Raw genomic sequence first — 71155 nt, 5'->3', positions numbered from 1 at the left:
ACGTTTCGCAAACGAATCAAGTTCAACTTGGATTACTTGTTTCCAGTTTGACCAATCAATTCTATGTCGACATTCATCAACGGAACGCGGTTCACTGTCATCGCTCAACATGATCTCAGTAGCTACTGCATATGCTAATGCATCGTCGACAATCATCTTATTTCTACGCCACACATCATCTAAGCTAGCATAATAGACCGAAATCTTACGATTCTCGGGAGGAGGATTCGTCTCTTAAATGACGCTTCCATAATCTAGAATTTCCTCATGAGTTGGATAGAATGAGTAAGAGATAGTCGGAGTCACGGTAGGCTCTTCAAGACCTTGTGTCGTGGGTTTCCTCTTTCGGGGGTGTGAATCCTTTGAACCAAGGGTTCTGCCACGCTTTTGTGTAAAGGAAGATGATTGGATAGCCGTTAATTACATGGATCACCTGAATTGGAATCTTGGGCCTTCAAGAGGGAAGTTCGTCGTACATTTGGTACATCCATCTTTGCAGGCGTATTCGTAGCTGGAATATGAGACCTTGTCACACGCGCTAGATTGGTGAAAGCATCTGGCATACTCTGAGTTATGCTCTGGAGATCTAATATATGCTGCACTTCAATTTCAGACTGAACGGTGTGGGGATCTAAATGAGACAAAGTAGGAGTCGTCCACGATAATTAGCGTCGTTCTTCAGGAACGTTGATGTTCTTATCTCCCCCTAACGACAGGAAAAATGTCTCATATAAGTGACAATCCATGAAACGAACGCTAAACAGATCGCCTGTCAAAGGTTCTAAGTAACGAATAATCGAAGGAGAATCATATCCGACATAGATTCACATCCTTCGCTGAGGCCCCATTTTAGTATGTAAGGGCGGTGAGATTGACACATATACCGCACAATAAAAAACGCGCAAATACGATATGTCAGGTTCGTATCCGGTGACTAACTAAAGGGCACTAAATGGTTGTGTCGCAATAGGCCTCAGGAAGGCCAACTTTACTGCGTGCAATATTGCATGGCCCCAAGTAGCGATCGGAAGCTTGATACATATGACCAACGATCAAGCAATCATTTGTAAGCGCTTAATGAAAGCCTTTGCCAGGCCGTTCTGGGTGTGAATATGGGGTACATGATGTTTAACTTCAACCCCAATCGACATGCAATAGTCATCAAAAGTTTTAGATGTGAATTATCCAGCATTATCTAATCGAATAGATTTGATCGGATAATCAGGGTAGTGAGCCCTGAGCTTGATAACCTGAGCCAACAGTTTGGAGAATATAGCATTCTTTGTGGACAAGAAGCACATGTGTGACCAACGTGTGCAAGCGTCAACCAAAACCATAAAGTATCTAAATAGTCCTCAAGGAGGGTGAATCGATCCACAAATGTCCCCCTGAATCCTTTGTAGAAAAATAGGAGGATTCGAACGAATCTTGTCATAAGAAGGCTTAGTAATAAGCTTTCTCATCGAACATGTTTGACATGCAATTCCTTGGATCGAACCTAAACTTCGTGTTAGTGGATGTCCGTGTGAAGATTTGAAGATACATCGCATTGTTATTCGTCCAGGATGTCCCAAATGATCATGTCAAAGTGTAATTTCGTGCGTGGTCCCAGTAGTAGGGCCGGCCACATAGTGGAATTCTATGGGATGTATGGTCTTAGTATATAGACCACTCGGGGTACATTCCATCTTCTCTAAAATACGCTTCTGGCCATATTTGTAGGAAAGGCATAGAAATTCAACTCCGTTTTCTACGTGGGCTTCAGCGTGGTAATTATTATCTCTAATGTCCTTGAAACTCAACAACGTTCTTCCGGAATGTGGAGAATAGAATGCCTCAGAAATGTTCAAGATTGTACCATTGGACAACATTATATGTGTCTTACCGTATCCTTCTATTAGGTGGGATGGGCCTGAAAGGGTTGTTAGAGGTGCATTCTTAGGTATGAAGTTAGTAAAATAGATGTGTTCATGCAAAACTGTATGTGTGGTGGCATTATCTACTAGACAACTAACTTTCCCACTAGTCATACCTAGAATGACAAATTAATTTGAATCAGTCACACGCATAAAAGTTTTTAAAAACAAATATCAACTCAAAATAATTTCATTTATTCAAGGATGGTAATTAACTAAAACTTAATATCCAAAAAATAAATCACCAACAAATAATCCAATCATAAAGGAAAATTGTTCAAAAATAAACCAAAAACAAATGAAGGGTTCAGTCACTAAGTGGAATTCGGCCCCATTGTCTTATTTCAACTAAAAAATAAGTCTATATCTAAGATTCTAATCTTCCATAGGGGTGGTATCCACTTGAAAGTCAGAAGTCTCCAATTCATCCACTTGCATGAAGTTTGATTCAAATTTCTTACGACGAGAATGATATTCATCTACAACCTTCTTGGGAGCTCGGTAAATACGTGACCAATGGTCCTTTGAACCACAGCGATAACACATACGCGCGTCCATGGTTTCAGGTGCTTTGCCCTTATTCTTGAAGTTCGGGTCCTTGGGAGCGAGGTTTGGGCGCTTCTGGGCTTTGATTCTTCCCTTAGATAAGCCTTGACTCTGTTGACCTTGGTGGGATGGCTTCTGACCCCCTACCACGCCTCTTTTGGCGTTTTGGGCGTTGGTTGGTGTTATAGTGTGGTTCAGGCACAAGAGTCGCCCCAGTAGGTCGAGCTTGATGATTTTTCATCAACAGCTGGTTCTGTTTTTCAGCGATAAGTAAAACATAGATCAAATCTGAGAACTTAGTGAACTTATGAGCTCTATATTGTTGCTGCAGGACAATATTAGAGGCAGAGAATGTCGAATAGGTCTTCTCTAGAAGATCATCTTCAGTCAAAGTTTCATTGCAAAACTTGAGAAGTGATCAGATTCGACAAACTTCAGAATTATATTCATTCACAGACTTAAAGTCTTGGAAGCGTAAATGTTGCCAGTCATGTCTTGTTTCAGGTAAGAATATATCATTTTGGTGATCAAAACAATCAACCAAAGTGACTCATAGTACACGTGGATCCTCCTTAGCAAGATACTTAGTTTGCAGAGCGTCATAGATATGTCTTTGGATGAAAATCATAGCAGTGGCTTTTTCAGCTTCGCCAACAAAGTTGTCCGTCTCTTCTTCAATAGCGGGATGTAAGTTCTTGGCAGTGAGGTGGAGCCTCACATCTTGGACCACTTGAGGTAGTTCCTTCCAGAGACCTCTAAAGCAGTGAAGTCAAGATTGTTCTAATTCGACATGTTCCTATCACAAAATAGATGGACAAGATGTGGTTAGTGTAATGGAGAAAAACCAATCCATTCACATAGAAGTAGAACATACAGGTTCTAATAGATATGTATTGGTTTAATTTTGCATGAAAAACTTCAGGTTTTCATGGGTGATGTTTTCAAGTGAAAACTTCAGGTTTTCAAACAAGGCATGTTTGTAAGAAACTTTAGGTTTCAAAATAATTATGAACTTCAGGCTCATATATTCCTGCAGGCAAACACAAATATATACAAAAAAAATATGCAACAAGAATATGCAAAATATAATTTGTAGGTTTGAAATTATAATTGAATTTAATTATTTGGACTTCGGGCCAAATTAAAGTGTGGGTGAAAAAATATAAAACCCATTGGGCCTAAAAATAATTAGGCGAATAAAACTTGGGGTCCAAAAGAAAAACTAAGCCTACAGGTGGCTTAAGAAAATTGGTCCGTGCTTCCTAGGCCCAAAAAATTGGGCTAGGGGTCTCGGGTGTAGGCTGCAGGCCTACAGGGAGAGATAGGAGCAAGGGAATGGGCTGTTGCAGGCAAACCCAAAAACAAAAAAACATTCATACTGGCCGCTTCAGGCGAGTGCAAAAAAATTGTTTGTTTTTTTTTCTTTCATGGGCTGGGTCCAACAGAAAACGGAATGGGTTGTTGGATTTGGGCTAGGACAACACACACAGCAGCAAGCCCAACGGGCCTTGATGCGGGCTGAGGAATCAAGACCCAATTGGGCTTGGGTCGAGAAAGTTCGAGACACCCCAGTGATGCTGGGTGTCGGAAAACCTTCGGCCTGGTTTCAGGCGACTGTCCTCGGGGGTTCATGGTATGGCGAGGCATGTGGGTTCAACTGGAAACCCAAGTCTTGGATGGAAACCTAGGTTTCGATGTCAGGGAGGTCTGAGAGCTATTAGGATTCGAGGAATCCATCGAAGAGCTTCTTCGATGTTCATAGGATTTCTGAGAAAAAAAACCCATCGTTTCCTACGATGGTGAGGTCCTAACACAACTACAAGTGTGACTTCCCAGGAACAACGGCGGTGAAGCCGTGGTTGAATGCGGACGGCACCGTGGGTTAGGGTTTGATGCCAAAAGCATCTTCTCAGATGGAGCAAGGGTTTTGCTTCGGTGCTTTGCAGCCTATGTGGGCTCGTGTGAGCCCAGTGTTGTCGGGGTCATCGGTTCAAAAAAAAAAAAAAAAACCTAGGTTTCCCCCTTTTTTTCAATTCATATATAATTCAATTTGATGCATATGCAATTCAATAATTTTACGCAATTCATAACCAATATCAAATTCACATAATTCAACAATTATGATTATGAGGCATACACAATTTATGTAGAATCTAACATTCGTAAAACGTAAAGTTGGGTTATGCATCATGGTGAATGTTCATACTATCAGGGCTGCAAAAATATCGAGATAAAAACCGTTGTTTTGAAAGAACCTAATTGCGTGATGATATGGATGAACTAGTTTGATGCAGAAAAATTCTTCAACGTCAGATTCCTAAACGCAGCAGTATGAGCGTGTTGTGGTCTATTTTATCTAACAAGGTTAAAGAAGGCTGGCGGCAAGTAGAAGAGAGAGAAAGATGTGTGTAGAATTGTAGGGGAATGTGTGTTGTTATCCCTCCTACATTGTGCCTTTAATTATAGTAGTAAAATGAGAGAAGATATTCCTTCATCCCCAAGGAATACAAGATACAATAGGAAAGGATAACTAGAATAAAATCTAATCTAGGATTTATACAATCACACTTAAACTAGGAATGTTTACAACATCAACTTTAATTTATTCTTTTTGTCGAAAGTTGAACTTTAATAGTAATTAAAATAAAATAAAAGTTGGGTAAGCAATAATATTGGAAGACACTTTTAGGTCTATTGTTTATTGAACAATGTTTGGCTACTCAAATATGAGTAGGAACTCCTACTTAAAATTTCTCAAAATTGTTTGTTGTCAATTTATAGAATTTCGTGTTTATAATCAAAACCGTACATATTATAAAACAGCCTATAAAAATCGCCTCTGCAAATAATCAATTAAAACTAAAGTAGTTTATTCATCAAACTATTTAAAAACAAATGAACGGTATTGATAAAAGCATTACGAACTGTTTATGTATTCTCTACAATAGATTGATTAAACGACCTTAATTTTAATTTATTTTTTGCAAAGATTATTTTTACAGTATGATTCATAGTATGAATGGTTATAATCATAAGCACAAAACTCTATGATTAAAATACTAAGAATTTTGAGTAGGAATTCCTACTCATCTTTGAGTAGCCAAATATTGTTCTTGTTTATTATATCAAGGCTTGAAACTTGGAAATAGAGTAGTATTGTACACCTTTACCTACCGAGAAAATTGTAACAATGATCCTTTAACTATAACCCAATTGGAGTAATAGTTTCTCAACTAAAAATCTATGACCATTGGTCCCTTAATTCCTTAGAACGTGCAAGTATGGTCATTTTCTTCAATTCCGTTAAAACTTTTGTCAAAATAAGTCACATGCCACACATATAAGGCTGAATTGAGAACCAAATATGTAAAACCAAATGAGAAAATTGTAGCAACTGTCCTTCAAATTTTGCCCAAATGAAAAAATGGTCCCTCATCTTCAACCCAATTGGAGCAATGGTCTCTCAACTTTAATCCAATTGTAGTAATGGTTCTTCCAACATAACTCATTTTGATGGAATTCTGACGAATTAATGAAAAGGACCATAACTGCACGTTTTGATGAGTTAAGCAACCAATAGTCATGGATTTTTAGTTAAGGGATCATTGCTCCAATTAAGTTAAAATTAAGAGACTATTGCTATAATTTTCTTTTACCTGCTCCTAACATTTTAGATGGCAAGAATCATTGACTACTTGGCATAATGGTAGGCCTCCTTTGGTATCAAATATTAAATTTCATTTATACCCTCTCGAAATATAGGAGGATTAATTAAATAAGGGAGAAGTTTCTTTCATGTCGTCTCAAAATGAAAAGTTCCACCTACCTCTAATATACTTCGAATTCAATGGGTGATCCATTCTAATTCAATTTTAAAGACCAAACAAGAATTAATACTTTAATCTGAATCTCAATATATCTGTTTTTGTTGTAAAACAATGGGTATGTTTGTCCATATGCATACAGTAAACCTTTCACAAGTTTAATAGTATTTTGTTTGCTTTTCAAAATGTTTGCTCTATAAATAGAGCATTACAAGTGTTCAAAAGGGGGTGATAAAAGGAAGAAGAAAGGAAGAAGTGAGAAGCCACAAGGCTCACGGCAGAGAGAGAGGGAAGTTATCTTGGTAATATTATTACTTCTGATTATAAATAAAAACACTACTACTTCCCCGATGATGTACTCCAGTCACACTGACTGTAGAGGAACCTCATAAATTTTGTGTGTTGTTTATTTATTCCACTGCAAACACCGTCAATTTTACAACACGTTATCAGCACGAGAAGCTCTCGTGCCATTGGAAAGCACAACGCCACAAATCTTGTTCAACTCCTTCAGCTAGAATCTTACAGATAAGAAAATCTTTTCATTTCATCTTAAAATCTTTGTACTACTGATTTTCATGAAGCAAATATATATATGTTGTTGTATGACTGTATATCATTCTCTGCATAAGCAAAAGAGTACAGACTCAAAATTCGTAGAGAATCTGACAGCCATGTAAACAGCCTTGGAACTCAAACTTTCAGACCTCGGATTGAAATACTTTCTTCTTCAAAGTTGTTCGTCCGCCGAGTACCTATAACATATCAAATTTTCAGAAAATTCCAACGGTGCGATCATCGCAGATGCTTGAAATACCAAACCAGTTTCCAATTTCCGCAGAAAATTGGACAGGCACCTTATGAGTACCAAAATTCCATTTCAGTAGCTCAGATCAAAATTGTTTCTTCACGAAAGTTGTTCGGTACCCTCTTATCCATATCATACTAAAATTTGAACTAAATATAATGGTTTGATCTTCTCATAAGTTGTAGACACTCTTGACTCCAAAACTTATGGGAACCGTTTCGACTTTTTCAAAACTCACCGAGAAGGAACACCAATTGGAACTTATTGTTACTATTACTTCCTCAGTAACTAAAGGGACTTAGAGTTGTGAAATGTAAATTAAAAAAAAAGAAAAAGAAAAAGGAAGTGGCAGACCAAGAAAATGAAAAAGCAAAAGATGAGAACTTAATAATTGCATTTTATGTTTTGGCATATTTATGTTAATGGTGTTGGATTAAAGCCCATGTTATAAGTTCTATTTATTTAAAGCAATTTATTTACAGTGGATAGAATTATTACCCTTTGTTTTAAAGCTTTGATATTTATGAGAATGGTGTTGAATCAAAACCCTTGTCACAAGTTTTATTTACTTTAAAGCAATTTATTTACCATGGACGGTTTTACCGCCTACTGCTTTAAGTTTTGATTTATGTGAATGGTGCTTAATTAAAGCCCTTTTCACAAGCTTTATTTACTTAAAATCAATTTATTTACCCTGGCCGGAATTACCGCCTATTGCTTTAATTTATTTATTGTACTTCTTTTTGTTACGATGAGTACATATTGGACCCGAAGTTCCTTGATCATATCAGAACCTGAAGTTTCTTGATTCTCATCACATAAAATGATTGGACCCGAAGTTCCATCATGCAAAAAAATCAGGCATGAAGTCCCTAGATCCTCAAGATCGGACATGAAGTTTCTTGATAAGTACCTTAAGTTTCAAGTGCTGCAGTGCCTCAACTTAATTGTAATAAAGGCCATGAGAATCCCAATCCATAGGCTATTAAATAAGGACTAGAAGCTCCTTGATGTATGTAAATGAAGATATAATGCATATTCGCTGGAGAGTTTACATCTCGAAGTTTTGATGATTATTGCATGTCATTGGGTATTGATGTTGAACACTATGTTCCTCATGTTCATACTCAAAATGATTTAGCAGAAACATTTATTAATTGAATGAAATTGATTACCCGCGCTCTACTTATGAAAACGAAATTGCAAGTTTTCTACATGTGGACATGCCATTTTACATAATTCACCATTAAGTTTGGTTGAGACCAGTTACCAACCATCGATATTTCTCAGTACATCTCGTGTTTAGGCACCAGCCAAACATTACACATTTACGAGTTTTTGGTTATGTTATCTATGTGCCTATTGCACTGTCATAACGTACTAAAATAAGGCATCAATACAAACAAGGAATTTATGTTGAATTTGATCCACCATCTATCATTCAATATTTAGAACCCTTGACTGGGGATATGTTTAACGCGTGGTTTGCGGATTGTCATTTTGATAAGACAATTTTCCCGCCGTTAGGGGGAGAAAATAATATTGTTCTAAAAGAACAATGAGAAAATATCATTCCAGAAGAATGATGAGAAAAGACCGTTCAAGAAGAACAAAGAGAATTTATCTTATTTTGATTTACGAAGCAATCAATGAAAAAATGAAGTAAGAATAATTGAATGATGCAACGAAAGTGATGAAATCATATACACTTGCTGCAAATGTGCCTACAAGAATTGATGTCCCTGTTGGACAAAAGTATGATGCAGTAAATGATTTATCTGTTGCACACCTGAAGCGTGGTAGACCCTTAGACTCAAAAGGTTCATTCATTCGAAAAAAAGAAAAGAAAAGAAAAAAGAATATAACAATACTGAACTATTGCATTCTCGAAGCATAATTGTTGCATGCCAGAAGCATGACAGTCGCCGCATGGATATACGTCCCAGAAAGGACAATCCGCGAACATGGGAATGTTGATGTCTCATGCATGGAGCATGATAGACATATAGGTTCCAATGACTCAACTCCCAGAAGTGGAGATTAAAATCCAAGCTCTATAACGCTCAAGAGGAGGTTATGATCTACATTCTCTAAATTATGACTATCTTGGAAGAGATAGTGTAATGCCCTTGAAGAGGCAATGGATATCCAAAAGAAATGAAAAGCTTTTATGCATGCGCATGCACATGAGAATATGGGATCTCGAATTGATGAAAACCAATGGTAATTTTGGTTTTTACAAGTAGCTACTAAATTCATCAATGAGCTGTGTTGATATTGAGTCCCGTTCTTTTTTGTCAACAAAATTATTAGCCAAAATGGAGAAAGGCAATTTCATTACAATTTTGTAAGAACGTGGAAAAATGGACATGTATATTTGAATATAATACAAATAACCAAAAGATGTTGAACCAAAGAGGTTACATTGGGCATTTCTAATACAGTGAAATACACTCACATGATATGACACAAGGTATTGAAACCTGAAATTATACTCTTGTAAACAAGTTCATATGAATGGAGAATTACATACGAAGGGTTGTGAGTTGCCCACATCATATCTCCATAAGTAAATCCCTCAAGTATATATGGGAGCAAATTGCTCTGTATAAATTCCAAAAAGTGTAGAAAATCCATGAAGGATTCAAATTGCTTGAAGCAAGCCCCCGAAGGGTAAAACATAAAATATGTACTCAATACCAATGGATGATATAAATTGCCGTAGTGAGTACTATCATTATGATATTATGTACTCAATACCAATGAATGGTATAAATTGCCTTAGTGAGTACTATCATTATGATATTGTTGCAACATACTAAAATCTCTTGCAAGAAGTTGATGATATTAAATTAGAACTCCTGAAGAGTTGATGATATTAAATTGAAACTCCTGAAGAGTCAAGAAAGATTAGAAAGTGTTGAGAGGAATATTGTCTCGAACTACAGATCGAACAATATGCCAACACGAATCTTATCCATGATGTTTATGATATTAAAGAATCATATGGATTGAAGATTATGAGTTAAATACTCAAATGATGTCGACACTAAGATTAATCATTTATCTTCGTGAAGGTAAAGATAAATTAATGTTTGGTCTAGAAGTACCATATCTTAGTGAAGTATATGCTTTATTGTATTTGACACAATACACTAAATGAAATAAAGCTTGTTTATTAATATCTCCGAGAAATTACAGATATGTGCATACACATGAGTTAAAACAAACAAACAAGATGGAGCCTTCACAAAGGTTGCTCATGTGAAGCCTCAGTACTTGGAAGTACCTCATAATGAGGAGGCATTGGAGATTGATCGTGTGGTGCCCCAGTACTTGGCAAAACACCAGAAGGGGAAGACATCAATTGCATTCGGAATTTAGCAACGAACCTCTGGTGATCACTTTGAATTCGACTTTCAGATTCCTGTAGCTGGTCGAGCTTTCTTTTCATGCTCGTAGAGTAATTATTTGCAAGCACATGTAACACTCTATTCTTGTGCTTAAGCCCTCTAATCTCTTATTTAAGAAATACCACCTTAGCCATCAATGATTCAACTTGGCGAGTTTGAGCAAGTAGTCGTTGACCCATATTGGAAACAGAGCTAGCACACTGAACATTGAGAGCCAATGAGTCTTGAACGGCTAACTCATTAGATCGTTTTGAAAGGATTCTGTTATCCTTTGGAGTGAGAAGATTCCTAGCTACCACAGTAAAGGTTATGTTATTCTTCATCACATAATCCCCAACTGTAAGAGGACCATTAGAAGATAAGAAGGACGAGCGCCATATGTTATCCTGACGCTGCTCGTCTATATCACTCATAAGACTCAAATCTAAACAAATGGTAGATGGGCAAGCCATTTTCAGAAATGATGAAGGAAAAATGAGGTCAAATAAAATTTTAAAAGTGCAAGAAGGGGGAAATTTCTACAGGCAACAACTTTCTGAGCATACTCTTGAACATAATTGATGTCTTTATAAAAGAAAAGGCAATAGAGCCACTTGTTCAGAGATCGAAGAGGCATCGTTTTTCGAATTTCAAAAGTTAGATTTTCCTGAATAAAGTTCGTTGACATTTTTCAGACACAATCTCAGCTTTTTCGGATATCGCGTGCAACTTTGTCAAAGATCTCTAAAAAAGTTGAAAACGTGTAAATCTTACTGTTCTAATTACACCACAGTTGCTGACAAAAGTAAAGGCACAACACCACTACCTGTTATTGAAAAATCTCTATATATGTCGATCTCCGTTCTCCATAACAAGGCAGACCTACAAGAATACCTAACTCTTCCTCATCTCCGAGAATGTATCTTCAACAAAGCATCTCAAAATACTCAGTTTTCTTCCTCTCCGAGAATACCTCTTCAAATAAGTCACACCAGAGCAAACATATCTCATATCATCAGGGATGAGAGCAAAAGTATCTCATATCATGCAATCTTCATGTCATTTCCTTTGTCCTTGTTTTTACCTGCAAAGACAAGGATAAAGAAACCAATATGTTGGACCCTCAACTCAAACTTCGGGTAAGGAACCGACTGCCCAGAACCTTTGCTTGGTTGCTTACCTTGCATTGCTCTCGAGTACTCATCTTCAACTATTGATATGATGTTGGCTATTTACACTGAAGCTGCCACATATGGATAGGTCACCAAGAAGTGATGAACCATTCAAATGCAAGGGATGCATTCCACTCATGCATCAGTGGACAAATCCTAGAAGAGAAGATGCCACACATGCATGGGGGAAAACCAGGGAAAATACCACTTTTGCAAAAGGAACAGATAAGAAAAGTGAAAATAATACATTGAAGCATGTGGAGACAAGCGCAACAAACACGTGCTGATTCATTCCCGACAAAGCCGAAGATCACTTGCCACATGAAGCTCCTCGTGGTCCAATTTCATTTAAGATCAAGCCTCGAAGGTCCTTGAAGAAATCACAAGTCTGATTCTAGATCAAGTGTCCACCACCCTTGAATTAAATTTAGCTCTCTGATAAAAGGAGTAAATTCAGACATTTGGAGGAAGTCTAGCAGAAGGCCCTTTAGCCCAGTTAAAAAACAAGTATGTAGAAAGTTAACAACAAGTAAAATACCTTTTTTGGCAACTCTCCTCGCTAAGGGACTAAAGCATAATGATCAATGATTAGCCTAAAGAATTTGAAATCAAGGGGAGATACTTGTTAGGGAGAGCATCCAAAAATAGATCAAGATTTTAACAAGTTAACTGATGTTATTATGTGAGCATCCAAGGGGGAGTGTTGTAAAACAATGGGTATGTTTGCCCACATGCATATAGTAAACCTTTCACAAGTTTAATAGTGTTTTGTTTGCTTTCAAAATGTTTGCTCTATAAATAGAGCATTCCAAGTGTTCAAAAGGGGGCGATAAAAGGAAGAATAGAGGAAGAAGTGAGAAGCCACAAGGCTCATAGGAGAGACAAAGGAAAGAGGGAGGGAAGTTATCTTTGTAATCTTATTACTTCTGATTATAAATAAAAACACTACTGCTGCCCAAGGATGTACTCCACTCATATTAACTGTAGATGAACCTCGTAAATTTTGTGTCTTGTTTATTTATTCCATTACACATACCGTCGATTTTACAACAGTTTTTTGGTTACTAAAATCTCACGAGACGTATGAATCTTATGAACCAGCTTATTAAAACAAACAAAAAATATATGGGTTGTCGTATGCCCATGCAGTCATGGTTATGGACCATTTCATACACGTCTAGCCTTTATGTGATATTTTGTCCCAAAATTTATTGTTTATTTATTTTACAGTTTGAGAAAGGTGATTTAAAGGCGTTTTGGTTATTTATATTTTTTTTATTCCTTCAGTGCCCCATTTTCTTTTCAGTTTTCCAGTGCCTTCACCAATCCACCTTGTTCTTTTTTTTTTTCCGATTTTAATTCTCTTTTGAATTTGTGGGTTAGTATGTTATTTTAATCTTGTTCTCTTATTTTCCCTTTTTCATCTCAGTTTTGCATTTGTCCGTTTTCATCCAATTTGTAATTTTGATCCATCCTTTAAAATTCTAATTAAATTGCTATCATGACGACACATTGTAATTAAAAGGAACGCAAAACAAAACAGAAAAAATCAGACTGGTATGGTATATATATTGCAAAATTTCTCTTAAATTGTATATTTAGGGAGGCAGCATTTAATCTTTTGACCAATCCGCAAGTTAACTTTAGACCCAAGTATTCTTAATTTGCTCTCACTTTCAAGAAATGTTAATTCCGCAAAAAATTAAAATAAAATAAAAGGAAGTAAGAAACGATTCAACGAGTAATCATGAAATTAAGCCATATAATTCATGAAAAAGGGATGACAGATCCATACTCATAAACCTAAAATCTATAAAATACCTATTTAACACCTAAAATCTAACAGTATTGGGACCCCAACAACTCAACTCCATGAGTTTTTTAACCTTCTCCTCCTGTGATCTCTTCATCGTCATAGAAATTGCAGAAGACGAAGAGTCGGAGAGTTTCTTGGCTTGGGAATAGGATCTGATGTTGTTCTTGGCATTCTGGTGGACTGACCTCAGAACCCCATTCCACCTGCAGACTCCTTGGTCCTTCAGTGCCTCCACTGCTCCTATACTTGCTGCTACTACCCAAGCTCTGCAGGCTGCGCTCATTTTTTTTTTTTTTTTTCTGATTTTTGTTGTGAGAGTAGGGAAGGAGATTTTTGGGGTTTTCTTGAATTTTTGTTGTGGGTGGTAGGGTATGCGTATATTTATATATGCCAGCTGATACGGTAAAAGAACAGTGAGATTCAAGACAGTGGCACCAGTTTAGGACTAGTGTTGGAGTATTGACGAGAAAAAGTGGCTTGGGACTTCAACCAGTGGTATTGGTAAGACGCGGTTGCAAAACGGCGTGCTGATGCTTGTTTTTTTTTTTTTTTTTCATCCGGCCCAAAGGAAAACGCAAAAGTTGTTCTCCTCCATAGCCACGTGCATCCCTATATTGTTTTACCGACAGGAAAAAAAAAAAAGAAAAAAAAAACTCAAATTTGAATACAGTGATATATTTCCTTAGATGTTGGATTTGGGCTAAATTAACCATAATTTGGTCACGAGATGTCAGATTTGAGCTAAGTTATACAATAAGTAAATCATAATTCAACATCGAATTCATTATTCATGAGAATCTAAGATCTCTTACTTATAAGTGAATACAGATACTACTAAACCATAATATAAGTGACAACAAAATTTTTAATTTAGCTGCACGATAAAGCATCAATTAAATTAATTTCATTTCATTTTTCAGTTTGTCATTGTTTTGCTACCTTTCCACATTCACCAATTCAACGGGTTGGGATTTGAAACGAATTCGATCCCAAATCAAGTGAATCCACAAATCAAATATGAATATGAGTTGGTGTGATTCGGTAATAATTTAATTACGAATAGACCTCAAGTGAAACTTGTGTTCAAACATTATGAGAACAAATTGAATATCAACATTAAAAAAAAAATGTTTTGATAACAATTTTGTTTTTATTTTTACTTTATTTAAAGGTAACTATTATTGGCACATCAAAAATTTAATTGTATACTTTTCATGAGAGTCTTTTTCTTACTAAATATAAAAAATTTGGAGTGCACAATTAAATTTGAGAACTGCTAGACCCACTCACGCTATAATCACACACACCATAAAAAGTTATAAAAATTAAAATGTGTTGTCCCATCCACTATTATTTTTAAAATAACCTCTCATATTCTAAAATTATAAACTTGTCTCTTAGAAAAAAGAATATAAACAAATAATATATAGATATATATATAAAGCTAAAATTAAGTACATAATCGGGATAGAACTTCATCAAATATAAGAAAAATACTTGATTATTTCATATTAAAAAAACTTTTACCTCACATGCCTCAGAGTCAATCTTTGTTCATTTTGGACAACTTATACTCCTTCGGTATCATATATTGTGCCCTAATTGAGACAAAATTAAGGGGTCGTTTACGTAACCGTAATCAAAATATGAGGAATTGGATTGAGGAGGAATTGAATTGAGGAGGAATCAAAATCAAATTCTTGTTGAAACTATTTACTTAAATGTTTAGGAATCGGAATAGGAATGAAACTGAATTCATAGAAGTTGTTTACTAAATCAACTGAATCGGAATAAAAATCAATACGATTACTAAAATGCCTTTTTTTTTTTAATTTTATTCTATATTTATATTTAAAAACATTTAAACTAGTTATTTTTACTTAAACTAAAGATTTTTTTTTTCTATTCGTAAAGAGTTTGTTTATACCATATTTAGGGCCTCCGTATTTAGATCTCGTACAAATACTCGGGGGATTTAAATGTAATTATGTAATAAAGGAAGGGGCAAATATGTAATATGTGAGGAGCCCTTATTCTATAAAAGGAATCCTCACCTTCACAAAAAGGGGAGGCCAATTCCTAAGGCTCCCCACCCCTTCTCAAAGCTCTCGCTCTCAGAGCTCTCTCTCCCTCAGATAAATACATAATCAGTGTGGACGTCGCCCAAACATTGGGGTGAACCAGGATACATCTTGTGTTATTTACATTTCATGCAGATTCACGGTCGGATTTACGTTGTTCCAAGACCTCCGGTTTTGTGCATCAACATTTGGTGCCGTCTGTGGGAATCGACACGAAAAGTTATGTCGGTTCTCTTTCATTTTTTCACCTCTACCGTGAATCTGCAAAATCTACGAAACCCAATCGACTAGCTACTGCTTCCACCATCCCACTCCACGAGATCTTCAGCTCCATTAGGAGATCCCAACCACCAAATTTGACCACCCCTTTTTAGAAAAAATCCATGAGCAACGTCCGCAAAGACCTCATCCACAGCTTCCCTCAGAAGCACGGGATGAAATTCCACAGCTACGCGCTAGCGTTCAAGTCGCACGTGCCCTCGCTCGCTCCCTTGCTGACTCTCTACAGCTCGACGAGGATTACAACGGCGAGAACGACGTCGTACCCAACGAATCAGTGCAGAAGTGGAGGTCGGAGGTGATGACGGCCTCCAAGATCTTGCCGTGCTTGTCGAAGTGCTCTCTCAAGGCATTTTTGGGAGTCTCCCGCGCCAACCCTCAGCCATAAAGCACTTGGGTGTACTTATCTTTTAAGCCACCTGAAGCTTTTCCTGAACGAGCCCTTTATCTTCCCCTCCACGGAATACATCTTGTGGTAACTCCAAGCTGCTTGTCCAGACGGAGCAGTAAAAGTGCCATGCGGTGACTCTGCTAAGAACTATCCGAGCAACCCAATGCTTGGACGGCGATAGGTCAGCGACACAAAGGTGGGTCCGTATGTGTGGCTTACGTATCAAGAGGTTTATGACGCTGCCATTCAAATGGGTTCAGCCATTAGAAGCCGCGGTGTCAATCCTGTAAGTCACATACAAATTAAGTATATATATCTTCGAGCAAGAGGACGGCCAGCACGGCGACAACAAAAAGCCTCGTTTCTGTACGGACCAACCAGATCCGCAAGCTCGTCAGTCATCTCAACCGCTCTTTCTTCCTCTCCAAGCTCTTCGACCTTGAGGTTCGCTCCTTGACCTTGAGGTTCGCTCCGACTTCGACTCCAAAACCGACGTCGTTGAGAGGGTCCGCGTTTTGCCTCGCTTGATTCATCTGCACTCTCATGGTGGGTTCTTTCAAGTTTGGTCATGATTAACAGAGTTCATTGGATTGATAAGGAAAAACTTGTCAAATTCATTTTAGACTTCCAGGACATTGAAAATGGAAAAATTTCTGACAGACCAGAAGATGTTGTTGATGTCTACCACACATACTTTGATGTAGCTGGACTTTTCCTTCTTGAATATCCCGAGATGAAGGCCCTAGATCCAACTTATGCTTTGCCAGTTGATGTTGTGAACAGGATTATCTTGGTCAAATAAAGCAGCTCAGATCTGGCGATGGTGGTCAAAGAGAAGAGCTTGCTGCACATGTCCTATCATTATGCAAGCTTGCGGCACTTGTCCTATCACTATGTGCACCGAATCCATACATCATTTCTCAAATCACCCGATTTGGGTGAAAGCGTGTCAGATGGAAAAGATGCTTGCAAGTTGGGGTTTGAAATCTTTAAGCCAAAAGGAAAAAAAAACAACAAAGATGGGGGAAGGCAAAAGCAAAAGAAAGGCAACCAGGCCGAAAGCAACCATGCCATCCCTTCAGCAATAAAGGAGCCACATGCTTCAAGCCATGAGAACCCCTACCACAATATTTTCTATTTCTGTCACGATTACCCCTGTTGCCCTTAATCATGTCATCAAGCGACATATCCAAAGTAGAAAGCAGAAAGAAAAGCAGAAGAAACAGAAAAAAAGCAAAAAAAACAAAAGAAGAAAGCAAAAGAGAAAGCAAAAGGAAGGAATAAACACCCCACCAGAATGATGTGATTTACTTTTCTGGTTTTTGTATGATGTAATTTATTTTTCTTATCTTTTGGAGACATCAGTATGAACCCCATCAGAGGGTAAAAAAAAAAAAAAAAAAAAAACTAAAGGCCCAAAATAATGGGCTACAATGTCATACGGAGGGCAAAGGCCCATAAGCCCAAAATAGCACAAACCAGGTGATCAAAAGTACGCCCAGTACTCCAAAATTATTCGGCAACCTGCCGCTATTACCACCAGCCAGGTGATCAAAAGTACGCCCAGTACTTCAAAATTATTTGGCAACCCGCCGCTATTACCACCAACCAGGTGATCAAAAGTACACCAAGTACTCCAAAATTATTCGGCAACCCGCCACTATTACCACCAACTAGGTGATGAAATGTACAACCCGTACTCTAATATCATTTGGCAACTAGTCATTCATGCCACCAACCAGGTGATGAAATGTACAATTCGTACTCTAATATCATTTGGCAACTAGCCATTCATGCCACCAACCAGGTGATGAAATGTACAACACGTACTCTCCTTCATGCCACCAACCAGGTGATCAAAAGTACGCCCATTACTCCAAATTATACATGAGCATTACTCCTGTCATTCATACATAAACATTCATGAGCATCACTCATGACAATCATACATAAACATTCAGGACCATCATTCATGTCAACATTCATGAGCAACACTCATGTTAACATTCATAAGCATCACTCATGACAACATCCATGAGCATCACTCATATCAATCAACATAAAAATTCATGAGCATCACTCATGTCAATCAGCTTCAAAAGCTTCATTTACAGAGCTCTAGCTTCAAAAGCTACAAAAAGCTCTATCTTCAAAAGCTTCATTTACAAAGCTCTAGCTTCAAAAGCTTCATTTACAGAGCTCTAGTTTCAAAGCTTCACTTGCAAAGCTTCACCTACAAAGCTTCAGTGCAAGGTATACAAATACCGCCTCCGAACAACCGCCACTTCGGCCCATACATGGATTCAATTTGAAGTCTCCAGCAAACAGGCTCTATTGACCGAAGACTTGAGGGACTACACTATACACCATATATTGGGCCTCAAATGGGCCTCATAAAAAAATACTTGGGGGACTTAGCCCATTATTTATGTATTGAGGAGCGAGCCCTTATTCTATAAAAGGTACCCCCTCACTTTCATTAGAGAGCACCCATTATTCATGTACCGAGGAGCGACCCCTTATTCTATAAAATGGACTCCCTCACCATCATTAGAAAGCATCGCCGCCTACTGAGCAACTGCCTCGCCTCGAGCATCAACTCTAGCCCATCATTTATGTATTGAGGAGTGAGCCCTTATTCTATAAAAGGGACTCCCTCACCTTCAATGCCACAAGCCGAGCCAACCAAGGCAACATAAGCCACAAGCAGAGCAGCCTCGCAGCATGTGTTACTTCAAGTTGAGCAGTATTTCACTTTAAGCACCGCCTCATATCAAGTATTAGTTCAAGATAACATCTAGCTACTTCGGCCCACACATAGACTGAATTTCAAGTCTCCATCCAAAAGACTTTTTTGACTGAAGACTTCAGGGACTACTGTTTATACCATATTTAGGGCCTCCGTATTTAGATCTCGTACAAATACTCAGGGGACTTAAATGTAATTATGTAATAAAGGAAGGGGCAAATATGTAATAAGTGAGGAGCCCTTATTATATAAAATGACTCCTCACCCTCACAACAGGGGGATGCCAATTCCTAAGGCTCCTCACCCCCTCTCAAAGCTCTAACTCTCAGAGCTCTCTCTCCCTCAGATAAATACATAATCAGTGTGGACGTAGCCCAAACCTTAGGATGAACCACTATACATCTTGTGTTATTTACATTTCATGCAGATTCACGGTCGGATTTACGTTGTTCCAAGACCTCCGGTTTTGTGCATCAACAGAGTTAAAGTCCACTATTGTGCAAAAGCCGAAGTAAGAGCCCAGCCACAATCATCTTCCCTCCGCGGAAGAAAAAACCCAGAAATTAGACCTCGAGGTCGCGGTCGCCAAAACAATGTCACAGAAAGATGAATAGGTGAGCGAAAAGCACGTCTGTGAGATACTGACGTTGACGTCATCATCTTGGAGCTACGTCCACGCTGCATGTCGGCGATGTCGAAGCGGCTGGTTCATCGCCTCCTGAACGACGGTGATCCGGTGTTCGGGAACAAGATCTCGTATGCAACCTGCAAATCTCCTGAACCTATCGGATTTTTGATTCCCTTACTCTACCAGAATTAGGGGTGGGCAAACGAGTCTATGACCTACGGGGCGGGTCCATGTAATTGGCGAGGCAGGTCGGGTCCAAATTTCTGAAAAAACGGGTACCTGAGTAGGACCGTTTCCACCGTCCATTCTATGGAGATTAAATCTCCACCATTAATTTCTACCACATATCTTATTTCCACCTCTCTGTCACTAACTCTCGTCTTCTCTCTCAAAGCCTGTAAGTATATTTTTTCAGGAGCCATCATCTCTTAACTTCCAGGTTGCCTCCTCATAGATTCTAGGGCTTGATTTTTCTCCCCCTCATCCACCTTTGTCATCTCTAGAACCTTGGTTTCTTCTCCCTGCAGGCCGTCTCGCCATCACTTCACCTCCCACTGCTTCCTCAGCGCCTCCTCCACTGTTCACTCTTCCTCTCGTTGAAGCCACGACGATGTACATAGGTGCTTCCCCTACACCATCTGCTCCCAGATCAGAGTTATCGCTCCCCCTTTCTCACTCGAGTCGAGTCATCTTGTGAACACCACCATCACCATGGTCTCCTCCCGAATGCGACCACCCGTCACCGCTGTCGAGAACACCACCATCATCCTGTGATTCAAAATATCATATCATCTTCTCTCATATTAAGGTAATTTCTAAATTAGGGTTTTTGAATTATCTGGGTTTCTAAATTTAGGGATTTAGGACTTTTGAATTAGGATTTTTGAAATTTCTGGGTTACTGAATTTGGGGATGTAGTTTCTAAATTTTCTGGATTTAATTAGTTTTGCTTAGGTTTTGATTTTAGTTTTGGTTTTAGTTTAGCTTTGGAAAATCATTCTGTAAAGGATCTTGTTGGACTTGTAAGGCAAAATAGACTAATATTGAACTTATTCATGTTCATTGGTTTTCTTACTAAATTCCATATGCTTTAAATTGCTACGCTTTATGATTTGCAGTTATAATTTGATGATTGGGAATGGTTGTCTACATATTTTACAGTTTAAATGTTGTTGGATGATAAGAACGGGAAAACTGGTTGAATGAAGTTGTTGTCTTCAAATGGGCCAAGCCTGTTCTAATAAAAAAATTGTAGACCCAAATATGTTCTTGAAAAAATGTTATTGGACCCGTGGACCTGGCCCGAACCGGTTCGTTTCAAACGGGCTAGGTTAGGTCCGGTTTCAATTTTAGAAATTTCATTACTCGGCCTGGCCCGGCCCGTTGCAATTTAAAATGGGTCGAGTCCGGTTCCTCCAAATTTAGGCCCGACCCGGCCCGTGCCCACCCCTAACCAGAATTCAAGCTCGTGAGATTAATTTGTTGGGTTGAACGGCGTATTGATAAGAGAAGAGGGCATAATAGGAAGAGCAAATGAATTCCGGATTCACTCACTCTCCCGGAATTGAATTCCATTATTTGTGTGGGTCCCACACAATGTTGATTCCTTTAAATTTTAGTAAACACAGGTATAAACCGTAATCGGAATCAGACTCTTTCTTTTCATTCTGATTACGGATTGTTAAACACGCCCTGAGAACTTCCATGAATTGAACTTTGAATGTCAAAAATCATGATGCTTCACTGTCAAACTTTTTTCAAAGGAAACCTTGATTTTAGTGTGTTGCAACTCAAGTAGAAAATGTATACTTTCCCATGATGTTTTTCAAGGTTTTTATCGGTTATTTTATAATGGACAAACCTATAACTAAAAATTTAATTAAAAAGTAGGTGAGGAGATAAAACATTATGGTGAGAATACATCACTCTTAAATTTTTGGAGAAAACGTTACTTTTTGAAAACCATATTCTCAAAAAATAACTTGTTAATAAGTTAAATAAGAGACCATATGAGCTGGGAAGACCAACAACCTTCCTATAATATTCTCAAAGTCTAAGGATGTGGTCCCTCGTCCTAAATAGTTGATTGTACTTTGATATATATTTACGGAACTGGATCCTCTCCTGAGCTCAGGATGGGGATCCTCATGAGCAGCCTATCCGGACCATTCAAACTTGATCCAACGATTGCAATTATTATAACTTTTAGAGGAGCTTTCTGTTTGCAGCCGTTGGATCAAATTTGAACGCCCTGAATGGGCTACTCAGAGGATCCCCATCCTGAGCTCAGGAGAGGATCCAGTTCCATAAATTTACGAGCCAAAAGGATCACATCCATCTGTATGTTGAGAGATTTTTTAGTGTGACTGTCACACGAGGTGGTACACCATGTGTCCCTATATAAATGGTGGGTATGTGTGTTAAAAGGTTAATAACTTCAAAATTAAAATTTTCCACCACTTGAATAAAAACACATAGTATACCATCTGTATTCCCATCGCAACTAAAAATTTCTCTTGTTTGTTGATTATTATTGCAGCAAAAGTTAAATCTTTTCATCAAATCCATGTTAAGACTGCTTTTATGATATGGATCCACCGGAAGAGTTCATAGTTCTTGTTCATGGGCTTGTTAAATGAGTTCTTCAGGGTTTAAAGCAATCGCCAGAACAATTAACTCGTTTAATTCTCATGGAAAAAGGGGTGACATATAATTCAATACTCATAAACCCTAAATCTAAATTACATAATTACAATCTAAAATCTTATGGTATTTGGACCCCAACAGTTCAATTCCATGACTTTTCTCAACTTGTCTTCCTGTGATCTCTGCATCGTCATAGAAATTGCAGAAGACGAAGAGTCGGAGAGTGTCTTGGCTTGGGAATAGGATCTGATGTTGCTCTTGGCATGGTGGTGGACTGCTCTCAGAACCCCATTCCACCTGCAGACTCCTTGGTCTTTCAGTGCCTCAACTGCTCCAATACTTGCTGCCACAATCCAAGCTCTGCACGCTGCACTCATTTTTTTTCTGATTGTTTTCTGAGCTTGCTGTGATCAAAGATCTTACGGGTGAAAGTTTGGAAGGGAGAGTATGAAATAACCGATATCCGAAAAAGGGCCGTGTTGTTGACAAAAAAGTAATTTATGTTGTCTAATGTTTTGGGATTATGATTTCATTTTGTTTTAAAGGGAGATTCAGATTCCTTTCAATTGAAAGCGAGGCAAAAGCTGAAAACAAGCTTAAACTTACGATTTGAAGACCAAGTCAGAGACTACTGGCCGTCTCGCAGATGAGAAATCTGAATCTAGGATTCTTGAATTTATTTATGCATATATATAGAGGAAGCAAATAGGAGAAGGAGAGCGAAAATCAAGGCACAGCCACCAGTATGAGGGATATAAATCTGTGGTGATACAAAGAGGGTTGCAAAACAATGGGCAAAAAGCACATGCATTTTTAGGTCATGAGTCAAAGGGTAGTTAAACGCTCCTCTTTGGGGGAGTCAGTAGCCACGTCCTTTTCTTGTTTTTCGGTTTTTCTGTTTTTGGTATTCCAAAACACCAAATTTGAATTAGGGGTCTTTGATTTTAGGTCAATTATGCTATCTCCAATGTAAGGAGTTAAAAATTTAAAATGCAGTCCGTATTATTACTATTTTCGTATAGGTAATTTTTTTAGGAAAATCGTAGTCTGTTCACTTTTTAGATCACTCTCTAAAGATCAACTTCAAAAAAATCACCAAAGCAGAAATTATTTAACTGTTTAATTAACGTTGTCAAAAATTTCTTATTTAACTGAGAAATATGTTACATCTATTTATTGGTTAACAATTAGATAATTAAATGATTTGGATTTAGTTAGTTTTTTGTATAAGTAATCTTTGAAAAGTAATCAAGAAAGTAAATGATTATGATCAACAAAAAATATTGCAAAATGAGGAGAGCCAAGAAAATAGAATGAAAATGTCTCAAATGGGAAGGTCGCTAATATTCCTCATTTTTGTATAATCATACTTTTTTTAATACACACTTTGACCCAAATTCCTTTTTGAATTAAGTCGTGCAAGAAAGAAAGGTCACAATTAGCAGTTTGCATAGCTTTTTCAGTTTAATTGACTAATATAATTTACTCATTTTCCACAAGATTGCTTCTAATTTCTAATTTCTCCTTCCTAGTTTAAACTAAATTAAAAGGGTAATGTTAGGAAAACCAAATTTATAAACTAAATGGTGTAAATTTTAATAATTGAATTATTACTTAACTATTGATTAACATGCTTATTTTTTATTAATGACACATCATTTAGTTTGCAAATTTAGTTTAAAAATTTAATCTTTCTAGTATTATTCAAATTAAAATATTGCTTAGGTCTACATCGAATAAGACTTTACACCAAATTTCTTTAGAAACTTGAGTAGTCCATATTATTCGAGGACAATGTGCTTTTTTTTTTTAATCCAAAAAAGAACTAGTAACAAAGCGAAAAGTCACGAGTACAACCGTTTTCCAATACAATCAAAATTAAAAGCAATGAGGGCACTAGCAAGTAAGCAGTGATCCCAAACATGTGGAGGTTCCACAGAAAGACCAATGTAAGTCAATGCGTCCACGACAAAGTTAACCTCATTGTAAATATGGTTCCACTCAACCTGCCTGATGGAGCAAGCAATACCACGGCATCCTCGAAAATAACTTGTTAAGAAGTTAAATATGACATTATACGAGCTAGTAAGGCCAACAACCTTCCTATCATATTCTCAAAGTCTAAGGATGTGGTTCCTATCCTAAATTGTTGACTGAGTGCTTTGACATATATATATATATATACACACACACACACGAGCCAAAAGGATGGCATCCATCTGTATGTTAATTGATTACTATTGCAGCAAAAGATAATTTTAAAATTCATCAAATCCATGTTAAGACTGCTTTTATGATATGGATCTACCGGAAGAGTTCATGGTTCCTGTTCATGGATTTGTTTAATAAGTTCAGGGCTTAAAACAATCACCAGAACACTGATCTTAAAATTTGACAACGCCATTTTTATCCAATGACAATGAGCAATGAAATAAGTCGTTTAATTCTCATGATAAAAGGGATGACATATAATCCAATACTCATAAACCCTAAATCTAAATTACATAATTAGAATCTAAAATCTTATGGTATTAGGACCCCAACAGTTCAATTCCATGACTTTTCTCAACTTGTCTTCCTGTGATCTCTGCATCTTCATAGAAATTGCAGAAGACGAAGAGTCGGAGAGTTTCTTGACTTGGGAATAGGATCTGATGTTGTTCTTGACATGTTGGTGGACTGATCTCAGAACCCCATTCCACCTGCAGACTCCTTGGTCTTTGAGTGCCTCAACTGCTCCAATACTTGCTGCCACAATCCAAGCTCTGCACGCTGCACTCATTTTTTTCTGATTGTTTGCTGGTTTTGCTGTGATCAAAGATCTTACAGGTGAAAGTTTGAACTTGAAAGGGAGAGTATGAAATGAGAAATCTGAATCTGAGGTTTCTTAAATTTATTGATGCATATATATAGAGGAAGCTAATAGGAGAAGGGGAGCGAAAATCAAGGCACAGCCGCCAGTATCACGGAAACAAATCTGTGGTAACACTAATAGGGTTGCAAAACAATGTGCAAAGCCACGCGCTTTTCTTGTTTTTGGGTTTTTTTTTTTTTTTAATTTTTTTTTTAATTTTTTTTTTATAACAAATAATATTATTTATACTAAATGAGTGTGAGAGTGGATTAAACCTCACAAAAACTTAGCAATAATATAGTTCAAATTCGTCTTGATGAGAATCAAACTTAAAACCTTTCATTTAAACTATCTCCAACCCTTGGCCTAAAACATAAACTTTTTAGCCCAAAAAATTTAGGTTTTAACTCAGAAACAACTTTTTTGCTTTAACTCTTTTGGCCTAAAATTTTAGCTCCAAATTATTAAAGAATGAATTTAGACTAATTTTTTTTCTTAAAGTAACTTTTTTAAAAGAAAAAAAAATATTTAGACTATCCTAATTTAATTTTATGAACATTTAACCTAAAAATATTTAGATTCTGACAAATACTGAAAAATCACTAACCAACACCATGAAACTCGTTAAATACTATGAAACAAATATAAAACACATAAAGATTTTTTTTAATTACCTTAACTGTTTAAATTTGGACTGTTAATTTTTTGTTTTACTGTTGAATTTCATCAAATTCGATCTTAACCTTTCGATTTAATGAATTTATAAATATAAAACTAAATAAAATATACATATATGGTGGGTCAGCCTCACTAATCTTGAGCTAAATCTAGCTTTGTTTTAGATTTTAGGTTTTAGGTCCAATTTTAAGCTTGGGTTGGGTTGGATTTGAGGGGGAATAGAAGGGGGGAAATATATTATAGGCCAGGGTTGGAGATGTTTTTATGAATAGAGAGGAATATCACTAGAATGTAGTACTAAGTGACTTTTTCTGTTTTTGGTAGAGGGGTCTTTATTTTAGGTCAATTATACAGCTCCTGGGCTAAAAATCTAAAATGTAGTCTTGTATTTTCAATTATTTTTCTGTAAGTAAATTTTTGTAGGGAAATGCTAGCAACCTCTTTATTTCAATTTTATTGGCTCTTTTACCAATTTTGTAATGGTGTTTGATGATTTGAACCGTTCACTTTCTAGATCACTTTTTAAAGATCAACTCTACAAAAAAAACCAACTAAATTAGAAATCATTTGTTTGGTTAATGTTGTCAAAATTTTGTTGTTTAAATGAGTAACATGGCTCATCTATTCATTGAATCACAGTTAGATGACTAAACGATTTCGAATTTAGTTCATTTTTTGCATAAATGATCATTAAACGGTGATCAATAAAGTAAATCGTTCTGATCATCAAACAACATTGCAAGACGATAAAGAGAACTAAGAAAGTAGAACGAGAATGTCCAAATGAAAAGGTTGCTAGAATTCATATTTTTGTATGATCATACGTTTGTTTTAATAAACATTTTTGACCTAAATTCCTTTTTGAATTAAGCCGTGCAAGAAAGAAAGGTCTCAATTAGCAGAATGTGCATAGCTTTCTCAGTTTAATTGGCTAAAATATAGTTCAGGTCTTAATCCATCACATACATACACATCGAATAAGACTTTACACGTTACACCAAATTTCGATAGAAACTTGAGTAGTCCATATCAGATTATTCGATGCATGATAGCAAGATCGCCGAAAAACAAAATTCACAAAACGATATAATTGAGAATATGAGGCTGATCCAGATGGTAGACAGCAGGATAACCCATATAATATGATAATTCCGTGGATGAATATCTTTAAGACAGATAGATTTTTCTAAGTACCGAATATTCAAACGGTCCTCCATATGACATAATACAAGTGAAGGAACTGACATATTTTTTTCATGTTCGCTCGAATACTATGCACTTACAAAAAATTCTCCTCAATACTCATTCTTGACACATTATTCTAGGCTAAGAAAGTAACCATTCTTCTAGATTTAGAAAGTAAAATCCGAAAGTTCCTCCAACAAATAATAAAAGGTCGTACCCAGTGCACAAGGCTCCCGTTTTACGCAGGGTCTGGGAGAGGTGAATGTCGGCTAGCCTTACCCCCATTTATGGAGAGGCTGCTCCCAAGTCTCGAACCCGAGACCTACCGCTCATGGGCGAAGGCACTTGCCATCGCACCAAGTGCGACCTCTTCCTCCAACAAATAATGCTGAGATAAAAAAGTAAAGCCAACTTGGTCATTCTACGAGCCACGGCATTTGCAAAGTTACAACACATGGGTAGAATGGGGGTTTCAGTTTCCTAGTTTTGCTTTTATATAACAGAAAAGGACATTAAAGTTGCATGGCTCAAGCCCTCAAACCCCTTATAAATTTAGCTGAGATGCAATTTTTGCAAGAGCATTCCGTAACTAAGAAGCTTGTAAATACAGACAGGCAGTAGAGCTCTCTTCTTATATAGCTTTAAATACCAGAGTTTTGCTGCACAAGCTAAGGATTAATACCTACGGTTACAGAATCAAGTATATGTGCCCTATACAATCAAGCAATTTTCATGTAAAGAAGTGGATTTCGAATCTGAATCCGAATTCACCAGATGTTAGTAGAATTATGTATGCACACAATCCACAAAATAGCATGTCTCAACCACACTGTCAGGACGGTGAGATTTCAAATTGAGGCCCCGATGGACTCTGTTGGACAAAACCTACCTCAATTTTCGTGAACCCGCAATGCAGGTTGACCTTGTGAGCAATTAAAGGCTTAACTAAGTCAAGCTATGTCAGCCCCGTCAGGAAATTTAAACGTCTCAGATGCACCAAACTTCCTCCTCTCTTCCATTTCTTCTGCATCTGCATATTCTTCGTCAATACTATCATCATCCTCATCGTGGGAGCCCGCTGGTGACAGTGGTTCATGTATGCTTTGGGAACGATTTAGTGGTGTGGCAAGCATGCTCACTTGGCCAAAGTGAGAAATTTCTACAACCACTGTGTCATCATCAGCTGGAAGAGGCTGTTTCCATGGCTCCCCATCAATTCTCATGAATGTATGGTCAGCTGCACCCTTGCAAAACTCGAAACGTACTCTGTTTGCCTACAACCAAAGGAAGAGAGAGCGACAAGAAACAGAAATAAAGATGAATTCTTTAAACGATGATCCTACAAACTAGTTTGATTTGTGTTTATCTAAAGATGACTGCAGCATTGAATGATCAGTGGAGGATTTACTTATCGTACTTGTGCAATACGAGTCCCGTGTCCCTTAGAAGTAAGTAACACAAGACCATGCCAGGCATCTCTAAAACCAACAATTTCAATGAGGCCATCATCCACATATGGAGGAGTTAAATCCCGCTGTTAAGCACACATTATTTGAAAAAAAAAATCATTAAAAAGTGTTGGCAAGAAAAATTGCTACACTTTTCAACTGGAATTTTGGAGAGATCAATATGTCTGAACAGATAAGGGGAGCAAACGGAACTCACATATTGCATTTTCTTCCTATTTGGTTTCCCCCATGGATCAAGACCACCAGAAAAACTGGGTAAGTTGAGGCAAACAATAGACCTGATGCTATACATCAAAAGATAAAAGATGGAAATTTAAAGATTATGGAAGGGCTAATAATGTTAATCGGAAAAATAGGAAAAGATGGACGTGGAGACGATGTAAGTTTGTCCCAAAAATTGATTCAGTTGATTTTAGTTCAACAAATTATCATACATGTCATTCTAATCAACGATGTGCCTGGGACTCATTGTACCATTTCGTTTAAATGAAGCATGCAAAATGTAATGCTACACAACGTAATCTGAAAAACAAAGGGTCAAAACAACCTTTGGGATAAGTCGCTTTAGAGATTAAGAGAGGCATAACAGTTAACAAAAAGTTAAAACAGATCTTTTGTATTACCTGCGAGGTATGAGGACATCCTCCCATTGACCTTGTCTTTTCATGATCCTAAGCTTTATCTGCTGTGCTACGTTCCTGTGTTGAGATTACGGGCATTGTCACTAACATAGACAGCCAAACAGAAGGCTAACTTGAAGAATGGTTGATAACCATAGGTCTCAGAATGTTTAAATGAATTCACCAATCCTGATTTCGGATCATTGCAAAAATAAAGAGAACAAGAAGTCACATATTGGTTTCTTTTTTCGTCTTTTTTACCGCAAATTGGGCTATAACTCACTAGTCTTCACTCGAAACTATGCAAATCATATATCCGTCACGAGCCAATTCTTTCAATAACTAAAACTTAGACTAGGTATGGTGATTGAGGTTCAATGGAAAGGCGACGATTGGTTTAAGTCGAGTGGGAGTGCAAATACTGAATGGTGAGTCCAAAAGTGGTGATGTCATGAAGATGGTCAATAAATTTGAATTTTCTTTGATGAAATTTCTGCCTTTTTTTTTAACAAGAAATTGTACTACTGTTAGGAAATATAAAAAGAAAAACCAGAAGATGTATCATGTACAACTGAGAACAATAAAAGTAAAATTCCCAATGTTACATACAGTTGCTAGAAGACTAACCGTGAAGCTGGATGCGAAAGAGAAGCACAAAACCATCCTTGTGTACATCCAAGCTTCAAGTAAGTACCCTGAACAAATTACAAAATCAAAGAATTATGATAAGTAGAAAATTTATTTCTGACTTATGGGGACAAGTTAGACCCATGTAGTAACAGATGGAAACACCTAGACACCAAAACAACTTTTTAACGCTTAGAATCCAGAACAAATGAAAACCCTGATTAGGTAACCATCATATTAGATGGATGAAGACTTCATTCATTAAAACTATAGTGATAAATAAATAGACATTGTTTTACACTAATCTACTTTGGATCATGATGTTAAAGATTCAGAAAATGATTTAGTACTTGATTAACTAACTGGTTTCTAAACTTTTCAGCATGCAACTTCCTCTGTGCGTGAAAATCATATGATATTTGAGCATCCATTCCTGTATAAAACAAAATATATTTGTCAGAAAACCCGGAAATTGCACTCCGTATGAGTTCTTGTCACTACTTATGAGCCCAACCAATATTTACTTCGAAACTTTAGGCAGGGCAACACAGTGTAAATAAAAGATCAGATTTTTCTTTCTTTCTTTTTAAGGTTAACTTATAGCATCAATACAACAGGGGGCATAACTTAATTACCCTGCACATCGACAGCTATATCTTCAAAAAACAATTCCTTTATGAATAACTACCCGATTACCGCCATTCCTCTCCATAGCATGTCATATAAGCCTTATATCTCAATATATGGCAGACTATGCAAGACGTCATTTATCTGACCGTATGTTATTATGAAATTATGCCTGCACAATACATAGAGATGCTTGAAACAAGCATGATTCTATGCTTACTTTATTTCATTTCTCCTTAACCATTGGAGGTTAAGTTATTGAACTTTAAAACTATATTTAAATTTTATCCTAGATCCCTTCCTCACAACACACAAGCAGAATTCGAAAGACATTCTTGCATTCTTAGTTTCTTACCCATGCTAAAATAGTTCCAAAAGCCCCCGCGAAAAGTCTGGTAACCCTCCTGAGAACAGCCAACAATTTTTGCAGTAAGTTTACCTAATCGTGTTACAAATGAAGCTAACAAGAAAATGATATATGAATTGAGTTATCAATATTCCGATTGGCACTTGACCAGGAAACAGAAATCATACCATATTGAGTGTATCATTTTGGGAGACCCGATGAAATGCATGTAAAGAATGGGGTAGTTCAAGAGGCGCAATAGGGTCACAAGAATCATCCGTTGGAGACTTCATTCTCATTATTATGTGCCAGCTGATATACCAAAGACAAACGTAAAATAAATAGACTATGTCTCAACTATTCACTGAAGAGTATTGATTCACTGAGCAGTAATGTAGGCCGCACAGACCTGTTAAATGTGTATATTTTGAAAAAAGCTGACTACCTCTAAATTCAAAGACAATAGATGTCACCTGTCAATTTGCATTTCCTTCGCAATCTTCACTTGATTCAAGAAATACTGCACAGACTGACGGTCTGTGCCAGGATTTTTCTTCCCCTGTGAATTAAAAATCTGATGAGCTTACAAAGCTACGGCTGAGTTGAGTTAATGCACATCCAGAAGAAGCCAAATAATTACCATAAATAGATAGACTGAAACACACAAGGTTGGCAAACAGAATAATTACCCAACCGAATGCGAAGTGGAGGTTGTTTCCAGTTCCTAACGGGACTGGGGCAATCGGAGGTGGGCTAGGTAGTTTAAGATCAGAAACTACACTGAGGAGCCAGCCTGCTGTACCATCTCCACCTGCAACCTATCAATTCAGAAACGATACAGAATGAAATCATGGGCATTTAGAACAACACAGGTTTCAAATTTTCAAAACGCAAAAGCTCAACTCACGATTATTCTTAACCTCTTCTCGATTTCAGCAGCCAAAACATCTCCACCGCTCTTGAGAGTTTCTAAAGTTACATAAAGCTTGTGTAGCACCTTGTCAGGAGCCTTTTCTCCCAAGTCAATAACCTGAAAAATGAGTCAAGCCAATCATCCCATTACTTCAAACTAAAAAAAAAAACATGTAAATCCACGAAGCGAGATTATAAGTAGCTGCGGTGCAGCCTATAAGTAAACCTGGTTTTCATTGAGAAGGGAACGATACGTAAGAAGAAGTTCACCTCCAAGCTGACCACCACTTTTGGCATTAACAAACACAATGACCGGACACGAAGGCACAATTCGAACTTTTGGCATATCGGCTCCACTCACAAGTATGTAATTAGGAATGTAAAAGTCCCTCAACTTATCCTCAGTTTTCGTATTACCCATCATCATATCCCAACTGGCAGTGTTTTTCAATCATCAAATCCCAATTTCAAATCAATAATAATGATCAAACACAAAAAAAAAAGTAATAACAACAAAAATACTATAATTCGATCAATTAAAGTTCCAAACTTTCAAAAACTCAACCTCTTAGCAAGAAAACTATGAATGTGGGAAGCCAAGCGATTCCTAGAACTGCCAGAAACCCGGTTCAGAAACTCCATTTCTGTGTAAAAAAAAAAGGGGGTTTTAAAGCTTTAACTCAAAAAAAAAAAAACAGAAAACAAAATGGTGGCAGAATCTTCCTACAGTTTTTTTCTCAGCAACCAAACAGGGGTTGTGGGGATTGCGGAGGACAAAACAATCAGCCAATCCGAGGAGTTAAAAAGGCAGCAGAGGATATAAAGATAAAGGGTCTTCGATTGCTTTACCTGAAGAAGTTTCAGATAAATTTCCAAGCAATAAAAAATTGAAAAGACAAATGCCACTGTTTCGATGCCAAGCAATGCTCTGATATTCCGAATCTCTGATTGGGACAAGGAATCAATCAGATCATCATCAGAGCATTGCCTGGATCGGGAGAGGGAAAGGAATTAAAATCTTCGCATGATTTTGTCCTCCGTGTTATCTAATTAATTTGAGAAATTTGCGGAATTGCCTGGAATTTTGGTTTTTTTCAATTTTTTATTTAATGTTAGAAATAAATTGCCGACCGGATTTCAAATTCGGAATATAATGGAGTAAGTAGAAGGGTGGTCATCGTGTGAGGTAGGTATATTGTCTTGTAGTGGGTGCTGAGCTTGAACATGCCACGTGATGGCGGGAAACTGCGTCGGACTCGAGGTGGACTCAAAGGCTGGCTGCTAGGATGGGCCGAAACCTTCAAAACCCTTTGTAATAGTGTATTGCAAAGAAACCCTAGTAGCCCGCATATTTAGTTGAGGCATCAAACGATAACCATGTTTTTTTTTTTTTTTTGAAAAAAATGGACAACTGGTGGCAAGTTACGATTATTCACCATTTTCAGACCCAGAGAGGTCATAGGAAATTTCACTCTATCCGTGGCCACAGTTAAGCAGAATGACCCACTCGAAGCATTGGACTCGGAACCTCCCACATTTTCTTTGTCTTTTTGGGGAGCTACAGTCTGAGCCTTTACCGCTAGGCCACTTGCCGGTTAGCCATTTTGTTTCAGTCTTCACTTTTTTGAAATTTATTGAAATTGTGTTCAATAACGTTTTCAAATTTTATAAAATTGAAACCAAAAAGTGAAAACTCAACGCCAAATTTTGAAGAAAAAAAATATATAGTTTCCAATTTTAATTTTTTTCTTAAAACTAAAAGCTGAAAATAGTTACCGAACAGATTTCAATTTTCGAATCTTAATATTTTGAATTTTATGGAATTGGACCTGTAATGGATCCAGACATCAATTTAGACGCTACTTTGTTATCATGCCTTCAAACGATGATGTTCAACAAAACCCAGTTGCCGTTTCACAAATCAATGATCAAAACCAATTTCAACCAGACCAGCTCCAATATATTGCCCCATTTTTAAACCAAACCCCATCACTAATTTTGGCCACCCTCGTTCTGATCAGAGTTGTTTTGTTCCTATAACATTCCGGGACAAGATTACCAGCCGGCGTGCATTTCAGATAACGTTAATCATCAAAGCTATCAAAATACGTGTAGTTTTGGTTTCTACCAACCCCTTCCTCAAGTCCGGCCACCACTACCTATGTCAATAGTTGCACAGAAGATGAGAGGGATAGGATGGTTAATCTTTGACTTGACTTCATCAGAACTTATCTATGATACATTATCTTATTTTAGGCTAGTTCCATTTTAGGTTTTTTTTAATTGCGTCACAAAATTACAATTTTTTTCACATTGCATCGTGAGGTTTTAGTATCGTATCAGTTGTCTTAATTATTATTTTAAATACAAGTGATATTACTACTTTAATTTACACTGAGGGAGAGTGAAATGTTTGAGCCCGAAATGCTTGAAAGAGGATGTCCTAATCACCATGGTAATTCACCACTTAGGCCTTTTATCGATTTTAATATGGTCGATATTTTGCAAAATGGATGATGTGGCAAAGGTTGGTTGTCGTTTTGAGGATCTCGATGAAATTTTGATTTATATGGTGCTAATGTAACTTCCATGTAAACTCAAAAATTGCCGACACGCTTCGTAACACAAGGACTAGATATAAGACTTAAATTGATAATTAAGAAGAAACTAATGAGGCATGTACATTTAAAAAGCCTAAAGTGGATTGGAAGGGAAGCCTACAGTGGATTGGAAGTGAAGCAAAAGGGACAAACAGTTCCCCAATTGGAAGCTACATGTAATATATACACACATATACTTCATTGGTTGGTTTTACCTAAAGGCTTTAAGCCTTTACAATTTCAAGTTTTACAACAACACTCCATCAACGTTTTAAAATGATTGTAACAAAAAAAAATTGTTGCAAATTTGCCAAATATGATACCAACATGTATACGAAAATTTCTTGTGACAGAATATAAAAGCTAAAAGAGTAAGCTACACAGATTAATATCCTTAAGTTTAAGATAATTTCATGTGTGACCTTCTAGCACAATTAACGGGTCATCCGAACCCAACCCGTTTCACCCGTTAACAAGTATTATTATTATTTTTTTTTTTTGCATAGAGTTTATTTTTTGTTGTTAAGACTTTACTGAAATTACTAAAAATCCTCAACTAATGGGTGCTAATAGGTCTAACGGGTTGACCCAAAGTGACCCGTTATTTAATGGTGTTGATGCACAAAACCAGAGTGGTTTTGAAACAACGTAAATCTGATCGTGAATATGCAAGAAAGTAAATAACAATAGATGTTTCGTGGTTCACCCTAATGTTTAGGCTACATCCACACTGATATTATATTTCTCTATTTGTGAAAGGATGAGAGGATGAGAGGATGAGAGGGAGGGAGAGCTTGAGAGCTTTGCTCTGAATATGAGAGGTTTGACCTTTTGTGAGGGAGAGGAGGCCCTTTTATAGAATAAGGGCTCCTCACGTATTACATATTTGCCCATTCCTTTATTACATAATTACATTTGAGTTCCCCGAGTATTTATACTAGATCTAAATACGAAGGCCCTAAGTATGGTACAAACAGTAGTCCCCCAAGTCTTCAATCAAAAGAGTCTTTTGGCTAGAGACTTGAAATTCAGTCCATGTGTGGGCCGAAGTAACTAGATGTCGTCTTGACCTGATTCTTGATATGAGGCGGTCCTCAAAGTGAAATGATGCTCAACTAGAAGTAGCATAAGTTGCGAGGCTGCTTGGTTTGTAGCTTATGTTGCCTTGGTTGGCTCAGCTTGCGGCATTGAAGGTGAGGGAGTCTCTTTTATAGAATAAGGACTCGCTCTTCAATACATGAATGATGGACTAGAGTTGATGCTCACGGCGAGGCGGTTGCTTAGCTGGCGACGATGCTCTCTAATGATGGTGAGAGAGTCTCTTTTATAGAATAAGAGCTCGCTCCTCAATACATAAGTGATAGGCTAGAGTTGATGCTCTCTAATGATGGTGAGGGAGTCCATTTTATAGAATAAGGGCTCGCTCCTCAATACATAAGTGATAGGCTAGAGTTGATGCTCTCTAATGATGGTGAGGGAGTCCATTTTATAGAATAAGGGCTCGCTCCTCAATACATAAGTGATAGGCTAGAGTTGATGCTCTCTAATGATGGTGAGGGAGTCCATTTTATAGAATAAGGGCTCGCTCCTCAATACATAAGTGATGGGCTAGAGTTGATGTTTTCTAATGATGGTGAGTGAGTCTCTTTTATAGAATAAGGGCTCGCTCCTCAGTACATAAATAATGGGCTAAGTCCCCCAAGTATTTTTCATGAGGCCCAATTGAGGAAGCCCAATATATGGTACATAGTGTAGTCCCCCAAGTCTTCAGTCAATAGAGTCTGTTGGCTGGAGACTTCAAATTCGAACCATGTATGGGCCGAAGTGGTGGTTGTTCGGAGGCGGTATTTGTATACCCTGCACTGAAGCTTTGTAGGTGTAGCTTTGCAATTGAAACTTTAAAGCTGGAGCTTTTGTAAATGAAGCTTTGAAAGCTAGAGCTCTGTAAATGAAGCTTTCGAAGCTAGAGCTTTGTAAATGAAGCTTTTGAAGCTGATTAACATGAGTAATGCTCATGAATGTTTATGTTGATTGACATGAGTGATGCTCATGAATGTTTATGTATTATTGACGTGAGTAATGCTCATGTATAATTTGAAGTATTGGGCGTACTTTTGATCACCTAGTGGGTGATAATAGCGGCAGGCTGCCGAATAATTTTGGAGTACTGGGCGTACTTTTGATCACCTGGTTGGTGATAATAGCGGCAGACTGCTGAATAATTTTGGAGTACTGGGCGTACTTTTAATCACCTGGTTGGTGATAATAGCGGCAGGCTGCCGAATAATTTTGGAGTACTGGACGTACTTTTGATCACCTGGTTGGTGATAATAGAGGGCCTGACTCTTTTTAGCATATGGGCCTTCGCCCTCCACATAACATTCCAGTCCATTATTTTGGGCTTTTAGTTTGTATTTTTTATTTTTTTTATTACCCTCTGATTGGGGTTATACAGATGTCTCCGAAAGATAAGAAAAATAAATCACATCATTCAAAAATAAATTCGACCCTCTGCTCAATGGGTCACGCCCATAATTCCTTTTTCTGCATGTCATCACCATCTCAATTATGTATGCTTATTTTTATCTTCTTTTGCTTTCTGCTTTTGCTTTTGCTTTTACTTTTACTTTTACTTTCTTTTTTCTATTTGCTGCATGTTCTCTTGTAAAACGTAATAGCTGCCTGGACAGCCTTGACACCACGCACTTACTTTTCTTGCTTTTCTTGATCTCCCGCTCCTTGCTTTTGCTTTTTGTATTCTTTTTCTCTAAAGTGACAGCACTTGCTTTTCTTGATTGATGTTCCTCTGCAGATTTTGAGCTTGAGATCCACTGAGCACATAGAAGGCAATCACACGGTCACCAGGCCGACCCACCTTGACCAAAGCCCACGTCAGCTGCAGCGAGCGGGTCGGCGAGCGAGAGTGAGAAAAGCAAATCTGATTGCTCTCCTAGAATGTACTGATCCTTTAGATTTGAGGTCTCATCTGCATCTAAGATGGAGGAAGTCAAGCTAGCAACTTTGTAGCAATTATACAGCCATGTTGATGTTTCACTGCTGCTGTTGCTCTTGGCAACAACCATACCAATATCCCGCTCCTCAACCACCCAAAACACTAATCACAATTTCGCCCCATAAATCTCAATTTTCAGGCTTTCGTGCAGAATATTTCAAAATACTTTTCCAACAAATGAGAAACCTGAAGATTCGGGGATGAAGATTCCGGCTGCACCGAGCATTGCCCATCTGCAGTGTATAAGCTCTGCTTACTGGTTCCATTTCAGGCTATCTAGGTAAGATGAAAGACCAAAAGGATCGAAGCTGAAATCTTCTGGGAGGCTTCCATCGAGCCATGGGGAATGGGTGCTTCCTGAAAACCACAGAAGTCTATCATGGTCAGCAGCAGCCGCGCGTACTGTCAAAGATGATGATGATCCAGTGGTGGCTGTGAAACTTCTTACTCTTAGCTTCCTCTCACCTAAGAAATAGGCCTTAGTTGTCGCCAAAGAAGACCCGCCCTTCTAGGAGCGCGACGATACAATGACGGATGTAATGGCGGAAGAGGAAGCCTAGGTGGAGGCCATTTTTCAAGGCTTTAACCAAAACGGCGACTAAGGGTTCAAGTTCGGGAGCTGGAGAGTCAAGGCGAAGCGAGCCACGAGGACTAAGAGGATCCGATCAAATTAGGCTTCCAATTCGAAGCTCGACGACGGCGATAACAGAGAGGAGAATATAAGAGTGGTTCAGCGCAGATCCCGATCTTCTTTTTTAGCTTGGATTTTCTTTTCCCTCCTCATCTTCCTTGTATCTTCTTATTTCTCAGTTGGGTGTTTTTTTTTTGCCCTTGTTGTTTACAGAGGACAAAAATCGAGTGATGAGAGAGAGAGAGAAAAAGAGAGAAAGTGTGTCTGTGTCTCTGTGGGTTTTGCAGATTCATGGTAGAGGTGAAAAAATAAAAGAGAACCGACATAACTTTTCGTATCGATTCCCACAGTCGGCGCCAAATGTTGATGCACAAAACCAGAGGGGTCTTGGAACAACGTAAATCCGACCGTGAATCTGCAAGAAAGTAAATAACACAAGATGTATCGTGATTCACCCCAACATTTGGGCTATGTCTACACTGATATTGTATTTCTTTATTTGTGAGAGGATGAGAGGGAGGGAGAGCTTGAGAGTCTGAATATGAGAGGCTTGACCTTTTGTGAGGGTGAGGAGGCCCTTTTATAGGATAATGACTCATCACTTATTGCATATTTGCCTATTCCTTTATTACATAATTACATTTGAGTCATCTGAGTATTTATACGAGATCTAAATACGGAGGCCCTAAGTATGGTACAAACAAATGGGTTGACCCAAAGTGACCCGTTATTTAACGGATGGTTAACGGATTCATCCGTTAACGATCCGACCCGTTAAGCATCTACCCAAATACTAATATTAACGGATGGGGGTTGTGATAAGTAAAGCCCATAAAAGTACCCGACCAAGAAAGAAGACGGCGTTCTTTCCAAGCTGAGACACTCCGTACAAAAAGCTCAACGCTTTCTATCTCCTGCGACGCCAGAGCCAGATCGACCTTCCAAAGTTCCAACCATCCTCGTCCACTTAACCAAAATAGAATAAACAAACAAAAACCACAAACTTCTCAGTCGCCGGAACCCCGACACGTGTAACAACCACCACCATGCGCCTCCCAATCATCACCGTCCGCGGCGGCAGATGGCCGGGGAATGCAGGACGCCGATGATTGTTTATGAGCCGTCGTTTAATAGAAATGCCGGCGACTGAACAACTGCGCCACCTGCGTTTCCTGGAGTGTAACCGTCACGAGCTCAATCACCATGTCCAGGTCGGTTTCCTTGTCAAAGTTTCGATCTTTCGTCTGTTTGAATGTTCTCCTTGAATTCTTGCGTTTTGTTTGGTAGCTGAGAAAACTGAGGGAAAAAGAACAAATGGAAATCAATAGTCTTTTTCGTTTTCAGAAGCAATCCCAAACAGGTCCTTCGAGCTCAACTGTGTTTATTTTATTTGTTCATATATTCGAATTGGTTGAACTTATGCTTCTGTTGTGGCTGAGTTAATAATTCTTTTGCAGAATAATAAATATAAATATATATATACACACACATACACATAATTAATATGTATACAATTGATTCCCAATAAGCATGGATCAGAGGGCTATTCAAATCTTTTGGTTTCAGAGAAGTGATGGGAGCATTGGGTTCTCAAAATTTTTGTGCTTTTTCATTGTTTTATCGAGTCGAAATTCTAAAATATCCGACAAAAGTCTGCATAATTTTCATGCTGGAGTAGCATCTTTGTCTTGTTTTCATTTTCTGTTGTATTTTCGGTTTTATAGCTTAAGTGGACTGGTTATGTATGAAAGAGATTTTATGATATGCAGATTTTTGGCCTATGGAAATGTAAGGAGGGGTGTAAGATCCTTTCTTCAAGATCAGCGAACTGGATACGTAGAAGTTGCAAGTAACAAGGTGTATCACTCAGTTGAAGCTCCTTACACCGTATGCAGGTTGTTTCCGAGGTATATGCATTGTTTAAGAGGGCAGTCCCCGTTTATGTTACATAAAGCAAGAGATAAGTTGTTAAGGAGCAGTGGTTCTAGGAACTTATATACCCTATCGTCAAGAACCAGAGTTTCTCACCATGCTCAATTTGCTTGGAAAAAGCTTTCTCAGTTATGTTCCTATAGGGGCCCAACTTTACCGCCAATTGGTCAAATTGCACGTGCGGTGAGCTTGTCTTTGACACGCTCAAATTTAGTAGCTCCTGGTGTTATTGCCTTTGTAATTGGAGAGTTTGCTCGGACACAGAGAACATGTGCAGAAGCAGAAGGCCTCCCAACAAGAGACACTCTTTATCTTCATGCCCAAGATGGACATATTTATTTAACCTCACTTGTGTTTGCACTTGTGGAGTGTATTATCTTGTTTATCAGAGCAATTTATCTAGCAATTTTGTTCTCACCCTGTATAGCTATGGCACCTTTTGCAAAGTCCCTTGGCCGATGGTATAGGAAAATATGGCTTCGTGTACTCCATCTTACCCTGGAAAAGGCTGGCCCGGCATTCATAAAATGGGGTCAATGGGCTGCTGCAAGACCAGATCTCTTCCCAAGAGATTTGTGCAGTGAACTTTCAGAACTTCACACACATGCTCCAGCGCATAGTTTTTACTTCACCCAAAAAAGTATTGAGAAGGCGTTTGGTCGAAGGCTGCCTGAAATTTTTGAAAAATTTGATGAGGAACCTGTGGCATCAGGAAGTGTTGCTCAAGTCCATCAAGCTGTACTCAAATACAGATACCCGGGTCAGCAGATCAAGCCCAGGGTTGTCGCTGTCAAGGTTAGACATCCTGGTGTTGGTGAGGCAATTAGGAGGGACTTCGTGATTATTCATTGTGTAGCCAAAATTTCAAGGTTAATCCCTTATTTGAAGTCGTTGAGATTGGATGAAAGCATTCAGCAATTTGCCGTTTACATGATGTCACAAGTTGATCTGTCAAGGGAAGCTGCACATTTGAGTCGTTTTATCTATAATTTCCGAAGATGGAAGGATGTCTCATTTCCGAGGCCTCTATATCCCCTGGTGCACCCATCCGTTTTAGTGGAAACTTATGAACAGGGCCAAAGTGTTATGCACTATGTTGATGAGCTGGAAGGAAATGAACCAATTAAAAATGCCCTTGCTCACATCGGGTCCCATGCTCTGTTGAAGATGCTTCTGGTAAAATTTACTATGTTCTGCTCGTTATTTTTTCCTTTTTATTTCAATCCTTTTAACTTGTGTTTGTTTATGTTAATCCATCATCTTGGTTTACAGGTTTCTTTATGTTCTACCCACAACCAGTCTCGAAAATGTAACTGACCAATAACAATATCTGCACGAACCGGCAATGATAGGACATGAACTAATTGAATGTTTGTTAAAGCATACCATTAAGAACATATACCATAGGCTAGTGGAAATTTATGTTTTTTTTCACTACATTGCATGTATCAATCTATTTGCAGTATGTATGCCTTTTTAAGAGCCGGCCCAGTAAATAAATTTCTATTTAAAGTGAAAAAGTGAGGCTTGTAGTACCTAGTAAAGGTCGTACCCAGTGCACAAGGCTCCCGCTTTACGCAGGGTAGAAGCTAGTAATCAACATAATTCTTGTAGAACAGTTAGAGGTGATTTGTTGACGGTAGAAGCTAGTAGCTTGAATTTGAAAGTTCTCATCCTTTAAGTAAACGCTAAGACGTGTACTTTTTCTTCCAGGTTGATAATTTTATCCATGCTGACATGCATCCTGGGAATATTCTTGTCAGAGTATCCCGTTGCAAGTTACCAAGTAAACAACTATGTAGATTGAGGCCTCATGTTGTTTTCCTTGATGTGGGCATGACTGCCGAACTTTCTAAGAGAGATCAACTGAATTTAGTCGAATTCTTCAAAGCTGTAGCCCTTAAAGATGGTCGAACTGTTGCAGAGCGCACTCTGAGATTATCTGGACAGCAAGACTGCCCAAATCCAAGGGCTTTCATTGAGGTAATGCATCGCTGCCAAGCTTTTTCGTTTGAAAAGAAATTGTTAGTTTTTGCAATTCAAAACAATTTTACACTTGTCACTTTTGCATCTTAGCTAAAAAACTTCACACCAAATCGAAAGATATATTTTTAATTCAAAGTTCATGGTCACCTTTTGATCTTGTTTAACCAAAATGTTTATTTTAAAGTTTCTGAAAAATGATAAGACCACAACAGTCCGTTCTCATTCTTAAGGGGTAGGAGATACAACTTGGCTTAAAGGCTGTTGGCCATATTTTATCACTTACAAGCTACATTATCTTCGTAATTTGCATGAATATGAATGACTGGTTCAACATAATTTAAACTACGTAACTTTTTGTTCACAATAGCGTCGAACTTTGTGCATTTCATCTTTTTAACATGAATATATTCCTGGAGAACCAATTACGACATGTGGCTGGAGTTTCTCTAGATTATTCAATAATTGCAGAAATAATTTTGTTGTTGGCTCAAACTTACTGTGCAGTCAAGTCTTTCAGCCCGCACAGTTAACATATATCGTACTTTTATATCTCAAGAGCATGAAAACTGTGAAGGATTTCTTATCCTATTGTGATATTGATGACGGGGTAATTCAAAAGTTATTCTTGTTGGACAAAGTATTTTCTCTGTTCAGGCATGCCGCAACTGCACTTGGTGCGATGGCAAGTGCCTTCGTCCATGAGCGGTAGGTCTCGGGTTCGAGACTTGGGAGCAGCCTCTCCATAAATGGGGGTAAGGCTAGCCGACATTCACCTCTCCCAGACCCTGCGTAAAGCGGGAGCCTTGTGCACTGGGTACGATTTGAGGCATGCCGCAACTGGCCATAATTTACCGATGATAATATATAGCAAATGACTATTATGTGTTGTAAACTGTTACCTTTAAATTTGTCAAGGTGTCATCCAAGTTTCAAATTAGACTCTGAGGCCTTAACCAAAACTGTGCCCATGAGTCGTGTGTAAAAAGATGCAAACGTAAACATGTCCTTAGTACCTCGATTCTTGAAGTCGTCCCATTTTCTTTTTCCTATCAAATTGGGTATTTGAGTTCTGCATAGATTCCTTAATTTAAATGTTTGTATAGAGGTTCAGATAGATCATAGTCACTTTTAACTTTATGTGTGCATTTCTCTAACAGGAAGTAGAAAAATCTTTTAAAATCTGGTACTCCCCAGAAGGAGACATCATCCATGCTGCTGACTGCATGCATCAATTGCTTGAGCAAGTTCAGCGGCATAAAGTTCGAATTGATGGCAATGTTTGCACGGTGATGGTGACCACTTTGGTTCTTGAGGTAACGCGCTTCTTCCTTTAACATCTGCATGAAAGTCACACACCCTCACATACTAAAGTCTAAAATCGAAGAACAATACTCGATTAAACTTGGAATCTGATGCAGTTATTAAAAATCTATAGAGTTGGAGAAAGCAGAGGCATGTTTGACCATTGTCTTCCATGTTTAGGCTATTCTATGTCATCGGCGTTATATGAATGCCAACGAGTTAAAATTTACACGTTCATTGAAACTCTCTTGTTTTGTGTCTAGGGGTGGCAGCGGAAGCTTGATCCAGAATACGATGTGATGCAAACATTACAGACATTGCTCTTTAAGGCTGACTGGGCAGAGTCCCTCATTTACACCCTTGAAGGACTCATGGCCCCGTAAAAGGTTCCATTTTTCTTTTTCTTTTATTCTCGTTACTAAACCCGTAAAATTTAAAAAAAAAAAAAAGAAAATATTTCCTTTTAGAAAATTTTGACAGAGAGAGAGAGAGAGAGAGAGCAGGATTCATTCAATATTATAGTGGAGAGGAATAATGGGTTTTCTACAACTCTCCTGCATTCCTTATGTTGTATGACCTTGTCATTGTATTATTACATTTTTAGTTTTTTTTTTTGGCCAATTTACACTTTTCATCTTTGTGGTTCGACTCAATTTGCATTTTGGTCCCTGTTTTCGGTATGAACTAACATATATAGTCTCCTAATAATTCAATTTTCATCAATTTAAGTAGCGGAGAAACCAGATATGAATAAAAGAACGTCGAATACGATTACAAAATACAATCCAGAAATACAATTCATGTTTTATATTACAAAACCAGCACTCCAAAGGAGGAATTCGTGCAAAAAAAAAATAAAATCCTTTAGAGAAGGTGCCATGCCATCCATCTGATGGTGTTGATCAAGTCAATCATCTGACCTCGTTCTCGCAGTATTTGCCTTGTACGGTAGGCTGGAAAAACGTGAATGTGGTACCAGTTGGAGACTTCGATGAAAAGTTGTATATCGGTCTCGTATCGAAAGATTACTAGGAACAAGAATATATAGATGAACAGAAGTGGGAGAGTACAATCAACTACACAACCCTCTCCGTACTTTAAGCCATACCTATCGACACTACAAGTGACGCGGCCACTGTTAGGTTCGTCCATTCAAAAGACCTCTATCCAGGTTGCAAGTTCCACGTCGGCACTTAGCAGACCAGGATGCTCAACCGATTCCTCACGCAGATCAACCTCGTTCAAAACATTGATTTTGGACATCCAAGTCCGGGGAACAAGAAGCAGGAATTGGCATTCCGCGGACGCCCGGGAAAGAAGCGGTAGACGATATGCAACCGCTCCGGCGGCAGAGAAGGTAAGAGCAAGCAGATCATCAAGCGATCAGTGGAGGGGCTCATGCCCAGGGTACAGCTTCAGCAAGCATTCATTCTAGGCTAGGATCACGCACCAACATGCATTCTTGACTCGGAGCCTAGTCCAATGTGCAATTCCGCCTTGGATCAAGAGCGAGTGTTCACACTTAGAGGTGCAACTTGGGTTGGGCTAATCCGAACCCGCCCATGTCCAACTTGACTTTAAACCCGAACAAGTGAGTTTTTTTTAGTTATAACTCGTCCAAACCCAGCCCAATTTCACACTTGCCTTGGTCCCCAAGAAAGCATCCACACGAGTAAAACAAAATTTGTGTTTACCATCTGAAACTAGTGTGTATTAAAATTTTGAGTTCCATTGTTTACGCTTAGCATATATTCTATTATTGCCATGCATTGCCAAGTTGTAAAAATTTTTACACAACGAAACCAAAAGCTCTAAACAACTTGAGCTATGCATCGGTCTCAAAATTTTTAAGCTCGCTCGGGCTCGGCTCATATAAGAAGCACGCCAACTCAACCTCGAGCTCAAAAATACAAACAAGAATGAGAAACTGCAATGCTTATGCTATGAAGTTCAACTTAATTTGAAAATATCACCGTTTTTTTTTATTATTATTAATAAAATTTCATTAGATTTATTTTGTTTTAAAAGGTTTTTTATGTATGCCTTTTTCATTAGTTCTCTTAGAAATATATATAAAAAATAATTCTGTACCAAATAAAATAAAAAATAAAAAACTACTTAATGACCCCTTCAAGACGGTCCTTTTAAATGTTATTATTGTTCATAAAAAAATTCTTAAGAAAGTATAAGGAGAACTTGAATATGTTTAAAAGAAGAAACGAGCAAGGTCCGCTAAATCTGAAATCGGAACCTCAGCAAGCAAATGGCATGAATCTATGTAGCAAATTCAAACACCATCCCCCAGCAGCATACTGGCAGATTACGGAGTTTCCACAAATTTCTGCACCGCCACTTTTCCAACTTCGAACATCTCCGATCTCATCCTCCAATGTCGACAAATGTGGCGTCTCTCGACTCAGCTGTTAAGTCTCTCAAAGAAGTAAAGGTATCCCATGTCCTTGGGAGGATTAACGGAAGCTCCAACTTTGCTGTCATTGAAAATAACCCATCTGCCATCTTTTAAGATGTGCGCAACATAATGACCACATTGAGTAGATGTTCCGATGTGGCTTACAATTCCCATGAGTCTATATCCTGCAGAGACCCAAGCGACAACAGTTATAAAAACCTAAAATTGAACACATCGGATATATTCATCCAAGTACCGTTCAACACACGCATATCATATATGCATCATGCATATACATCTGTAAGAAGTGGGATAAGATACTTACTCCCTGCTCCATCAGGCAGTCCAGCATCAATCGCAGTAGGTGCACCATCAGATGTCGTCGCATCCATGTCCGATGAAACAGAAGCATCAGGATTGTTGAATATCCAATCTGTGGCTTTCTCGATGTCACCACCCTGTCAAATATACGTAATTTAAAGATAAGCAAAGGTTGCCAAAATCTTCAGTAGTTAAACAAATACACAAGCAGCTGCCTATTCTAGAAAGAAAAAGGAGCTCCTAAAAAGTTTTACCGATGCTTTCAGTGCCTTCCGAGCAATGTCTTCTTGAAAACCAAATGAAATCAACATATCCACTTTTGATTGGTCAACCACACACTGTCCTCCTTGAGAAATAGGAGTATCTATATCTGGAAAAGGAAGCGGGTGTCAGTATCATTTAGTTCCCTAAACATAACTCGGCGCACAACAAAGCTGCTAACTCTTACTAAAAAGATGCTACTTTCCGAGATGAAAGAACTATCCTGGCAAGAAGAACCTTGTTGCATTACCTGCATCATCCATGTGAGAAAGTAGCCAATTCATTGCCTCTTCCACTCCGGCATTCGACGTATTAATGGCAGCTTTCTGACAGTGTAAATGGTTGAAACCCATTGAAACAAGCTGGGAAACAATACTCTCGTTGGCGACAGGCTTATTCGGTTCCTCCTCTTCTCCTGAAATGGAATAGTGTAGTCAACACATAATTCACAAGCACACAACATTATTTTATATTACACAAGCACATGTACGCATATACCATACACGACCAAAAATGCAAAAGGAACTCTCTCCTGATGCTGGCACATTTTCTAAACTCAATTAGCAAAGAACATGTCAAAGGAACATAATGCAATTAGATGCTAAAAACATCATTTTAACAATTTTGTTTGCCTTTGGTTTAAAAAAAAACAATTTTGTTTGCCTGCTACTTCACAGACTTTGAAATATGAGACGACTTGGGTTTAATTTGGATGATAACAAGGAAGGTGCCACTGAAATGCATTACAAATTGGGTGAAAATTTCCACAATAAATAGTCTTAAGGAAATGTCTAAGAACGAACATATGAACAGGCAACATTGAAAAGTTTTTACAATTTCTCCAAAAAAAGAATTCTACAAGACATTGGGAAAAGAAAATTTGCACCACATACCACCCTCCGGCAACAACTCTTCACCAGGTTGGAGTCCCTTGCTCCGCATGTGACTGATATCGATGATATCAGGAACATCTATATACACATCTGCATAGACAGATACAATAAACAATGACTATAAAAACCCAACAGTATTAATGCATAAGAATTCAGGAACCCAGCTAAACATACCAAGTTTTTTTGGCACCCAGCCCACTTCCATTACAAACTTTCGCATGTGCAACACCAGATAATCGGGGAATGAAGTTAGACCTGTACTCCTGCAGTGCATTGAAATAAATTTAAGGGAGGAAATAATTTTTTACCAATAGACATCAGGATTATCTAAGACATGCAGGTTACCAGTTCAGAAATACATGATAAAAGAACATCTTAACTCTGTAGTGGAACGTTAACCAATTTTCCTTCCTAAACAAATGGTCTACTGTTGAAAACACCCAAGACAAATGTCCAAGGTAAAAAAGCCCTGACCTGCATATGGCAAGTTTGTGAATAACATGCCTGCCATTTTACTTGTTAGTTACTCGGTCCATATTTATATTTAAAAGGTTTTTTCATCATAAATTAGTGGACAGCTCCATCATTTTCTTTCTCCAAATTACTTCAAGTCCTCCACATGCATTCTTGTCCATCAATCAGCCTTCAGCAGACAAAATAATATCATCTAATAATAGTTTGATACCAGCAATCAGAAAGCTTACTTCACAGCAGTTGTCTTGGCCTTCAAGGCAGTGCTGTAAAAATCCTGTATTTCTTCTGGAGATGAAAAGTTTGCAAGGCATGCTTCTAGAGGAACCCTTGGACGTACAATCTCATCACTGGATCTGGAAGAACTCACCACTCTTAGTTCAAAGTGTGCAAGGAGATTAAAAGTGAAAACATGATAGTGAATTTGAAACCATATGAACTTACACTTCCTTGCCTTCCGTAATCTTTTCAGCTTTCAATTTCTGAAATGCTTCAAGTTCTTCTGAATTTTCAAAGAAAGAAGAAAACAAGATTATCAGCTTTTGGAAACATATTTCAGCATCAATAGTGGCCCAAGAAGAAACTCACCTTTATTAGTGGCTGCATGAAGTGGAATGTTTAATGAGAGAATGTAGTCGAGCCTTCTATGGTAAGCAACTTTCCCAGATGAACACATAATACGATCTTCAATGCCAAACTTAAAGCTCCTAGCAGGATCCACCTCAGGTCTTCCAGAATGAACTCGTTCAACTTGGTCAAGAAAATGAAGGAAGAACTCCAAGGCATCCTAAACAATATTTGGTTTTCAATAATTTAAATTAAGGAGCGAACAATGATAGCAGTAAAAATCATATGTGAGATGATCAAAGAAGGTTCTCCTAGTGGCATATGATAGAGAGACACACAGAGAGCTTTTCAACTTCAAATTTCTATATTAAATAAGACAATACACATAAAAAAAACACCACACATCTTCTTTTAAGGATTTAAAAAATAAAAAAATAATAAAAAAAGACTTCTGTAAAAAATTGCAAATCTTTTGAGATAGATCATAAGAGATGGTGAATGTACCTGTTGTCTCATGGAGGAAAATTCCGGATGGCTGGCAGCTATAACTGCTTTAAACATACGAGGGGGTATGCCTTCCTGTTTCTAATATTTATTACAAGGTGCACAGAAACACGAGATACAGAACAAGTCAAAAGGAAATCACTGAATGAACCTTGCATATTCTACTAAACGGGGGAAGGATGTCCTTTCATTAATTTTTATAAGTATAGAAAATTGAGGGACTATTGGGAAATTGTGTCTTGATAGAAGTATTGGGAAATATGGATACAGTAGTCTCATCAAGATTCAGTATAAAGGTGAACACGAAACAAATCACTTGCATATTAAGTTCAAATTTACACTGGAAGACCAAAACATTAACAATGCATAAGCATAGATAAGTAAGGCAGGCCACTTAGAGTGCGGATGCTTATCCAGAGAGAGCTTACTGATTTTGTTGTAGGGGCAGCAGCATTTGTATGATCTTTTTCCTGGGCAACATATAAGAAATCTCAGCCACCATCAAGCAGGATCAGAAACCATCAAATCAAATAACCCATTTTACTAAAACAAACATACCTCGGTTACAGGAACAGAGTATTTACCAGACAGCAAACCATGTGCCAACTTTGTTCTGCCATATAAGACACAAGTCTTTAGTACATAGGACAGAAAATTCCTTCCTAAGCCTGTTTTTATGACTCAACTTAATTTTCCTAGAAGGATAGGCCAAGGAAAAGGGGGGAAAAACTACTTGCAGAAGTAAACAGAACTACACTTGCAGACACTTGTGTTTACACCAATGTGTAAAGCAATTAATGTTGAACACAAGACTCACATTAACAAGTAACACAGCTTAGCTTTCTTATCGTGAATAGGAACATATAGTTAACCACAAAAGATGAAAGGAATGCATATAGAATCAACACTAAGAATCCGCTAACTACTTACAACTGCATGTTCAGGTCTACAGTGGGGTCAGCTGGTGCTTTCTCAAAAGCCATTTTCAAACTTTGATTCTTGAAGTATCTGATCAAATGTAATAACAAAATATTAACCAGTACGAAACATTTAGCTTCTAGATTGATTTCTTTTCATTGAAACTAAATAATATAAAGTGTAAACTTACCCGGAATAGAAAGAGTGCGTTGAAAACACGACTTGCATAGTCGCTGCCATATAGCAGCTGCAATAAAACAAAATGAGAAATCAAGACAGCTCTAATAGATACAATGTCTTGAGAACACTCCAAAGGTACCAAATATACCTGTTTCCAAGATTCACAAGTCCAGTGTAACCGGGTCCAAATATCGGTTCGACTTCCTGTCCACTTTCTTGAATCCGGTTCCAGTCAAAATTGGTATTCTGGTCAAGCTCTCTTTCGGCAGTTGTCATTTCTGTCTGAAAACAAGGTGGTATCAGTTATTCTATCAAATTTTACACTGACAGAATAATATTAATAAAATTACAGCAATCCAAATGCATAATTTCCAAGCAAACATTTGGAATGTTAAAAAATTTCAGGGAAACAAAATACTGAACTTCCAAAAAAAATTAGAAGTCAAGAGACATCTGGTTTTCATTGAAAATATTCACGATTGACCATACTCTTTAACCAAGCGGTCCACCAAGGGAGTGCTTTAACCAAAGGTAAGAGGAATAGGTGATCAATCCCCTGTTCGGAGAGTGCCGACTATATTGTGCAAAACAGAAATGCAACCAAAGGAGAAAACTTCAAGACCTGTTCAACGAGCTAGAGTCCAGAAATCTTCTGTATTTGTTACAGAACGTATGATATCATTACTGTATTCAAAATAATTAGATTACTCATATGCAACAGATTCCTTTAGAATGTACGATATCATTACTGTATTCTAAATAATTAGATTACTCACATGCAACAGATTCCTTCACCTTAAAAGATGATCTTTAGCTCTTTCATACCTCAATGTATTATCAAACATAATTTTTTACCCAATCAAACATTTCACAAGTTTTGTTATCCCGCTAGAAAATTATTATTGTCTTCAATCGTATCTAAAACATATCCCTAACTCACAACAAACTGAAATTTTATTCATAAAGAGATACAACTTTATTCAAATATATGTGTAAAAATACAGTACCACATGTTTTATTTCAATCTTTGCAAAGAAAATTAACTTGTACATAATTTGACAATTATTACATCATTCCAAAATTGATATATAAGAATGCCACATAATGATTTAATTCAACTAATAGAAAAATAATAGTTAAACTATCTGTTAAGAACATATTTTAGCAAATGTTAAGAATAAAGGAGCCGTGCTTGAAACCAAAATTAGTAGGTCATGAGCACATTTCAAGAAAGATGAAACTAACCTTCTGTAACGATGAGAAATCAATGCCAAAAAATGCCAGATGTTGCGCTAAAAGCGGGTCTAATACACTATCATCCTCTGGGTATGAAAAAACATCTGAGCTGCCACAACATGTTAGTTATCATTAGCAATCAATACATGTAAGACAAACTTATTCATTCGAAAGAATCAACTATTAGGTCATGTTTGCCGGGATTTGTCTGCTAAACATCATGTTATCCATTCATGAACATGCGCCACATAAAATGCATAACTTAAATGTACTCATAAACACAAGCATGTGACTACAAATAGAATAAGTAATTGCAGAGATTTTAACAACACAAGGCAGCATTACCTGCTCCTTCCAGATCAGCTGTAATTGTCCCCAGCTTTACAGCAAGAGGATAGCCCGTCTCCTTATAGTGTTCAATGGCATGGTTGTTGCCACCAGTTCCATCCCAATTTTTTCTCCCACAGAGGATCATTCCATCAGTTAGATTTAACCAAAGATTTTCCCTTTTATCACACTTGCAACATTTCCAGCCAGATGAAGGAATAATAATACCATTGTCAATCTGCTGCAAATTCGTTGCATAAGCACTAACTTGCTTCTTCTCAGCTGTCCATGCTGCAAGTTGTTCTTTCCTCTCAGCACCCTCAGCCAATAAAATAGCATCAACTGCCAATCTTACCTGTAGAAAAAATCGTAAGCTTCCCTATTTGCTCTCTTTTTTAATTTCACTTCAATAATAATCTAAAACAAATACAAAAGAATGAGCACCTTCTCTGGTAATTCGACAGATGGGAATGGAAGAGTTACATAATCCGGCAATAGGACTATACTGTGCGTTTCTTCATATTCAGGTTCATTGTTATCAAATCCCCCATCGACACCTACAAATCATACGATTCATACCACAGATTAAAATTTGTTTCACCACAGTAGAACATGCACTACTAGTACACAGCACTATAACCATCGAACATTGTAGTGCTATAGCTAGAACATCTGAGGCTTCAGCAATATGACCGCTAAAAACATGATGATGTAGCAACCACAAAAAATAATACAGGTACAAATTGTAGTGGTATGTACTACGGAAAGATCCATAAATTTGTATCTTGTCTATTAACCTCAACAAAACATTCTCGGCTCGCATAGTTTGGAAATAGGACTCAGCACTACCATACTAGAAAGCAGAGAGAGAGAGAGAGAACAGTTCTTTAAATATAAAGAAGATTCAGTGGCAAACATTAACTTATTTGTGTGTTCCTAGCCAACATAGATTATTTGCTTTGATATTAAGAAAGAGAGATCAGGTTCTTTCCTCTTCTTTGGATATTATACGCATTCATTTCGTTTCAGTGAGAACTGTAAGAAACTCCTACTGTCTGGTGACTACACGTATGCTGATTGCATTGTAGTCTAAATACTATCAAATCAGGATAATTCATCCAACATGCATAATGGTGCCTCCAAATAGCACAGATTGCATAAATACATCATCCAAACTCAGTAATTTCCAATACCACATAGTTATAGATCATTTTGATTAAAATTACCTATAGCCATGAGTGTTGGTTTCTTCAAAGGCCTATCTTCAGGAACCAACACTTTAGTTTGCCTTATATGCAAATAAACTGGATTTCCAGTTTTTTCGTAGTTCCAGCCCACACAATCCTTCCCAAAAGCAAGAAATGTGTTCATATCCACAAACAAACCACCTTCTGATCTCTGAAAATCATCATGGGATCGCCATTAGAGAAAACAAACCCACAAAGTAAACAAAAAATGGAAAAAAAAATATTTAATTGAATTCCTGATACAACAAAGATCTTTTCAACAATTATAGGACAAAAATTCAATGACGACACACTAACACCAAACACTATTCATTACACAAGAAGCCAGGTAAATGAACCCTAAGAATTAGTTTCGTGCTAAGTTTTCGGTATTTGCTTTTACAAACATACAGAAATCTTCACCAACCATGCTTTCCTTGGGTTCAGTTTTTCGGCATCCACACTATGACAAAAGGGATAAAAAGTGGAAATTGCACAAAAACAACTTGAAACAAACAAAATTGATAAGCCATAAAAATCATCTATGTGCAGCAAAATTAAAGCAGTCGTATTAGTAACGGAGCTATAGCAGCTTCCTGTTGTTTCCTATACTTTCTCAGCAGCCAAACAGAAGACAAGCAAACATAGCAATCCTCTGTTTGGCGAGCGAGAAAGCTCGAGAAAATTGAACAGAAAAACGAAAGCAAATTCAAAAGCTTGAAGTAGATAAAGTGAGTGAGAGGGAAATTGGTTACCGGAGTGTCGAAAGAGATGCAGCATTCTTGCTTGTAGATGCGGTTGGTGGGTTCCGGGATCCGTACCCGGGAGAGATTGGATCGGAGCAGGTCCATGGGGTCGAGCATCGCTCTCTGTGCAGAAAGAAAGGGTTTTGAAATTGGACAGGCAAGACGAGAGAGAGAGAGGGAGAGAGAGAATATGATTCCTTGCCCTAAACCAGTGCAAAGTTTTCTGTATGCTTTTGCTTTTTGAATACAAAAGCAACAGGGAATACGTTTTGAAATTTCTCTGGTCTTCCTCGTCTCGTCTCGACCCTCGAGAACGACAAGGGTTGGAGGACCAGGCTTTTTGGGAGGTTTTAACAATTTGGTAGAGCCCAGGATTGAGAATAAATAAATAAATTGTATTTGTGTCAATGAGTTATAAGCCAAGGTCATCTCCAACCCACACAGAGTTAAAGGGCTTCTTTTAACTCTATAATCATGCAAGAAATTATATTTTAATAAAGAGTGTCACGTCATATTTTATATTATTTCCAAACGAGAGGGCCAAAGGATAATAGGCTAAACATAGCGCTTTGACAAAAAATCATCTCCAACCGAGGGGGCCAAAGGGTTATAGGCCAAACATAATTTATTATTTTAATTGAATTAATATGGTTACTTAAATTAAACTACCATATTAGAATAAGGTTTTCGAACAAATTTTGAGTGTCACTTGTTGCCAAATGAATAAGCATCTGGATTTTTTATCTTTATAGAATCTCAATAATTATTTTGATAGGATTTTGAGTGACACGTGTTGCTAACGTGAGTAATTCTCCAGATTTCTTATCTTTATGTAATCTCAATAATTTTTCGGATAGGATTTCGAGTGCCACATGTCGCTAAAGTGAGTAACTCTCCAACTTATCTTTATGTAATCTCAATAATTTTTCGAATAAGATTTCGAGTGCCACGTGTTGAAATGTAATTGGTTGTGCAAATTTTAGATAAGATTCTTATATGTGTAGCATTTCTTATCTTCAGTTTCCAATGTTAATAAATTAGCTGGATATTGGGGTAGAATTCACACATTTTCATCTTTGCCCTCTCCAATATCTCTTTCAATTCAAGTTTGCAATGAATTCCAACTTTAGATCCTCTTTGCATTCCAACTAGGGGTCCTCATCCAATTCCAAATTATTGGAAGATAAATGGCTTAGGTATTCATAGGAAAAAAAATTAGAATTTTTTTTTAATTTTTATTTTTTAAATTCGTCCAAAAAAAAATATTCCAAAAGCAACGATAACCTGGTGACGCCAGGTTATTGTTGCATTTGAATTGTTGGGCCAGGAGAGGGTTGTCTGGCTGGCTGGATAAGGCCAGCTCATTGGCCTGATTTTAGTTTTTTGGCCCAATGGGGCCCACAAGCCTTTTGGCCTAGCCCTCGGTTGGAGATCGTTTTTGTGTCATTTTGAGTTATTTTTAGCCCTATGGCCCTTTGGTCGGGTCAGTTGGAGAGAAAGACAAACCCACCTACCAGTTCTAAGTAGCAAGATCAATCAAACAAAATAAGCTCAAGAGAAGAGCCGGTTAATGGCCTAAGAGGCCTACTCGAGCCAAACCTTGTGAAATTAATTTGGGTTCTACTTGATGGAATTGGATCCTATTCGAATTCAAATTGTGGAGATCTTAGGGATCCTCACATCTTAGCCATTCATCATACGTCGTGCGATCGAAATCATTTGATTTTTTTTATTTAAAATTAAACACAAATAGTACCTGATGAAAACTGGCTGTACGATATACGATGAACGACTAGGATGTGGGGATTCCTAGGATCCTCACAAAGTACATCCGAAGAAAATCCTCTTCCCTACTTGATTTTACTGAGTTCATAAGATTGAGAGTCCGTTTGGTAAAAAAAAAATTTCACTACTTGCAATAATATGGATGATATTATTGAACCCAAACTTCTTTGAGCATCTCCAGTCTAACTGATGCTCCAATTTCACTGTTAACATTTGACACCATGAATTGTATTAATGTAGGGTCTTTTTTTTTATTACGTCGATATTTTTACACTAAGGGGAGGGGGAGTTCGGCTAAGCCACACTGGGCAACCTAATTTGATATCGAATTCGCCATCCACGAGATTCAAACCTAAGACCTCTCACTTCCAAGTGAAGAAGAATACCATCAGACCGTAGTATTGAGTGGTCACTAAAATAATAGGGTTTTTATCACAAATAGTCCTTGAAATTGACCCACCTCATCAAGATGATCATTGAAATTGAAAATCGATCAATGTAGTCCTTGAAATTAGATGTTGCAAATCAATATGGTCATTCAGTCACAATTCCGTTAAAAATTTCGTTATGTGCTGAGGTGGCACACAAGTGGGTCCCACAATGTAATTAAATATTGTCATGTGGATTAAAAATATTTAATAATAATTAAAAAAACTATTTTATACAATTGAAAACAAAAAAAAAGAAAGGAAAGAAGAAGAAGAAGATGAATGTTCATCATCTTCTTCCCCTCTTACCCAACGACCCACCATTCTCATCCCACTGAAACGGCACCGTCGCACTCGGTTCCTGCTGTTCTCGTGTTCTCATGTGATGATAATTCGAAATGGAACCTCCCCGATGTTAATCGACCAGGATGTGCAGGCATCCTAACTTTTACCAGCCAAGGGCACCTTTTGTAGAGGAGACAGTGGGGTGTTTGTGTAACTTGGAAGAGTTGTAATCCTTTGTAACGTTAAAGACATAAGAGAAATGGTGGTTCACTTTTTACTCAAAATCCTTGGTTTAACTGAAATTGCTAGCATTTTTCAATTTCATTGCAAGTTTCCTTCACCGATTTACAAGAGGAACCAACATGCTCTGTATCATTTTCTAGAGTATCTGAACCTCTAAAATAATCACTTTGTCTGAGGTACAATTAAAGAGTGGACAAGGACATGAAATCTTGCCAGAATATGACAACAAATGATTCGATTTTTAGTGGTTGCTCGATGCGAGGCGAAGAAGAAGATGAAGTTCATCTTCTTCTTGTTTTTTCTTTTTTAAGTTTTTTATTATATAAAAATAAAAATTGTTTTTTATTATTTAAATATTTTTAATCTATATAGCAATATTTAATTAAATTTGTAGGACCTACTTATGTGACACATCATCACATAACAGAAATTTTAACTGAATTATGACGGAATGACCACATTGATTTGCGACACTCATTTTTAAGGACTACATTGATCAATTTTCAATTTCAGGGATCATCTTGATGGTGTGGATTAATTTCAGGAACCATTTGTGATAAAAACCCAAAATAATATATAGTTATTGTTGGGCCTAATGAGATAGGTCTAAGAGAGCCCACTAAGGGATAAGAAAGATCAAAGACATTGGGCCTACAAGTCATCCCAAATGACTCAATAGACAAAGCATTACCGTAGCTACAAAAAGACTGCCGCTACACAACCTATGTGAACCTTGGACTTTCTGTTTACAAGAAGGAACCGATGCATGACTTAAAGTACTTTATGGGCACTCAAGATAGTTGACAAGCCTAATAACTTTATGGCACAAACCTCCAAGAGCAAGTCTACATAGACATCAACTTCGAGGCCACACATTGGCCATCAATGAGAACATAAGTCTATGAAAGGACGTAATACTGTCAAGCTTAATGCTAGGCTAAAGTGGGTTTCAACCATTTTTAGACGAGCGTTACAGTCAGTATGTGTAGACCCAAGAAACTAAGCAAATAGCCATGTATGTCACTTCTTCTCCACGTGTCGAATGAGCAGTGGAGAAGTAGCTTATATGTTGTGATTACATGTTTGGCCCATTTAATAAAGGGGCGGTGGTAGATTTAAGAACCCAAGACTTTTAGGGCTCAGTCATGGTCTATATGAAATGGTCGAGTACCACTGCAGTGGGCTTAACCCATTTTTTAGGGTGAGCTCTTAAATTTCATTATCAATCATCTAGCTTCATAATCCCGAACTCATCAAGAGTTAACCTTACTAATTTTTGTTAACCTCCCAATTTAAGCGTTGCCAAATTGCTCCAACCAAAACATCATAATCTAATGTGGATCGGCATCATGTGACTTTGGCATCAAAGTTTCTGTAAACAAAATGTGACGTCAATTCATATATTTGGTTTGGTAAAAAAAAAAATTCAAAGTGATGCTTCAACTTTTCACATATCAAGGTGATATTAATTTAATAAAATAAATTATTGATTCAACGTTTCGGTTGGGGAAGAAAATAAAAGACATGTCAAATTACCACATAGACCATCAAATATAAATGTGAAGTTTTACATTGAACGTTTCCCTTGGAGTACCAAATTAAGTTGTTGTACTAAGTAAACAATGATTCGGTTTTTTCTCGTTTTGTCCAAAATGAGACCTAATGTTCTGAAAGGTGGAGACCAGCAGTTGAATTGAGGTAAACACTCTCTACCATTCAAGTTTCAACCAAATGAAGTTGTTTTAGATATAAAACAAAACAAATGAAAACTCGTTGGACAATATTGGTTGATTCGCATCTAAAAACCCTAAAACAGAAAACCACCATATCCATATTTGTCAAAAAATAGAACACTTTGCATTCAATTTTTTTTAAAAATAAATTTGGACTTAAAAGGAACAAACTAAGCGCGAACAATATGGCTTACCATTGAAAATTTCTTACAAGTTACAAATACAAACCACAAACACATGTTGCAGATAATTATTTTCGACACCAAAATGACACTCACCTTGTTCCCTCTCACCCTCGTTTTCTTGGATTCTTGAATCCCAACTTTCTCGGCTGACAAACTACCTTTCCTGAAAGTTCATGTCAATGAAGCCATGCATCGCAAAAACCACAGCCCGCTTTGTCCCCCAAGTACAACAAGTGCCAATAGATATTCGACAACGACCCAAGTGAAGACCAAGAAGAAGAAAAATAAAATAACCAATTTCTTCCCATGCTTTCGATCGTCTGATGTGACTGTTTTGGAACTAGGACGACTTCCTAAGAATGTTTTCACATACATGGCTATAGATGATAAGGAACGTGGGGTGTTTCCTAAGGTGGTACCAATGTCTTTATCGTCGTCGTTGGCAACATCAAATAATGAAGGAGATGATGAAAAATGTCACTGTACTCAACAAGAAGAGAAAGGACGATGTGGATTTTCTCAAGTTTTAAAGGCAGTTTTGGTCAAAACAAAACTGGTTGGTTGCTTTCTCTTTTTCAATTTCCAGTTAATAATGGCATGCATGTGTTTTGCCAAAATTTTGTGGCTATATCAAACTTAAATATTGCAATAAGTTTTTCCCAATTATTCTTCTGAAACACCCAACCCTATTTGCTCATTCTATTTCACATTGGAAAATGTTTCGAATTCGAATTCTTCCCCCTCCCTTTTCTATTACCAAAAAAAACCACATTTACATTAGTGAGATGAGAATCCAATTTTCTTACTTTGTATTTTGATTTGAACTTTTCTTTTTTGCGTTAATTTTCTGGAAGGGGAATGTTGTTAGCTCATGTTACCATTATTCTTAATTTTGCATGTATGCATGTATATGTAAACATTAGCAGGTTAAGAAGATCCATGAAAGAAAATTTGAAACGAATTTTGCTAACACAACAAATGAGAGTTCAATTACCTCAACTTCTAATCGAGATTGGTCGGAGGGAGATGTGCCGAAAGTGATCTCCAAGAAAAGGTCATACATTGGCATGGAAGAAAAGGGAAGTGTGGTTTTCCCGAAAGTGTCACCAATGGCTTCACCATTGCTATGTAATGAAGAAAATAATGACAAACGTGACAGTCAATATTGGAGAAGTAAAGGCCGAAATAAATTATCGAATGTTTTGAAGGCGATTTTGTTCGATACATCCTTGGTGAGTTTATATTCATTTTAGTCTATCTTTTTCTTCTAAATTTGTAGTATTATTGTTTTGGTTTCTTCTTTAATTCCTAGTTTTTTTGTCATTTCTTTTCAATTTTCTGGTTTTGGTTTCTTTCCAACTTTTTAACTTTATTCTTTTCAAAACTTCGTGGTTTTGAGTGCATCACTCTTTTCCTGGACTTTTATTACGTATCTCACATTGCCCTAGTTCGTCATCTTTGTGCATTGATTGTTAACTGCTTTGTGATATTATTATGATATCAATAATATAGATAACATAATGGCGACATGCTGAATATCTCATAATCAAAAGTGAAAGTCTATGAGGTAAGAAAGTGATTCAATCGCAAAAGTTTAAGTGATACTTAGAATCATTTAGGACACTTTAAGTAATAAGCCTTTCAAATCTATAATCTTAATTTGTTCTAAGATATTGTTAATTCTTACGAACAATTTATTAATATTGACAGGCCAAGAAGATTCAAAAAAGAAAGAAGGGAAAGAAACTTGGAAGAAATGAGAGTTCAAAGTACAATTCCAAGGAAGATGACCCAAAAGTGATGTCTGACACTGCTTCTTCTTTAACTAATTGTTCTATCTTCACTTCATCTTCTATAAACTCTTCATCAAGTTCGATATCGCAAACATCCAATTCAAGCATCAGGTATTTGTCCAAGAGGATCAAATCTTTTCGATCAAGCTCGTCTTGTAATTTTAAAGCCAATTTGAGGTACTTGTCCGTCAAATTTCGATCAACTTCAACTAGTACTAGTTCGAAGGCCAATTCAAGGTCTAATTCTGATAAACACAAATTGTTTGAAGCAAATAAAAATGCTTCAAAAGAAGGGCAAGGACAACAAGACCAAGATGTTACCAGGATTGAGAAGAACAAGTACAAAAAAGTTTGTTACAGATCGATTGTGAGTTTGTGTTTCCTGCTCATGGTTTTGTGGGGTTTGATGTTTTATGGTAAGATTTGTGCCATTTTATGTACTTTGGTGTGGCTCTTCAGTGTGCCTCTTTGGTGTACAAGTGTTGGACATCATGGTTTAACAAACAAGATTGACAAGAAGAAATTCATCATTGGAGGGTTGCTACCAAGAGACACTCAAACAATTCACTGACAATGACAAATTAAAGTTGATTCTTTAATTTGATCATCACATTGGGTTCTAATTATATATATATATATATATATATATATATATATATATATTTTTTTTTTTTTTTTTTTTTTTTGTGATGTAATTTTTTTTAAAGTGAAATAGAAAAAAATTAGGCGAGATTAGCTTTGTCGCAATGGTCTTCCTATAGGTGTGTTGGAGCATAAAAACTTGGATCCTCTAATCCTCCAACAAGTAAATATTGTAATCATGTGAGAAGTCCAGAACACCAACTTCGCTTGCCATCAATGAGAGCGGGGGACCTGCAAGAAAACACTCTAACGCTCAAGTCAGTCTTTGTTCAAAATAATTGCAAGACATTGTAAAGCTATTAGATACTTCCCTTTTTCCCCTAGGCTGGTGGGATTCTTGGCCTTTTATAGGCATTAAAGTCTTGGGCTTCAAGTCCCACTTTCCTTCTATTTCTCCATGTTCCATGGAGTGGGTATTACGTTACTTGATTGTAGCTCCACTCCTCATGTTTGGTGTGCTAGTGGCTTATTTAGTGGAGGAGTCATTTTTGGCTCCCACATTGCCCCCTTTTTTCTTTGCAAACACATATCGTTTAGAGTTTGTAGAGGAAAAATGTTTCTTTGCAAAAATTCATTCAACTTGAGATTTCATCATTAGTTTAGCCTTTGGCTATGATCATATGGTCTTCGACCATGAGTTTGGCCTTCGGCCACGGTCATATTGGTCTTCGACCTTCGGTCTTGAGCCTTCGGCTCTTATTCGGTCTAGGTCTTCAACCTACGGTCTCATGATCTTCGATCACCAATTTATATAGTAATAACATGCCCCCAGAGTAATTGAAATTTGAACAACATTAATATTACTAATGAGCATGTGTAAGATAGAAACTCTTATCTGTTGGGCAACTTTGTTGTTGTTGAATTAAATGGATTTCCTTTGCTAACAACCCTTAGGTGCTTGCTGAATAATTGTTAGGCAATTTCATTACATTTGTTGCAGCCAGAGTGAACTTTGATTGTTTTCCTTGCTTTGAAACCTTGAACACATGTTATATTTGATGACTTGGTAAGAACTTATTGTCTCTTTGTGCAATTGTTTTCCCAAGCTAGAATTGAATGCTTTAGGTCTCGTCCTTCTCATCTTTTGAGTACTTGTTGCCCCAATAGAATGGTTTCTTCATGCAATTCCTCAAATGGTTTCTTCGTGCAATTCCTCAAGGACAAGTTGCTTATCAAGCATCATCCTTGACTGTCTGATCTTTTGGGCTTCTCTTTTCTCTTCAGGCGTGTTTTCCACAGATGCATTGACCGCAATCCTCATGCTTACGTTCGCCAAATCCCTCGCCAGAGGCGTCCCCAAACAATCTTCCTCCATAGCTTGTGAGAGCGAGGGGACATGTGCTCAACTAGCTTTCTTCGCCCTGTCATATCTTCATATAATTTACGAGTAAGGGCTGACATCTTATGATTTACCGACACATGATTTACGAACGAGGACTGAGTATGATTTACGAACGAGGATTGACATATGATTTACGAACAAGGATTTACATATGATTTACGAACAAAGATTTACGAATAAGGACTGACATATGATTTACGAACGAGGATTTACATGTGATTTACGAACAAGGACTGACATATGATTTACGAACCCGTGATTTACGAACGCGAATTTATGAACGAGGATTTGCAAACAAGGACTGACATATGATTTACGAACCCATGATTTACGAACGAGGATTGACATATGATTTACGAACGAGGACTGACGAAACTTGACTAAGGAGGTTGGCTGACAGGCTATACATATATGTATATATTATATAAACTTCTATCCCATCTTGTCGAACTGACGAAAGCAGCAGCTGCAGCACAGAAGTCTAAAAGTGCGTCTCCCTTGCCGATCATGCCTAGTCTGCACACCCATTATTTAGGGTTTTGGCCCGTGCCCCCATTATGGCTTAGGTGGAGACCATGACTTCTTGATACGACTTTTGTACGAATTCCCACAGACGGCGCCAACTGTTGGAGCAGAAAAACTCGGATCCTCTAATCCTCCAACAAGTAATATTGTAATCAAGTCCAGAACACCAACTTCGTTTGCCATCAATAAGAGCGGGGGTCCTGCAAGAAAACACTCCGACGCCCAAGTCAATCTTTGTTCAAAATAATTGCAAGACATTGTAAAGCTATCAGATACTTCCCTTTTTCCCCTAGGCTGGTGGGATTCTTGGCCTTTTATAGGCATTCAAGTCTTGGGCTCCAAGTCCCACTTTCCTTCTATTTCTCCATGTTCCATGGAGTGCGTATTACGTTACTTGATTTGTAGCTCTACTCCTCATGTTTGGTGTGCTAGTGGCTTATTTAGTGGAGGAGTCATTTTTGGGTCCCACAAGGTGTGAGGACCATTTCACCCAAAAACCCTAGTATCATATCATTTCATCACTAATATGTAATGAAATTGTGACATTAAATTTTATTTTTAATCCAACATAAATTTTCAAGGTATATTTTGGCATCCAAAAATACAAAATTATGCGAAATCAAACTTAATTGAGGAAATTGTTGCGTCGGAGTTTAGTTATTGGATTTTTATTAAAAAGAAAGTATGATAGGTTTTAATTAAAGAAAATTAAAGTTCAAAAAGTAAAGTGATATTTTCGGAAATTTTTTTAATCACTTTCAATTCCAGCAACAACCACTATCATTGCAATACCTTTCTAATTATTTAGAATTCATCAAGGTATAAATAATTAAATATATAGGGCAGAGGGTATTGGATGGAGTAAAGAATTCAATGCTAAATAGCTTAATTTTTTTATCTATTTTTTAATTTTTAAAACCAACATGATATACCATCTTAACCTTTGCAAGTGAAACGAGATCTTTCATAACAACCAAACAAAGACATAATGCCAATAATAATTAGGAAAGTGTTTAAGAGATTGATTTGTAGAAGAAGTTCAATTCAACAATCCTGCGAAAAATTCATGAGAAAAGTAACATCAAGGAGCAGCATGATTGAGAACAAAACACAAAAGATTCCCAAAAGGGCAGTTATATGGTTCTGAAGGTAGTAATGTGAGTTTAAACAAAAGGCCAGGTTGAACCCATTCAATCCCTGACACTAGAGAAGGTTTTGTTCCTTAGTAAAAGAGAGATTTTGGGTTGTTTACTTTCATGTGGTTATATTTCTTTGCTGTTGACTGGTGATGTTTTCATTGGGGTTGGTCCAAAAGCAATGTCAGGAGCAAGGATTGTAAAACAAGTATACGCCAATGATTTGAATCCCATCTGGAAAGAAATGGTGTCATTAACAAACTTGAAAGGAAGATTAAGGTATGAAAGATGAAATTGCAGTAGGATGATAGTATCTAAAAACAGTTGCTTTTTTTTCGTACTTCAATTGAAAGGATTCATGAGAAATACAATGCAAACTTTTTTCTGCAAAAAAGATAAAGTGAATAATAAGTAGTAGCACAGCATGAAGATTCTAACAAAACACTGTCAGATCAAAGGTTGATGAGTTTAATTTGGTTAATGATCAATACTTGTGAGCTTTTTAGCCTTATTTGGTGCAGATCTTAGTAAACACACTACAGGAAAATGAATTATTAGGGGCAGATTTAAAGAATCGCATCTATTAATGAGTTTTTAGAGGCAAAAATATTAATTGCCCCTATTAGTAGTATTAGGTGCATTTAAAATAGCATCCAATATTAAAAAGGGATTGGGTGGGAAGATTGCTGCCAAAAAAATTCATCAAAAATTTCCAGCCGTCATTTTAGAAAAATAGGTGGGATATTATCCTCCCTTGATGTTTTTATTATAATTACACAAAACTACCTCTACTATGGGTCGAATGACACTATCATATATCATTTTTTAAAAGTGACAATGTCATACCTCATCTTATGAATTTATTCAAATGTCAGACCTCTATCAATTTTTCTATTAAGTGCTGACGTGGCTAGAGACAAGGCCCACTCACTAATCCAACTGGATTAAAAAATAATTAAATATATTTTTAATAATAAAATATTCAAAAATTAAAAAACTAAAAAGTGGCCTAAGGGATCCGGCCTTCCCCTTCCTTCACCCGCACCAACCCTTTTTCTTCTTCTCTTCGACAACCACCAAACCTTTCCCCGTCCCTCCAACCTTCCTCCACCACCCTCTCTCTATTCTCTTTCTCCTCTCTCTAGGATGCGGTCTCCCTCATCCATCCCTCTCCCCACTCGCACTCGTCTTTCCTTCACCACCACCTCCCAACCCGACCTATCCTTCCCCTAGTCCCTCCATACCCAACCTTCATTCACCACCCCACCGCCGCCTCTCTTCTTCCATCTTCACCACCCCCCTGAAGAAACCAAAAAACCAAGCCCATACCCAGATCCCACACCAAAAAATAAAAAATAAAAAAATACCAAACCCACACCCAGATCCCCTTCCCCTCCTACACACCCATCAGCCTCCTACCTTCTATCCACCCAGTTTCTCCTCCTACCTCTCTCCTCCGTTTGATTCGCCGTCGACCCCACACCTATCCCCATTCACAGCATATTTGACCATCGTTAGTCCGTCGTAATCATCCCCATTGATTTGGCTTTGCTCTCGACCTCTCGATTTCCTCCTCCTTTCGGACGTCAAAACCCTCATCTCCTTCCCACCTTTCTTATCCACTATCTTCGCCTTCAGACCCTTCTTCTCCTCCCTCTCTCCGCTGCTCTCCTCCTCCAAAATCCCCACTTCCCTCTCCCTTTCTTTCCACCTCCCAAGCCTATCTTTCAACTCCCTATCCCAAACCCTTATTTCCTTCCTTGCATTTCGCCGCGACCCATTGTCTCCACCCCAAGCTTCTAACCTCGCCGCCTCCTTGCGCCAACTCGTGCACGATTACACCTGGGACCCCGTGGGAAGGAGAAAGATGGCGAGTTGGTGGACGCTGACCTCGACGCCTGTGGTTGCAGAGAGAAGAGGAAGTTAGAGTGTGAGAGAGATGCATGATAAGATAAAGAGAAGAGAGAGAGAGAGAAAAGGGTTGATGCAGGTGGAAGAAAGGAAGGTCCGCATCCCTAGGCATTTTTTATTTGTTTAGTTTTTTTATTTTTGAATATTTAATCATTAAAAATATATTTTATTATTTTTTAATCCAATTGGATTAGTGGGTGGGTCCCGTCTTTAGCCACGTCAACATTTAACAGAGAAATTAATAGAAAAACTGACAGAGGTCTGTCATTGGCACAAATTCGTAAGATGAGGTATGACATTGTCATTTTTAAAAGATGAGGTATGATAGTGTCGTTCGACCCATAGTTGAGGTAGTTTTGTGTAATTTTCCCTAATTTTTAAGTATTTTGCGCCTAATATTATTTGTTTGAATTAAATTTTTTTTGTGCCAAAATTATTTAGCTGGATGGGGAGCTTAATTTTGGATTTTTTTTTAAGAATTGCCGGCTGTGGAATTACAAAGGGAGGGAGAGTTTTGTTAAAACTTCAATTCCCAGTCTTAAGTTTTCAATGAATTAATCCTAAACTAATTGACATTTATCCCTTTAATTTTTTTTTTTCCAGTTTCTTCTCTTTCCCTATTCATGCCATCTCTATTTCTCTCGTTTTCTCCCAGCCTCGTTTTCTCCCAGTCGTCCTTATTTTCTACTTCATCCAACTATGAACGTTCCATGGTAAGCAAAATTCATTTTTTTTTTCTTTTTAATCTACTCTTATCGTTTCTCCTTTTGTATGATTCATATTTTTCTATTGATGAATTGATTTAACTGACTTAGGGTTTGGTTTTCAATTCAAAGGCTGTAGAATTACTGGTGTGATTTTAAATGTGTAGTTGGCTCACAATTTTCAAAGGTATGTTCTTGAGTTGTTAATTTAGGGTTTTTTTTTTTCCAGAAAATTCATTGATAGTTTTAGATTAACTTTTGTTTTGTTTTGTTCTATTTTGTAATTGTGTGCACTGTTTTAGTTTAGTGTTTTTTAATCAGTCTATTTTTGCCAATTAAGGTTTTGAGGAGTTGGTAACGGTTATTATTTTCTCTAACAGATTTACCAACGATGTATATTGTGGCGGAATAAACCCTTAACCATGTGATGTAAAAGTAGACAAATGTAAATTAAAAATAGAATTGAATCATAATTACTTTTTGTATTTTAAAATGGAATTGAATCATAATGAAACTTTTTGGTACTTTATGATTGGGTATTTAACTATTTAGATGAGGCCCGATGAGGAGCATTCTAATTTGAATGAGGATTATAGCTCAAACGACAATATAGAAGCATATGATGAAATCGATGTGTTTCCATAGAGTTTGTGAACTTATTTATGTTAAGTTCCTTATTGTTCTTATTCTGTGTACTTTTTTGGACAAATTATTATGTGTACTTTATATGCACTAATTCTGCAGGTCAAGTTAAAGAGAAAAAGGGTCGTGGTTACGATAAGCCTACTTGGGGCAAATTAGGTAAGGAGTACATTGAGTTCACAAAAAATGGATTATGCCTCATGCCCAAGGATGCCAAGTTATCCAGATTCTTAGGTAGCTTGGCAAAAACTTCACACTTGCTTCCACTCAAGCCTCAGGATTGGCACGTGCTTACAATAAAGATAATACCATCGAGGAAGTGTGGAGGATCATACAATGCAAGTAACACTACTTTAATTAGTGCAAAAACCTATTATAACACTACTTTTTGTTGCAGAATACTTCTGATTGGTGACCGGAAGATATTCTTAGTATTCCTATTATTCGCCTTAAAGTGTTGAATAAAGTGGCCCCAAGGTGGAGAAATTACAAGGGCACATTAAAAGAAAAGTACTACACTCCATTGGCATGCCAGAACATTTCATGTGTGGAGATAACCGTGTAGACCCGGTCTAATGAAAGGCTTTGGTTGATTACTAGGATAACAATGCAAAAAAAAAAAAAAAAAAAGTAAGTACTATTTCTCTAAAAAAAACAATAATGGGTTACGGAAATCAGAAAGGGCGGTGACCCTTATATCCATGGATAAAAAGAACTTTACATATAGAGTTGTAGAAATTAGAGAGGGCGGTGACCCTTTTATCCATGGATCAGAGGTGTAGTTTCCAAATCAAAGGTTCAGTTTGTTCGACAATCATTTAAGGCCATTAGATGTGAATTGATCTAAAGGCTTAGAATAAGTGTAAGAATATTTGTCGTTTAATCCTAACTCCATATTAATCATATGATATATAAACATGTGTTACTTTGTTAATAACAAATTAGGGTTAAACTGAATGTTATAAATCGCAAGAAGCAAAAGATTAATCACACTAGTGGCACAAAGAGCTTCGCACGACACATAGCTGATTTTGTAAGTAAATTGCTTAATCTTATTTAGTTTGTTGAAATATAAACTGTTTGTACTATATTTAGAGTCTCCGTATTTAGACCTCGTATAAATACTCTAGAAACTCAAATGTAATTATGTAATAAATGAAGGGGCAAATATGTAATAAGTGAGGAGCCCTTATTCTATAAAAGGACTCCTCACTCTCCTCATTAAGAGAGGTCAAAGTTTAGGCCATGGGAAGATAGAAAACAACTCAGAGAGGGCAAACACAGAAAATAGGCTAGAGAGCACACTGCCTCTAGCCTTCTTGTATATTCATCATTCAGAGTGAAACAATATCAACATCAGTCTGGACGTAGCCCAAACATTGGGGTGAATCACGATACATCTTGTGTTCTTTACTTTTTTGCAGATTCACGGTCGGATTTACGTTGTTCCAAGACCTTCTGGTTAGACCTTCCGGTTTTATGCATCAACATAAACAAGAAGTGATTGTATGTTGTACTTTACTTTTGTACATGTATTAGGCTGTAGTTCACAGATAAGCAGAATACCCACTTCACTTAGTTTGTTTTGAGTAAAATGCTAAGTCATAGGTGGGTTTGGGCAAATTAAGTTTTGAGTAAAATGTTAAGTCATAAGTGGGTTTGGGTACTTTAATTTGAAACAAAAAATACACACTTCATAGTACCACTTCAGATTGGAATCGACCAATCCAGTGTTTAATAATTGAATCTATAGATTAGTGCCTTAGCCCTTAAGCTATTTCTGCATTTTGGCCCCAGGGGAAGGGGGGACGGTCACCGGCCACATGTGACTCACACCGCCAACCAAACATCCTCAGATAATTCCTCTGCATCTCCTCTTTGTCTTTTTTGTAGTTTGTATTGTGGTTTTATTGTTGGTGTAATTGTGTTCATTACTTATTTGATGCATTATAATGTTAGGAGAAAAAATATGTTCGAAAGCATGATCTTATTCAGATTTTTTATATGGTGCACCGTCGACGTGATAAGAAAAAGAGTTGGGTTGATAATGCATCGGAGCAAATGGTGGTAAGTTTTAAATTCAATTTCTTTAGTAGGAATGATGTATATAATTTTTTTGTTTTTTCTTAATTCTACTCGAGTTGCTGCATGCGCCTATATGTTGCATGTTTTATGTTTGTTGCATGTGGCTGAAAAAAATGAAAAAATGAACATGCTTACTGCAAAAAAACTGCAGTATATGCCCTTGTTGATTTAACAAAGTATTCCATATTTTTTTTTTTTTGGAAAAATTAGTATCCGGTCGTTAGTTCTTACTGTTCATTGACTAAGACCTTATTAGTTCTCAAATTTTGATTCAAGTCCCTAGCATTAATGTGATAATGAATTTACATGTTTATATTATAATTTTTTAATATAAAAATTAGTAATTAATTTAGGGTTTAATACTCACACCTCTATTAAACTTCTAATTAATTTTCAATTCAAACATTTTCAAAATAATAAAAAATTAAATTAAATTAAGTTTGTACCTATTAGTTATATATATATATAAAGATTCTCAATTTTTTAATCTTAAATGTACCCATTCATATAATTTTTCAATTTTTTTAATCATCAATGTACCCATTCTCATATATATCAATTTGTTATATGTAAAATGTACCCTTTTTAATATAAAATCCATTCAAATTTTTTAACCCATGTTTAAACTTATATGGGTACATTCTTTTTCATTGATTTGAGAATGTATCCATGTTTTGGTACAATAACTTTTTTTGTTAATTTTGGTTAATGTACCCATACATATATGTACACACACACACACACAATATAATAGAGAGTATAATTTATATTTTATTATTTTTAATCCCATAAATTATGGGTTTTATTTAAAATCTCATTAATATAAACAATTATAAATTTCAATTTTTAATTTTTAATTTAAAAAATATAGTAACTTACATTATTACATTAATGTCAGGGACCTCAATCAAAAACTAAAAACTAACAAGGTTTCAATCAAAGAATATTGATAGTTAGGGACCGCATCCAAAGTATTCCTTTTTTTTTTTTTACAGAATATAAGGATGGTAGCTAGCTACCAGTAGATTTTTTAATGATTAGTTGTTGTTAGATTGGGAGGTTTTTATTTTTTTTCACCAAAAAAAAAAAAAACCCAAACATACCACATAAATCCATTCTATCCATTCTTTTATTATTTTTCTTAAACATTACTTGTTGTTAGATTGATAGGTTGTTATTATGTGTAATTATAACTTCAGATTTTTTCAGGGTAAGAGTCTGAGCAAGATTGAAATGAGGTTCAAAATTTGTTACGCCCCGACCTGCGAATAAAGACTATCCATGAGTTAGGGTGTGAGCATATCTTAGCTATAGAAATAAATTCTGCAACCAAGATTTGGTGGAAAATAAAATAAAATAATAACAATTACACCATTCATCAACAAAATCTTACATAAATTTTTTTATAATACGCATCGGAATAACTATAGTGCACAAATTAATTCACAACAAAAACTACTAACAAAATAATAATTAAATTGTAACAAATATTAGTAAACAAAATTAATTCATAACAAAAGTACCAACTAAAATAATAATTGAAATGAGTAGCTCTTGAAAATACATAAAATGTATGTAATGTGATGCATGAATGTACTCACCCTCTTCTAATCCTGTCAACACATACCTAAGGCACCCAAGCCTATATGTCCCATACCATGCTTATATCACTTGGCTCTGAGTACGTTAGATTATGAGTCAACTCCCGTTCATCCCTTAACCCAATTTTTGTAATTAAACTCTCAATTTCCACTCTATTAAATAGGCAATTCCCCTGACGTCCAAATGTATATTCAAGCCATGCACCCTAAGCCTGACATATACAAGATTTCATTTTTTTTTTATAATCAACCAATTTGTATACTCAAGCCCTGCATCCTAGGCTTGACATATACACGGTTCATTATTATTCAAGGCAAATTTCAGCCCTTGAATATCCTCACAACTTAAACACTTTACACAAGTGAGCACCTAACACAACACAACTCTTTTTCTAACTTTGCAATGCATATGTATATGTCATGTTCACATAGATATCAATACTCACACTATATCTAACAAGCTTGCAAACTTCAACATAAATCAAATTGATTAATGACAAGAGTAGTATAATCATAATATTAACAACATAATATTTTAATGTAAATGATAAGCAATATGTTACCATTTCCTCATTTTTTTATTGTTTCAATTTCATTTCCTCCCTCTTGTTCTCTTCATTCCTTCACCACTTCCCCTTCCTCTTCAAATCAGCAGATAGATTAGATTCTCGTGGTTTTTGGATATGTTATAGAAGAGACGATAAGGAACAACTTTTGTGAAGGAAGTGTTTCGATTGGAGCTACGAAAAATGGGGTTTTGGTACTCATAACATGGCTGTCCAGTTTTCAGCGGAATTAGAGACATGAGTTGGTATTTCAAATATATTGAACGATCACACTATTGGATATTTCTGAACTTTTGATATATCATGGTAGAGAGACAGACAAACAACTCTCATGAAGAAAGTATTATGATATAATCTATGGATGATGGTGTTTTAATCTGTTAAATAGGCTAGACGAATTTCTAGTTTTGGATATCCTTCTTTTGATAGATGAAAATGATAGTAGTTTGATGGAGAGAT

At 37.1% G+C, this 71155-nt stretch overlaps 7 protein-coding genes across 8 annotated transcripts; 2 read left to right on the top strand and 5 right to left on the bottom strand.

Annotated features, from left to right (window-relative positions):
- Window positions 1–13400: 13400 nt before the first annotated feature.
- Window positions 13401–13873, bottom strand: LOC126591467 (uncharacterized). Its single transcript, XM_050257162.1, has one exon. The coding sequence runs from the start codon at window positions 13755–13757 to the stop codon at window positions 13491–13493; it is 267 nt and encodes an 88-aa protein (XP_050113119.1). The 5' UTR covers window positions 13758–13873; the 3' UTR covers window positions 13401–13490.
- An 8379-nt stretch (window positions 13874–22252) lies between these two features.
- LOC126591466 (uncharacterized) lies at window positions 22253–22926 on the bottom strand. Its single transcript, XM_050257161.1, has one exon. The coding sequence runs from the start codon at window positions 22623–22625 to the stop codon at window positions 22359–22361; it is 267 nt and encodes an 88-aa protein (XP_050113118.1). The 5' UTR covers window positions 22626–22926; the 3' UTR covers window positions 22253–22358.
- A 1742-nt stretch (window positions 22927–24668) lies between these two features.
- Window positions 24669–25192, bottom strand: LOC126591465 (uncharacterized). The gene has a single exon (XM_050257160.1). It carries the CDS (start codon window positions 25028–25030, stop codon window positions 24764–24766), a length of 267 nt encoding a protein of 88 aa, XP_050113117.1. The 5' UTR covers window positions 25031–25192; the 3' UTR covers window positions 24669–24763.
- A 2378-nt stretch (window positions 25193–27570) lies between these two features.
- LOC126588195 (diacylglycerol kinase 1-like) lies at window positions 27571–32680 on the bottom strand. Its single transcript, XM_050253260.1, has 14 exons — window positions 32294–32680; window positions 32132–32210; window positions 31793–32000; window positions 31562–31684; window positions 31344–31472; window positions 31128–31213; window positions 30843–30966; window positions 30664–30712; window positions 30032–30114; window positions 29682–29749; window positions 29058–29132; window positions 28631–28718; window positions 28383–28499; window positions 27571–28239 (listed from the first exon to the last, which is right to left on the bottom strand). The coding sequence occupies exons 2-14, from the start codon at window positions 32206–32208 to the stop codon at window positions 27916–27918; spliced, it is 1551 nt and encodes a 516-aa protein (XP_050109217.1). The 5' UTR covers window positions 32209–32210; window positions 32294–32680; the 3' UTR covers window positions 27571–27915.
- Window positions 32681–38646: 5966 nt separating this feature from the next.
- LOC126589394 (uncharacterized) lies at window positions 38647–43675 on the top strand. The gene is made up of 5 exons (XM_050254672.1): window positions 38647–39021; window positions 39580–40918; window positions 41456–41725; window positions 42886–43041; window positions 43294–43675. The coding sequence occupies exons 1-5, from the start codon at window positions 39014–39016 to the stop codon at window positions 43411–43413; spliced, it is 1893 nt and encodes a 630-aa protein (XP_050110629.1). The 5' UTR covers window positions 38647–39013; the 3' UTR covers window positions 43414–43675.
- A 1470-nt stretch (window positions 43676–45145) lies between these two features.
- Window positions 45146–53453, bottom strand: LOC126589393 (ubiquitin carboxyl-terminal hydrolase 14-like). Its single transcript, XM_050254671.1, has 20 exons — window positions 53100–53453; window positions 52345–52516; window positions 51563–51675; window positions 51137–51473; window positions 50801–50895; window positions 49704–49837; window positions 49566–49622; window positions 49388–49465; window positions 49016–49070; window positions 48886–48927; window positions 48458–48538; window positions 47975–48173; window positions 47831–47888; window positions 47620–47742; window positions 47090–47178; window positions 46916–47005; window positions 46273–46437; window positions 46016–46131; window positions 45766–45898; window positions 45146–45625 (listed from the first exon to the last, which is right to left on the bottom strand). Exons 1-20 carry the CDS (start codon window positions 53205–53207, stop codon window positions 45447–45449), a joined length of 2424 nt encoding a protein of 807 aa, XP_050110628.1. The 5' UTR covers window positions 53208–53453; the 3' UTR covers window positions 45146–45446.
- Window positions 53454–57651: 4198 nt separating this feature from the next.
- Window positions 57652–60618, top strand: LOC126588681 (uncharacterized). 2 transcript variants are annotated; one of them, XM_050253790.1, is made up of 3 exons: window positions 57652–58305; window positions 58673–58981; window positions 59460–60618. In XM_050253790.1, exons 1-3 carry the CDS (start codon window positions 57937–57939, stop codon window positions 60111–60113), a joined length of 1332 nt encoding a protein of 443 aa, XP_050109747.1. In that variant the 5' UTR covers window positions 57652–57936; the 3' UTR covers window positions 60114–60618. The 2 variants fall into 2 exon arrangements, with proteins under 2 accessions (XP_050109747.1, XP_050109748.1); XM_050253791.1 differs by having other exon boundaries at window positions 57653–58305; window positions 58676–58981.
- The last annotated feature ends 10537 nt before the right edge of the window (window positions 60619–71155 follow it).

The sequence above is a fragment of the Malus sylvestris genome, chromosome 11 (assembly GCF_916048215.2).
Source record: "Malus sylvestris chromosome 11, drMalSylv7.2, whole genome shotgun sequence".
NCBI classification, from domain to species: Eukaryota; Viridiplantae; Streptophyta; class Magnoliopsida; order Rosales; family Rosaceae; genus Malus; species Malus sylvestris.
The sequence above is the reverse complement of the archived record's forward strand: the minus strand, read 5'-3'. Positions and strand labels throughout refer to the sequence as shown.

Bases quoted from the DNA above. Each gene is read 5' to 3' on its own strand.
- LOC126591467 (XM_050257162.1), bottom strand. From the start codon at position 13,757: ATGAGCGCAGCCTGCAGAGCTTGGGTAGTAGCAGCAAGTATAGGAGCA.
- LOC126591466 (XM_050257161.1), bottom strand. From the start codon at position 22,625: ATGAGTGCAGCGTGCAGAGCTTGGATTGTGGCAGCAAGTATTGGAGCA.
- LOC126591465 (XM_050257160.1), bottom strand. From the start codon at position 25,030: ATGAGTGCAGCGTGCAGAGCTTGGATTGTGGCAGCAAGTATTGGAGCA.
- LOC126588195 (XM_050253260.1), bottom strand. From the start codon at position 32,208: ATGGAGTTTCTGAACCGGGTTTCTGGCAGTTCTAGGAATCGCTTGGCT. The intron at 30,713-30,842 runs GTATGATTTCTG...GGCTGTTCTCAG, and splicing joins AAAATGATACACTCAATATG to GAGGGTTACCAGACTTTTCG. The intron at 29,133-29,681 runs GTTAGTCTTCTA...ATCTCAACACAG, and splicing joins CTTTCGCATCCAGCTTCACG to GAACGTAGCACAGCAGATAA.
- LOC126589394 (XM_050254672.1), top strand. The intron at 40,919-41,455 runs GTAAAATTTACT...TTTTTCTTCCAG, and splicing joins CTCTGTTGAAGATGCTTCTG to GTTGATAATTTTATCCATGC. The intron at 41,726-42,885 runs GTAATGCATCGC...TTTCTCTAACAG, and splicing joins ATCCAAGGGCTTTCATTGAG to GAAGTAGAAAAATCTTTTAA.
- LOC126589393 (XM_050254671.1), bottom strand. From the start codon at position 53,207: ATGCTCGACCCCATGGACCTGCTCCGATCCAATCTCTCCCGGGTACGG. The intron at 51,676-52,344 runs GTAATTTTAATC...TATGATTTGTAG, and splicing joins ACCAACACTCATGGCTATAG to GTGTCGATGGGGGATTTGAT. The intron at 45,899-46,015 runs GTAAAACTTTTT...TATATTTGACAG, and splicing joins GGAAGGCACTGAAAGCATCG to GGTGGTGACATCGAGAAAGC.
- LOC126588681 (XM_050253790.1), top strand. From the start codon at position 57,937: ATGCATCGCAAAAACCACAGCCCGCTTTGTCCCCCAAGTACAACAAGT. The intron at 58,306-58,672 runs GTTGGTTGCTTT...TGTAAACATTAG, and splicing joins TTTTGGTCAAAACAAAACTG to CAGGTTAAGAAGATCCATGA. The intron at 58,982-59,459 runs GTGAGTTTATAT...TAATATTGACAG, and splicing joins TTTTGTTCGATACATCCTTG to GCCAAGAAGATTCAAAAAAG.